This window comes from Bidens hawaiensis, unplaced genomic scaffold, assembly GCF_021521415.1.
Source record: "Bidens hawaiensis isolate Kalapana, Puna unplaced genomic scaffold, B.hawaiensis_p1.1 tig00043606_1, whole genome shotgun sequence".
Taxonomy (NCBI): Eukaryota; Viridiplantae; Streptophyta; class Magnoliopsida; order Asterales; family Asteraceae; genus Bidens; species Bidens hawaiensis.
In genome coordinates, this window is record NW_027505847.1 from 7,521 (window position 1) to 70,478 (window position 62,958).

Below are 62,958 nucleotides of genomic sequence, written 5' to 3' on the forward strand. Positions count from 1 at the left end.
CAAACTATTATCAAATTCTTATCAAATTAAACTGCTTTGATCGAATTATGAACGCGAATTCAACAGAATATGAATCAAATTGATTAATTTTGTTAATATGGTTCAAAATGCGTACCTGATTAAAGATTCATGAGTGGTTAAAGAAAGTGAGTGAATTGGGTGATCTTGATGAGTAATGGGTTGTGGGTATTGTGGAAACAATATTAAAGATCAAGACCCAGAATGCATTTGGGTGAGAATTTGTTGAAACATTTATACTATAAAGAATGTGGGTTCAGTGATCTCACTCTCACTGCAATTTCACAATTTACAAGCAAAGGCAATATAATATGCAAACACAGTATTTGTTCATGTATTTATTTACACATTGCCTCCTTAATTTTTAGTTTTTTCATTATTTTTTAAATCATTACCATTAATTTATTTTGTTTGGTTAAGAGAATAATGTTGTTTGATATCCAAAAATATATTTAAATAAAATAGAAATAATAAAAATACTCAAGTGCCAAAATTATTATTTTTTTACCAAAACAGAAAAAATGCAATTGTAATGGTGTTGATGGCGATAGCTCCGAAGACGAATGGTGCTAACGGTGGCAACAGTAGTGGTGATGGCGATGGTAGTGGTAGTGGCGACAGTAGTGGTGGTTAGGCGGTGGTGGTAGCTATGGTGATGATGGTGGTGGCCGAGGTGGTAGCGTTGGTGGTAAGGTGGTGGTGGTGGCGATCGTAGTGGTGGCTCTAGCAATAAGGTGATGGGGTGGTGGTCAGGTGGCGGTTGTTGTTGCTAGGTGATGTTGAGAAAGTATGGTGAAAGAGAAATTGAAGGAGAAAAAAAAGGAGTGTTAATGAATTATTTTGATGTAATGAGATTCCATGTGTAATCGTTGATTTCATTCCATTGAGTAACCAGGCACCACTTTTTCATTACTTCACAATGAGTTATTGCATTCCCATTGTTAGTCCTGCATATAATTTATATGTATATGTAATATAATGTGTGATTCGAAAAATACAATGACATAATATTACATATATGTAATAAGATATCACGCGCATGTAATATGAACACGTCGATCTATGGATTTTTGGGATTTTGAATGTTAACTTTTCGGGTTTTATGACGAAAGTTAGATTAACATGTTGATATTTGGGTTTTTGGGTGATTAATAATGTAACGACACATAGAAGATTCACGCGACCAAATGTAACAGCCTAGGTAAATCTCACATTGACCATGAACATGAGAGGTTCTTTGTTCATTAGAAATTTCATGTCTCTTAAATCATTAAAGCGTTTTGGGCTTAGTTGTTTGTGGAGCAGATGAAAACTCCACAATTATGCGTGCTTTGGTGGGACTAGGATGCGTGATCTCTTGAGAAGTCTTCACCACGGCAGCTCAAATGAAATTCATGAGTTCCTGAATGGACTATGCAAACAAACAATATTGTTGATACAAGTGACCGATGCTACAGGTAATATATATGTTCTTAAATTGCAGTTATTTTATTCAAAATAGAAAAGGCTGCACTCTAATTAAAGATTAAAAAAGTTCTATATTTTTTATGTTATAACTTTAAAATTGGTAACGTTGTATTAAAAAATATTAAGGTTCTATAAGCATGAAGTTGTTAAATAAATTAGTTAAAAAAAGAGAGATGGTTGGTTTTACTTTTTAACTTTTGAAAAAGAAAATACAATAAATGTAAGGCGGATTATTATCCTTCACTGTTTTCAGAGTTTTTGTATATAAAACACATGTAAAAGAAACTATAAAATTTAATTTTATTAGAACGACGATTTTCATTGTTTGGGCCGCATCGCTCTTTATATTGGAGAGGCCCGTTGTCCCACTCTGGTCAAACTATGTTGTCTTGACCGAGCCCACACTGGCTTGAGAGTTTGGCTTGGGCGTCCACGAGAAACAATACCGCCCATTGCCACTTGACAATCGTTGTGCCGCCACAAGAGCATAACTCTCTAGCATAACACACGGTGTGATGAAAACCCAAATAGGCTTGGGATTCAAAGTGACAACCTTGCAAGGCCTAACTCAAACCTTTCATTGTCATATTCATCAAAAGTGACACAAGTTAACATTAAACTTTAGTCAGCACTAAAGAACTCAAACATTTCTAGGCTCATAGTACCAGGCCCCAAGTGATGAATTACAAAATTTAATGCCATATGTTGCTTTTAATAAATTATTATATTTGTAGTTAAGTTAAAATTTAAAATACCAAAATACGAATTAAATATATTTCTCCAACACACTTGTCCAACACATCTATATAAAGCCCTTCACACCTTCACTTCTCATCATCATTCATTAATAATAATTCTCTCTTTCAAACACGGCTACAAACGATCATCCCGCCAACCTAGTCCAACCTCCGTCAGTGACTCAAATAATGACCGTCGTATCATTGCTCCCTATGGCCGGAGCATTAGTTGGTCTAGCCGCAATCATCCTGGTGTGTATAATAATCGGTCTGGTCATATCTACCCCGTTTTTCGTTATTTTTAGTCCAATTGTTGTCCCTGTGGTCCTGTTGTTGTCCTGGCTAATTAAAATTTTGTGGAAGATGACGATGAAAAATAACAAGGGTGATAGTGATAATATTACTGTGACCGGACCTGATATTGTTATACCCAATAAATATTTTGTGAATGATAGTCAACTTTATATTAGCACTCAAGTTCAAGTGGCCAGTCAAGTTCAAGTGCCCAGTCAAGCTTATATATGAATAGTATAATGTTTGAATATAATGATTAATTTCATTTTATATTGACTAATATAATCTTTTGTGTGAACTAATTGCATTAATAGTAAGGTTCATGTCATAGCTATACCACATCCATCTGTTTTCGCACTATCGAAAACTCGTCCAGACTACACCACCAAAACTGGATACCTTACGACGGTTGAATTTACTTATAAAACATAGTTCTCAAACCAAAGAATTTTATTTAAAACATAAGCAACAAAAACATGCAAAGTCGTAACACGTTAATATCACAAGGTCTTTATATCGTATCATAACATATACTTAAACATATGAGGTTGCGACATCTAATTGCCTGTAACATTATCATATAGCTTGCACGTTTATCATATCATTCAAATCACGCGCATGCGCGCACGCACACACATTCTTTTTTCATCCCATATGTCGCGTAACACAGTTAACTCTGTCACGCAAGACAAAATAATAATAATATAATATAAACACGTGTATGGTCTACACCTTTTCTATGCTTACACTATCATACGTTGTACATATCCATCCCGTGATCGTTAAAGCATTCACATAATCACGTTGTATAATTCGTTTTGTAAAACACTACCAATCTTTCATACTTTATATTTTCGTTCTTTAAAATACATGCTAATAGCCAAATATCGTTATCATTTTGTGATTATGCACACCATCCCAAAAGTAACATTAAAAAGAGTCTTGAAACTCATCTAATAGTTGATAACTATTGCGTGATAAGTTGTCCAAGTTGGAGCATCGTCACATGATCTACATAAAAGTTAATATACGAAAACTCATCACATTCCACTATAGTCGTATGTATTGTCGCCTAACTTGTGTTAGGTCTTGGAAGTGTCGCTAGTTACATTGTGAGACGTGTGAAAATGTTTAAAAATAAAACACATCACTAAAATAGAACATTATACCATGTAAATAAGACACCATATACTTTTTAGAAACTATTAGTCTCAACCACTAGATCTTAGATCAAATAGTCTAGTTTATTCTTATGCTTCTCAAAAAGCTACTAATACTGTGTTTAATGGCGTTTGTTGAGACTTGTGGAAAAAAATAAAACTTTTATTAAAATTTTAGAATATGAGGTGGAACTGATATGCAAACCGAAAGTACGTAACTACAACATTTCAATATTAAATGTGTGACTTAATTGCATAATGTTATACTTTCAACGATCCGACATCATTACAATTTTATTTTATTTTATTTCATCTTTAAATGAACCTTGAAACACGGCAACCTGACACCTTTTAATGTCCAAGAAAGATGATAATTAATTTTTTTCCCCGAACTTTAATTAAAACAAAACTAGCAAAAGCTAGCAATGAAAAACAATACGATTACATCACAATGAAAGGATTTTTGAACCACTATAATAACCAGATAAAATTGAAACTATAATGATAATATTGTATAATACAAGCAATATATACTAATTGCATTGCTACAAAGTACAAACATCCATGTTAATAATTATACCATATTATACATACCACTAAGTACTTTAAGTATTGGTTTCTTTTTCAACGAATCGGTAGTGAAGTAGTAAGGAAGAAACTTGGTGTTTCATGTGACCCAGGTTCAATTCATGCCCCCGACATTTAGTTTCAGCAACACCTGGTTGATGATGAGAGACTAGGAGAATACGTGGCGTTCATTTGTTGAATCGTTGAACTGAACGAGTTCTATCTCGTTGCACTGTGCATTCGGGCGAGTGTTCACGGGCATTGGCCTTAGGTGAGAGATTTTCCCGGATCGAAAGACGAGTGTATCATGATATGGTGAATTTAGTCAATAGTCAATTTAAAGAATTCGTTGTCCGTTAAAAAAAAAAAAGAGAAGAAGAAATTATCGATTTTTTCAAGTTATAAAAAGTCTCCCTCTAAATTTATCATTTAGACCCTAAAGCTTTTTTCTTTTATTTTTCCTATTTTAGTTAAAAAAATGTAAAATTGTTTAAATTTACCTACGACTAAAGGCTGGGCCATGAACAAAGGCCATATTGGGCTGAAAAGGAGTATGACAGGTCGACCCAATTGGCCCATAGCCCTTTTGCAGCATCCATGTATACAAAATACCGGCCCAGTAGTAATTTTTGACACTCAAATAAAAATACAATTGCAAAGTAAGAGAGCTGTAAATTAGTAAATTAAAAATACGGCTATAAACGTAATATTAAAAACCTTTAGTAAACATGAACAAACATAAACAAATAAACATTAACGAACATAAATTAACAGAAATGACCTATGTTTATGTTCGTTCGTTTGTTCATTAACCAACGAACATAAACAAACTTCCCGTCGAACAATAATAGTTTATCAGGGCTTAAACTATATAATTTCACCATAGCCTTTTCGTCCTCAGTGAGCCAAGCCAAGCCGAGGCTCAAGCTTGACTCATTTTGACTTTAGGACGGCAGAGCTCGAGCTCGGCTCTTTTTATAATTTAACCTTGTTGTGATTCTGTTGAAGACGGTTTATGGTTAGATTTGTATAGCGCGAATAATGGTATGTCAATTTTTATTTTAGCTCTTACTAGACATATTTAGTTTTTAAATAAGTTTATATGTTATGTGTCATTTATAAGGACTAAATTTCAAAGTAATATAAATGCAAACTGTGACTATAAGCATAATAATGTTAATAATGTATGGTTTGAAAATTTTCTAGTACAATTAGTAGTCTACTGCATTTGTGATTGTTAATGACCAATTTTGGCTTTTGTACATTTAGCTTTTGATTGTTACCCGTTTTGATATCCACCGAGTTCGATGAGTGTGTTATAAGTACAGGTCTATCGATGATGCCACATATGGATGTTAGACGATAATTAGCACATGGTTCTTGCTTGGGTTTGGTAAAGCTTTAATAATGAAATGTGTAAATGTGTAGTTATGAACAAGTAATAATATGATGGACTGTGATTTCCAAATTAAATAGTTAACCTGATACAATTACATAAATATTAGAATCTAATTCCTGTATGATACACAAATCCGTTGTAGTCTAGTTGCTTAGGATACTCGGCTCTCAACCGAGAGACCCGGGTTCAAGTCCCGGCAACGGAATTTGTTTTTGATATTGGCAAATTAGAATATTATTATGTGATTTTAGTCTTGCGAGCCTAAATGAATTTGGTATATGAACTTTAGGTGATTTTAGAGGTTTGAGATTATTTACGGTGACAAGCTTCCTTTTGGCTTAAGCATGTTTCAGCTCGAGTTAATATCAAGTTGCTCATGAGCAGTTTGACTTTTTTACACCCATACCATGTTATCAAACGTGATCTGCTAGATTTGATGGTCGAAGAAAGGATCTCCTTCTAATACAGTCACGTAAATAAAGAGATTCAATCATGTTTTAGCGGAATAAAATAGCTTGAAAATGTACATTTTAGCAGTTAAGAAAACTAGTTATGGATCATTATAAGGTTGTCTTCTCTATTTGTAACAACTAGGGAGATCCAAATCATATTTTTCTTAGAAGAACTAATACTTTATATATAAAAATTCGACATATTTTGATAAATGAATGACCAGTGAACATTCTTAACCCTCTAGTTCCGCTCTTAATTATTAGTATAAACTGTATTTTTATTGACCAAAGTAGAAGCTAGCCATATTCATCAACAACGGTTAATCAATCATAGTTACTTCATATAATAAAATAATAAATACACAGTTTATATATATCTATACATTGATGGGTGTAATTGTGTAAACATGCATATTCAAGGTAGTGGAAGGCTCAAGTTGTTTAATTTAAAGGAGCTCAAGTTTGAGTTCATGCATTTCGAAACTCGAAAGCGCTTGTTTGACTCATTAATAAGCTCGAACTTTGTTTATTATTTTTTAGATATTTAACTATTTGTATTTACTACATATGTATATAATTCTAATTTTATGTGTAGGAAAATATAAATTATCTTGTACCTTTCCTCATAATTTTTAACGTAATATATTATTTTGTAATTTATTATATAAAACTAATATTATATCGATAAATTAACAGATTCATTGAAGTTTGCAAGAATACTCAAGCTTGGTATATGAATTTTAGCTTTTTAGGTATGAGCATCTTTATTAAATGAGCTTCAACTTAGATTCAATCTCGGGTCCAAACTTATATAAGCTCTGATGCTCTTCAAACTTTTAACAAGCCAATCTAAAGTAACTTTTGAATACTCTAGGCCTGTATACTGATTGAATATCGAATTTACTACTTTTTATCAAAGCAATAATAACACACCATTAACTTTACAGGAACTGATATAAAATATTCTTAATTTCAAATACTTCGTTGTAGTCTAGTTGGTTAGGATCCTCGGCGGGTTCAACACTTCAAGTCCCTTCAACGGAATTAACTTTTTTTATTTATTCTTATTGTTATTATTATTATTATTATTTATTATTTATTACTATTATTATTTTTACAACCAAACGATTTATTTGGTAGTCACAGCCATTTGTTGATACATAATAAAGTGTAATACCTATAATTTAGCAATATAAATAAGTGAATAAAATTGTATACACGTTTACAACCCTAAAATCATTTAGAAATACCGGAAAGTTTGATTATGTTTGATCATAAAAGGTTAAATAAATAAATAAATGGACACGAACTTTAATAAATAAATGTGCGTGGGCAAAAACTTTAATAAATAAATGGAAATGAACTAAAAAAAATGTAGTGTTCTCTCATTTAAAGTTGTAAATGTTCATTTGTGTTTGTTAACTTACGTTCATTTATGTAGCTTAATGTATGCCCATTCATTACATATGTTTGTTTAAAATATTCATTAAGATTTATTTGTTACTACTGTTAATTTAAAACGAAACGCATCTGGTTTCGTACTTTAAAATTCTTTGTTTAGGTATCTTTGTTTAGTGTTGAATTTATGAAGTATCCTTTCAATTTGTATTCAACATGTAAGTGTTTATGAATTATGTATATATTTTTTATTTTGCATATAACGGGCTGTAAGCATGTGAGAGGCTTGTGCTTAAGGATCGTGGCTTATATTTGTTGACATGCTTATCTTAATTTTAAATATATGCAAACGAAACGTTTAAAAACATTCTGGATGCTTCTTGTATTTTCTTAAACCACCATATTTCTTTATTTGTAAATGGAGGTTTCTTATGCATTTGATCAATTCACAGGTAAGTCTCATCAAACACAAATAACCTTAAACGTGTTATAACATCTCATTATATTAAAATATAATCTCACTAAATATTTGATATGAAAATCTTATAAACAAGGGATATACTAAAAACTAATATCCAATTTTTTAAAAAGATATTATTTATAAAATTAAGAAATAATTTTATAGTAACAAAACAAGCGGGTCATGGGTCTCATCAAACCCAAATAACTTTTAAACGAGTTATAACATCTCATTTATTTGTGAAACTCTTTCATCATCAAACCCTAAGTATATTATTAATTTCTTAACAATAAATATACTAAAATATATATATATATATATATATATATATATATATATATATATATAAATATTAGAAACGAAAAATGAAAACAACCTCGTAATACCGGGGGGGGGGGGGTGTAAAACCTAGTATCCATATACACAGAAGAGATCAGTGGACATCTTTTATATTTGAAAAAACAAGTCTTCATTGCAATCTCGTTTATGATCTTGTTCAATCATCGCCACCATCATAACGATCTCGATCAATTTATTTCTTCTACGTTGTGTCAAAGCATCTCTTTCAATGTTCAATAGTAATGTACACCTACTCATACTGGTGTCTCGTCCTCTCATAGAGTACTTGTGGGTAGGTACGGTGTTGCCAGTGATTTTATGGTTTATGAGTATTCAAAGATATAAATGAAGTGGCAGTACGGAATTGGACAGTGCATGGGTAATACTAATGAGTGTCCATTCCCTCCATATCAAGTAATGGACGTCACTCCTCGAGTCCATGGCACATAACCACCAAATTGGTGGTTAAACCAATACCCCACTCAAGTAGATGATGCCAAACAAAATCACTAGAATTGGATATACCAAAGAAGGATAGTATAAAAAACTCGTTTAAAAGAATGATTGTAAAAAAAAATCCGTTCATTTCGAACATGAAAAAAGGAAAATCCATATGGAATTTTCGTACGAAGAGTAACGAAGTTGGTTTGTTCCCCTTGAGCGCAAGTGAAAGAACAAGCAAGGGCTCCAAATGTCCAAATGGTAGGTCGAACTACAAATCTAACCAATCACAATACACCACTCTCAGTTTTTATATAAAAAAAGTTTAAATAATAATTGTGTTTTAGTTAACCATTACATGGTGGTTAGTGAATACCATAGTCTTGGAGTATGAGACGGGTTTTGGATTATTTTTTAACAATTTTCACGGGTTTGGAACGTGTTTGGGATTTATAATATGCCCGAATACCGACTCAATAACATAGTCCCATTTACCTGATTATATACCCGAGTAAGCCGACATGATTTTATTTATCTTAAATATATTACCCAGTTATTTTTTTTAATTGGTTAGTCATTTGAGATATTGTAATCATTTTTGTAACTAAGTAATAGTTACATTATATAATTGATTAGTTATATTTTGTCTAAACTAGATAGATACTCAAGTGGTTTGGAAAAATATTTTATAAATAGAGATGAATTTGGGACTATCTAAACCCGACCCGTCATCATACCTATTTCGATCACGTTTAGTTCGATAGCCTAACCATAAAATTATAAACAATAAAAAAGCTGAAACCTAACAAACAATGAGTCAAACTTATCGATACAACAAAAATATTCCATAGCCAAAACTATGGGACGAACTACTAGTTATAACTTTTTACTTTATCACCAAAAGAAAATCCAATCTACTAACAAACATTATGTATGCATTGAACAATGACTTTTTACTTTGTATTATTGATGGTGATGATTAGCTTAATTACAGGCACCTCATATTTATAACTCTTTATTATCCTTAACCTAAGGTTTGTAAGTATGATAATTAACCCACGTATTTACACAAGTATACACTAACATAAGATAAGTATCACTTGTACCCCTATGTCAACACTAAAAAACACTTTGCAACCCCCATTTCAAATTTACCCTTCCCATGACCTTTACCATTCCATTCCTTGTAAGTATACAACAATTGTTCCTGTCTATTTCCACCCCTTTCCGATTTTGCTTCCTCCCCAAATCGTTCTTCATAGGTTTTCAAGCGATCGACCGCCTTTTGAAACACCATTGACCCCATACGACATTTAACACCCCCCCCCCCGGCCGTCAAAATGGTTTGGTAAAAATAGATCGTGTAATAAAAAATAAGTTAACATCAAAAACAAAATGTGTGTTAGCATATAGTAATATCCAAAAATGGGAAACTTATAATAGAAATAAAAGTTACTTTACTTTACGGTCACCATTCCTGCATGTGGTCCTCTAAAAACCAACAATGTCCCTTAAACACCAATTTAATAATGCTCTCATTTTTCATAACTCAATGCATGGTAAGACTTAACACTAAAATAAAAAAAAAACTTTATACACTTCTCTTGACCTTTGCTACTTGCCTACCTTTCCAATTTCCATCAATATCCACTTCAGAATTTAGCTATTTGTGACTTTTAAATATTAAAATAATAATATTTTGAATGTGAAAATTTATAATTAAACAAATAAAAAATAAAATGTGGACACTTTTAATGAAACTGAAGGAGTATAAATTGTTCTAAGTTTCGATTTCACTCTCTACACGATAAATAACATGTCTTTCATTTATTTTGTTAGTAATACTATTTTTATATAATATATGTTCATTAACTTTTTAAATAAAACTAAATACGCGGTTTTGATTATTAACATTCCGATATAAATTCTATTAAACACGGAGTTGCATTTTTTTTACATAAAATATTCTTTTAGTATCATAAAAGTACATGACGATCTGAAAAACATCGACCAAACATAGATACCCGTATCGATATTATCTGGATCGGTATCGATTTATATTTTTATGGTTAAGCCATGCCGATTTATTTTTAGGCGTGTCACGGCTATATTTTCATGGTTACGGGAGACAATTTTTTGCATAATTAAGCTTAATTTTTAGTACGCATCAGTATTCTTTTCACTACTGGTACCGAAATGGTAATTCACTTCATATTGTAACTTTTATTTGTTAGATTGGGTACAATTGTATATACCGTATTATCTCGAAGTTAAGATCTAAGAACTAACAACAAAAAGTAAAAAGTAAAAATCCAAAATAAGTTATATTAAAAACTAAAATTTTATTAAAAGAGCATAAAAATATAACTAAAACCAATATGATGTTTCATAAAACCAAACATAAAACAATTCATTTAGTGAGTACATTAGAAAGTACAACTTTATGGTCAAGGGGTTTTAATTGTATCGGGTTAGGATGTGATGGTTTGGGCTTGTGACCCTACTAGTATGTTTTTGGTTGGGAGTGTTAAGGATAAAATTCAATTGATCCCCTATGTAACCCCTAATTATGTCTTCGAATGGAACAAATTGGTCCCAAAAAAGGTGGGTTTGTGGCATGGCAGGCAGTCCTAGGTCGGTTGCCAACTTTCGACGCTTTGACAAAAAGGAATATCCCGGTTCGATCGCTTCTTTGCCCAATTTGTGGCGAGACAGAAGAGTCAGTTGAACATGTGTTTGTGTCGTGTGGCCTTGCACAGTGTATGTGGAGTTTGGTTTCGCAATGGTGTAAAATACCAGCCTTCTTCCTTTTTAGCTTTCGGGATGTTTTAGAACTTCATAAGTTTTCGAAGTTCCCAAAGGAAAAGACAAGAGTTTTCCACGCGATGTGTTTGATTGCGACTTGGATTTTGTGGAAAAGGAGGAATGCGTTAGTTCACAAGGGAAGCCCAATTCGTCTTGTAAGTTTGATGGAAGAAATAAAGGTGCTAGGATTTCTTTGGATAAAAAATAGAGGGAAAAGAAGAGGTCTTACTTTGGAGGATTAGTGTCGGTTTATTGTATAATAGGGTGTGGTTCATTACTTGTGTCTTTCTTGTTCTTTTGGCGGCGTGCTTTTGCATTTAGGTGTTTGTGGTTGTAATGTGTTTTTAGCGTCAAAGTTAGTTTGATTAATAAAATTTTTATTAGTCGTTCAAAAAAGAAAAAGAAAGTACAACTGTAGTTAGTCAAGACACCACCGAGACAATATAAAATTGAAAGAAAGCCACACAAAGCACAATATAACTAAAATTAATATAATGTTTAATAAAATCAATGTTCAAAATAATAATAAAAAAAAACATTGTGAAGGACAACTTTTAGTTGTTAACATCATATATACTACCACATTTGGTGATGTCATCTTAAACAATTATAAGACTCTGGAAACCACTCTGACAATATATAATATTTTGTTTTCACCAACAATGCAAAAATACCATAACATGGAAGATGCAACAATGCAACTATCCAGTACCTGTGCAATATTTGACAAAAGTCAAAAACTAAATTAATAGTACAGAAAAAATGGATTTTTGTAAAAAATATTAATTTTGTATAGATAAATAGTGTGTTAAGTCTGATCACAAAACTTATATTATTTCGAAAGTTTTTATGATTTGGGTAAGTTTATGAATCAAAAAATAGTTTTGGTGACTTTCAACCCATTTGACATGTGCATCATTTGACATGGGCTAGGATCAAAATGGACGGGTCAGACATGTTGGGTTACACGTTATATAAGCTAACTTTTTGTACAGGTGAAACGGGTTTTTGTAAAAAATTGTTACTTATGAATCAGCCCCCGAAAATCATAAAAAATTTCTAGGCCCTCAGGCAAGTAAAAATATTGGCCCTAAGTAAAAATTCCCGTTTCTTTTCTGTTTTGCCGCTTAAGAAAAAGGGGGTGTATATATTTTTCATTTGGGTTTAAACAGTTAAACTTTTAAAATGAGCTTAAATTTGGTAATTGAGTTATGGTCTTGGCTTTGCAAAATTTCTATTTAAAAAAAAAAGGCTCAAATGAATTAGGTAATTGGGTTATAAACGGGGTTATGTTGTTTCTTTTATTAAGAATACAAATCTTTTATATTATAGATATATATAACTTTCAAAAAAGTTTGGGCATCACTTAGTGGATCAGGCCTGGGACCCCCCCCCCCCCCCTCGGGCACCCCTCCAAGGGCCAGGCCTGTTTTAAATAGATAAATATAATGTTTTAATATGAACATAAAACTTGTATTGTTTCATAAGTTCTTGAACAAAATCATTCTAGAAATTTTATTAGAAATTTTATGAATCAAAACTATTGTTTTGGTACTTTCAACCCATTTCACCTGCTACATTTTTGTTTTTACCGTTTGATGACTCATTAGAAACAAAAACATAACCGTTACTTGACGTATACTAAGGTTTAAATGTTTGAGCAAACATACCACATTGGAGCAAAGTGCACTGATACATTAAGAAATGGGTATGGCCACCTGAAATGATAATGTGTTAAATATAACAAAAAACTAAAAAAACTATAATAATAATCATAATCATAATTAATTGATTTAATTTGACAGGCTTTATGCGTTTCGCCTTTTTTTATTATTATATTACCCATTGGTGATAAAAACATAAACAAACATACCATGTGGACACAAAGGCATGTACAATCCACTCAAAGATCACATAAAACGCGGTGAACAAGATGAAATTCGAAATCCGGAACCACGGGAACCCCTGAAACAAGGGTTTCATGTCATTTTCAAAGTTAAAATGGCGCGCACACACAATCTTTTATGCCTTTAAGGTGGTCACTAAAAGATGCAATTTAGTCATGCAAGTCAAAATGTGAAGATGCGTCATTTTCTTAATTATTTAGCATTTTTTTTAAAATTCAAAACCTGTTTTAAGTTAACACGTCACCAATATTAAATTAACATTTTGACATACTTTTCCAATTTGCATGTTACTGGATGACCCCGACAGTTCGAAAAAAAAACCATCTTTTAGTGACCGCACAACAACTAGGACATTGTCACATTTACAAATGGGAAAGTAAAGTACAATCTTAATAAATAAATAACCTCAACAAAAGAATTTTCTTTCTGGTCCCAAGGATATTCATTTATGTAAAAAAAAACCGTACTGAAAAATATAAAAAATATTGATGAAGAAAGTTACCAAGCTATTCATGGCCGTGTCCCCTAACAGCAAAACGATATTAAGCGAATGTACAACAACTGTCAACTGGTATAACAAATGAAAAAATATCTAAAATAAATTAGCAAGTGATTATCACGATAATATGATTTAATATTTTCGTAAACGCTTATGGTAAAATATATAGACTTACAAAACTCATTTCATAGTCCACGATCGTAAGAAACGGGAAGATAACAAACCAGTAAACGCTATCTGTCAGCATAACTGCTCCAGCAGTCATCTGTGTACAACATACGCTTATGTAAAACTCGCGTTTTAAATAAAACAAAACGTAACGTTAGTGAATACCTGGAATATAATTTGAAAAATGTAACCCCAAAGGGCAGCTGATTGTGAATAATAACATTCTCCCAATTCGTTAACCATATTATCGGTTCCTGGTTTAGTGAGAGGCGCGTACATTCCTATTTCTGTGTCTGTGTGTCGGCTATGAGGATTGCATAACTTGTATTGCCTCATACATCCACAAGTGGATAGCAGTGATCCAAACTAAATAAAATAGAATAAAACTCATGTTAAGGGAAATTAATAATCAAATAAATGAAGGTAATATGTAGGCAGTTTTGAAATGCAACCGATTTATTTAGGGGTGTGAACGAGACAAGTTGCTTGTGAGCTACTCAAGATCAGCTTAGTAAAATCTCAAATCGAATTGAGCTTAAACGAGCTCAAACCTAAAAATTAGCTTGCTTAGTAAATAAGCACAAGCATGAGCTTCGTTTATCAAGTTCTAGCTGGATCGCGAGCCTAAACAAGCCTGTTGTTTAATATATAATATAGTATGTTAGACTAATATTATATTTTAAATATGTATAAAAGTAATTATTAATGTATAAAAAGTAATTAATAATTTATAAATGAGCCGAGCCTAAGCCGTGCTCGAGCTTTAAAAATTACCTAGATCCGAGTTCAAGCTTTAGAAATAGAGTTCGAAACGAACCGAGCTTGAGCCCTCGTAAGTTAAACAAGCAGAGCTCAAGCTCGACTCGTTTACACCCCTAGATTTGTTAGAAAATGGGGCCATTTGTGTTTTATCTCAAATGGGTCAAATATGTCTGACATAAGTAGTATGGTAAAAAGGTACGGGTCAAACGGGTTGAAAGTTGTCTTGCTAAATCACTTTATTCAAAATTCTATAGAGTAAACTGCGGATTTCGTCCATGTGGTTTGTTCGAATATGTGGTTTTAGTCCAATAGTTTTAAATCTACGATTTTCGTCTCTTTGTTTCATTTCACTTGCAATTAAACCCGACCCCACTAACCCCGTTAAGTCTGGTCATTAAACCCACCAGCGTGCCCCTCACGTGAGGGGCAATTTTGTCCTTTTTCTCCCCAAATAAACCCCAACCTTAATTCGCAAGCCCCTTCGCGTGAGGGGCTGAGGTGTATTTGGGGAAAAAAGGACAAAACTGCCCCTCATGTGAGGGGCACACTGATGGGTTTAACGATCGAACTTAACGGGGTTAGTGAGATCGGGTTTAATTGCAAGTGAAATGAAACCACATGGGCGAAAATAGCAGATTTAAAACTATTGGACTAAAACCGCATATTCGAACAAACACAGGGACGAAATCCGCAGTTTACTCAATTCTATATTATGACGGTGGTAATATTATTCTTGCAGCCATAACTATCTTGCAGCCATAACTAACGCAATAGTATCGTTCTTGCTAGTCAACACTCAACCCTACCTAACCCGACACGTTTTGACCAGTTACCCAACTCATTTCTTGTGCAGCCTCTTGCGAACATAATTGATGGATTAGAAATATTAAAAAATAATAAAAATAAAAATTACCAGAAAATAAAAGATGGTTAAAATCAAAGTCCACCTATCCAAAACACATCAAACATGCAATTAGTGAACATGAAACCAACATATAAAGTTAAAGATTATGTGACAATATAAAAATGACTAACTGAGTATAGTAATAAAACAGGTTGGTCCCATGAGTGGCCACATCAGCAATGGAAGCAGCTAAAAGCAAACAAGATGCAATAATTCTGAAAGCCAATAACCAAACAGGGCTTAATCCCTTCACACAAGGCATCCATGCTTCACCATCATACAAAGAATAAGATCGTTCGGAGTTGCTTGAACCTTCGTACTTACATAACAAGAATGATGCTATAATCACGGACGTCAAAACCGATAGCAAACAGAAAAAAAATTCCCATCTCAACCAGTAACTTAAAGTTGTACTATCACTATCCGGTGTAAGCTCCATCTGCAAATGCACATTGCGCTTAAATATTTCGGAAAAAAACATTCCTTAAACCGAACTTGTTACATGAAGAATTTGACAAGTTAGAACGGTTGATATGTTTCTAGAAACAAAACATAAATCTATACACAGCAAGTAAATGAGCATATTAAATGACGATTATTAATTTAAAGACGAGCCCCAAAGGCTTCAAGAACGAATTGAATAAAACGAAACACGCAAGAAGAATATACGGATAACTCTCAATATTATTATCAATGAAATTTAAATTAGGGTCGTCCCCGAGAATTAAAAAAAAACAAAAAAAAACAAGGGGAACTGAACGAGTACATAAAATGGGCCCCTAAAATTTTTGGGGCCTTATTTTGAAAACGGTGAGCCTAAAATAAAACCTGATGTGTATAGTTGAGTTTAATTGAGATGCGTTTAAATCTTTAATGGGTTTAATTGAGATGGGTCAGGGAGTTATGGCCTCTGGGTATAGTTCAACTATATAATAGTTGGTTTATTAAATTTAGTTATATATAAAATTTATAAATGACTTGTAGGCCCGTGGGAGACTGGGTGTGAGCGGTCACCCTGGGCCGGGCCGTTTACATTGTCTAACCATAATTCAGTTTATATGGACAAACCTTAAATGGGTCCCACCCCAGGCCCGGTCTGCTTACAATGAATAGCCATAATTCAGTTTATATGGACAAACCTTAATGGGCCCCGCCCCAGGCCGAGTCTGCTTACAATGTATAGCCATAATTCAGTTTATATGGACAAACCTTAAATGGCCCCCGCCCCCGGCCGAGTTTGCTTACAATGTCTAGCTATAATTCAGTTTATATGGACAAACCTTAAATGGGCCCCTCCCCAAGTCGGGTCTGCTTACAATGTTTAGCCATAATTCAGTTTATATGGACAAACCTTAAATGGGCCCCTCCCCAAGTCGGGTCTGCTTACAATGTCAAGCCATAATTCAGTTTATATGGACAAACCTTAATTAGGCCCCTCCCCAGGCCGGGTCTGCTTATAATGTCTAGCCATAATTTAGTTTACATGGACAACCCTTAAAAGGGCCCCTCTCGGGTCTGCTTATGATGTCTAGCCGTAATTTAGTTTATATGGACAAACCTTAAATGGGCCCCTCCTAGGTCCACTTACCATGTGTAGCCATAATTCAGTTTATATGTACAAACCTTAAATGAGCCCATCCCCAGTCCCCAGGCCAGGACTGTTTACGACGTCTAGCCATAATTCAGTTTATATGAACAAACCTTAAATTGCTAATTAGGAAACTTAACCAACTTAGACCGATTTGTCAACTTTGTCCTCCCATATCCCAATATTCACCGACTTATGAATACCATCCGAAATTACCAATACCACATTCAATTACAAGATTAAAACATAACAATTTGACATTCAATTGCAAGATTGAGAGGTAATTAGATCAATTTCACAAACGAATAAACACTCCATTGCATGCAAAACATAATATAAAATACATGTATCATATATCATACACATAAAAATGGCGTACCTTACAGAGGAATTAAAAGATTCATGCAACTCTTTATCATAAATGATTTGAGATTTGAATAATAAACGGTTGGGTGTGAATTAGATCGGAGAAATCTGAAAGTGTGAATTCATGCGACATTGAGATAGTCTCTGACAACAATCTACACGTGTACAGCAATAGATAAAGGTGACTCATTGCATATTAATTTTTATTATTATTATATTACTCAAAATAGTAGTAGAACCAGGCGTTGCGACGGGTTGTTGATGTGGCGGAAAATTTGTAATGATTGGTCGAAGCTTGGACGAGTTTGGTTGGGGGCTCAAAATACATTTAAATAATCAAAAACGAGTGGTAAATTTATACTACGTAAACAAATTTTTAGGCGAAAATGATCAATTTACACTACTGCGAAAACAACAGGGGCCTGGGGTGGAAGTTTCGCCCATGATTGGCTTAGAATAAGATTTATGCCGAGATGTAGTTAAACCGTGAAATAGTTTAAATAAGTTGTACCTTTGTCTTTCCCTTAGAATCCACGTTAAAATGTATGTGATAGACGTAGGTGTGTACATCACCAAAAGGCGAACAAGCATGATACCTTAATACCTTCGATGCTTGAAAGCTTTGATAATTCAAATGACTTCTTCCTGAACGATAACGACGGTCAGTGTTGTAAAAGTCCTACTCCAAGGCCGACTAGCGACTAGTCGGTCCTCATACCCCTACCTTTGACTCTTTGAGGCTTTCTGCCTTTATTTAAGTCGCCCTGGATTAGTCGAAGGCGGTGAAAAGTCAGTCTAGGCGGTCAAAATTTGGGCTTGGATTTTCTAAAATGTGGTCAAAAGTCGGGCTAGGCGGTCAAAAGTTGGTTATGCTACCTTTTTGACATGAATTATGTTTATTCTAACATATATAATATGAAAACTAATTCTCCTTATGTTTACCATGTCCGAGTACTCTTCAAGTACTCCCTAAGTACTTCCAACTCTTCAGTCGGCCGTCAAAGTCCGGTTAACAACTTTTGCAACTTGGCAATGTTTCACCACGAAAAAAGTGTATCTAACTCATGGACAGATATATCATTGCAATATAAGGTGGAAGAGGAAGCCATCTATTATCCAGCAAGATATTTATAAAGACTAAAAACATTTATATATAAAATTTTTTTATTTAATGTCACATGTGCATTTATAGAAGAATTAAAAGTATTAAAAAAATTTGAAAATATCATCATCCAACAATATGATTTTATTTATTTTATTTTATTAAAAACAATATTTCAAGAAAATACATATTTTAATAAACATGTTTAAAATAATCTATTTTAATAAATATATTTTTTCTTTCCACAGTAATTTGGGAAGAAAATTCCAAATAAAGCCACACGTTTTGATTTCAAGATAAAGTGACGGCATATGCATCATTTAATAACGGTACCCTCTTCTTTAATTAGAGAATTCAATTTTATGTTTATTCAAACTCGTTTTATTTTTATATTTTAAAATAATAATATTGGTTTCCAAGATAATCAAAGAGTCAAAACAACTTAAAGTCACAAACAGGAAGGCTGTCTACCACATTACTATTTAGTATTTACCTACCAAGGCTCGATTCTTAAATTAGTGAACCGCCACTAAAGCAATGTTGCATCCTTAAATCCTTTACTCCGACAGCATCTAGGGTTCCTCGAACAATGTGATATTTCACACCGGGTAAATCCTTAACCCTCCCCTCTCTTACTAAGACTACAAAATGTTCTTATGAATTATGGTCAATACCGGGTATATAAGCAGTGATTTCAAATGCAGGGGTTAATCGTACTCTGGCAACTTTACGTAAGACAGAGTTTGGTTTTTTGGGATGGTAGTTGACAGATAAGTCACCCTTACTGCCAATCTATAGAACGTTGCTAAGACATGTTGTGTTGATTATAAGTTAAATATATTTATTAAGCACTAACATTGACATGTTAACAGAATCACACGCTATACTTAATTAGTAACCATCTCCATCACAACTGATTGAAGCCACCGCCATCACACCACCACCACATCTCTCTCTCACACACATATACATACCCACACATATAATTCTTAAGCGCTAACAATGACATGTTAATATTTAAGATTGTACGATATGGTTATCTTTCATCTTTTATTATTATGTAGTACCTAGGGGTGAGCATAAAACCGAATTAACCGAACCGAAACTGAATAACCGAAAAAACCGAACCGAAGCATTAACCGACGGCTAAATTTTTAGTTTTTCGAAAAACCGATTTTTGGGTTTAGGTTAGGTTATCCATTTTAAAAAAAACCGAACCGAACCGATTAATCGAACCTATGTTTTCTACGTGTTTTTTTAATATGTTATGACCAGAAACATAACACCAAATGAATCTACCATTGATGGTGATGAAGATGATCAAGATTTGGTCTAAACTTTGAAGATAAATAAGATAATGAATGAAGATTCGGGATACATTTAGTTTTTTTTATTAAGAACGTTGTTGAATTTTAAACTCTACTACTCAAACAACCTTGTATTTGTTTGGTTTCACATAACACGTGACTATTTTTGTATTTTAAATTTTTTATGTATGAGGTACTATATTTTTTTTGAATTCTTTTTTTTGTAATGTCTACTCACAATAAAAAAACCGAAAATAACCTAAACCGAAACCGAAAATAACCGAAAACCGAAAAATCGAATAACCGAAAACCGATTAGTTGGTATTCTAAAATAACCGATAGCTTAGGTTTAGGTTTGGGTTTTACCCAATAACCGAACCGAACCGAACCGTGCTCACCCCTAGTAGTACCTTAGAGCTTTCTCATTTCTTCATTTATTTTTAAATCTAAAATTACATTAAAATACAATATATTTTATCTCTTCTCTTCAATTAAATAATATTTTTTATATCTTTATCATTACATTTTCTATTTCCTTCACTAATAACAACTTTCAAAAATATTAACAATTAATTAATTATAACTCAGTAATTTTTCAAATATATAAAAAAAATCAATATATTTTCTCTCTGCTCCACATAAAACACCATAAACCATTCCCTACATTATAAAAAGTAAAAACCTCACTCAGTAAATATGATGGACAAGATGTGAATGCTCTTAATCTATATCATTGTTATCTGTCACGTCATCTTTTAATCTATCTTTTACTATCATTTTAGCCTTCAACCATTTTTATTATTAGGTATTTAATAAACGAGAGAGATCGGGAAGGGAGTCCCTCTTGCGGTGCCTCACTGCGCACAACGCCCAATTTGTGACGTCGCATGTTTAAGTAATCACTCACTTAGGTTCTCACAAACTATGACAATTGTTACCAAGTTATCACATTCAAAGTGATCATATGGGCAATGCAATATACCGTATTCATATCATGACTATGGTAAACGATAACTACAATTTTACAACTGTCGTTAAGCTGTAACTATACTTAGCGTTAACTACGTTAGGCGATAACAACTAACGATGATAACTATGAGCCACACACCAACTTACCAGCTTGTGGAGAAACCCTAGATCTAAGCTGTTAGTGTCGTTCCACGAACATATCCTAAAAACGAACTAAGATTCTAACTTCACAGATCCATGTCACTTGTATAACAACATTTTAAAATAAATATATCCTAAAAATTCCACCGAAATTAGAATGTTACAATCGTAACCTATTTCTCATGGTAGAGAATCCAAACTTGGAAAGTATAAGAAAAAAACATACATATACCAGTCACGTTATATATACTTTCTGAACAAGTGTCTTTGTCTCAAGTTTGTTAAACTATATTTAAGTGTCACCAAAATATATATGTACAACGTACTTGTGTTCCCGCACTATTTGACTTGTGCCTTTTGGATTTATATGCCCAGGTTCGTAAAAGTAACTACGATAAACCCAAGAAAGGATACGTACGTTATAGTATTCACACGCGTATAACTTATGACTAAAACATATTTAAAACATGTAGTCTGTTGGTAAAACCCTCGAGGTGCGGTCGCAAGTCAACGCGCCTTCATTTGATATTGGGTTATGGCATCGGAACTAAGCCAAAAAATAAATTCGTCAATGCTCAAGTACTACAAATTAAGACACACTAGCTTTCAGCCACCGTATTACGATATTTCTTTTACACTTTTTGTTTCTAATATTGTGAATATTTTTTTTTTGAATTTTAATTTAATTTATTGTAAGAAAGTGAAATTTTTTTAAGCGATAAAAAAGTGAACCCTGTATAGTGGCTACGGTATAAAGTGAATTTTTTTAAAACGATAAAAAAAGCATCACTTGTACGTTGTTAGTTCTCATTACCATTTACGATTGTGTTATATCATGCAAGTATGCAACAACGTTGGTATTATGGCGTATGTAGTTACTCTATCATGTAATTACATAATTATTCTACTTATATATATAATTACTTTACTTGATTTTTACACTTAGCACGTTAATTTCATTTGTGCAAACCCCACATATGTATATTTTTATTTAATCTTCATTTACATAATGTACACATATGTACATTATCATTTATCTTAATTGTACATATGTGTATAAAGAATAACATGCATATAATTAAAAAATAAGTATTATACATATATGTATAATTTTGCTAAACCGATATTTTTTATTATCTCTCCGCAAGCAGCCTCTCTATCCTTAGAGATAAAAATCCCACCCTCCACAGATCGTACTAGTAGCTTTGCTATGCGTGGGATCTACTAGGTATGATTGATTGATACTTTTTTTATTTTCAAGTATTTTAATAAACTTTTTTATTTTCTTATAAAGAGTTTTTTTATGTGGTCCAAAATGGTTCTCAAAGTTCTCAATTAGTTCTCACACGATCTCAATCCTATATATATACACACACACACACACACACTAGCTTATATCCCGTGTGACACACGGGTTGAAAAAAAAGATTTGTAAACATATTAATAAATATGATCTATGAAATTTTAAAAAATCAAAACTAGTAGCCAAGTAAGTTAAATTAAATTGTTTTGACTGTTCCATTTTCATATTATATTTTGTAAACACCAGTTTCACTTTACTACCAAATAGAAGTCCATCTCACTTTTTACAAATGTACCTATAATATGTTTAATTGTTTAAAACTGTCATAGACATTTCTTTGAAACTTTATTACAAGACTCATATACCACATCTTTCTGGATTTACTACCTTACTCTCTCTTTTGTGTATATATATGTTCAAAATATCCCTTATTTACTCACACAAACAAACATGGAGAGTTATGCATTACCAGACCGAAAATCATACCAAGCAGCATTAAGTCCCTTAACTACATAACCTCAAATTCAAATCATTCGGTTATCTCTTTTCCATCTTACTCACTCTTCAACAATTATAATGCATTTTCCGCCAAACGATTTCATTATGATCCCACGGTTGCCAGAGCTGCTGCTGCTGCTCCTGAAACCTCCGGCGAGTTTATAGAGCCAGCTAAAATTGGCTGGACTACTTTACAACTTGCAGCCATGTTTGTAGCATGGTACTTGCTTAATATCTACTTCAACATCTTCAACAAGCAGGTTGCTTTACCTCTTGCTATGTATTAACAGTACATATGTATTTTTTGTTTTAACACTACTAGAAAAAGAGATGTTTTTCTACAACTGAATTCGTAGGAAATTTGTTGGTAAATCCAGTTTCTAAAAGTTTTCCAACAAAAATTTACGTTGAAAAAACACATGCTTGAAAATCGTTTTCAACCGTTTTGCAACAACTTTTCTTACAAAATTGCTAAAAAACATGTAGTTGTAAACTTCTTACAACTTTTCTACAAAAACTATTTTGACTTAACATAATGTTTATTAGATAATATTATAGCAAAGTTGGAGCTTATTTTTGATGAAAATCTGTTGGAATTACTTGTCGTAGGAAATTTGTAGGAATTTTTTGTGAGAAAACGACTTGTTTTCTAGTAGTGTACGTAATACCATAAATATAATTCGGATACGTATTAACTACAACATTACAAATATTTTTTATTTTTTATAAATGTAACGCCGTGTACAAAACCCGCTATCAACTCTGAGAGGAGAGATGTTGGGTTCATAAGGAATACATAATCTCAATTTTTTTTACCATGTGATATTGTATCAGTCATTAAAAAGTTGTTTACATAATTTTATATATATATGTGTGTGTGTGTGTCACACCCGGCTCCGAGAAAGCAAAAAAAGTTTTGGGCCGAAGGTGAAATTTTTTTGGGCCTTAATTTAAAAGGAGTATTTTGTTGGTTTAAACAATTAAATTTTTATATAGGTTTACTTGGTTATAATTTGGGTTGTGTGAAAAATTTTTGTATAAAAATAGGATTAAAAATGTCTCAAACGAGACTAGAACTCATAACCTTTTGGTTGAAAGTAATAACCCTTTGACACTAGACCAAGCTAGTGGTCATGTAATTGAGTTTAAACATTAAATATACATATTATTTTTATATATATTTTTTTAAAAAAAGTTTCGGGCCTAACGGGGTGTCGGGCCTGTGGCCGTCGACCACCCCGCCACCCCTATGGGCCGACCCTGATATATATGTATATCACCAACGTGTTTTGGATGCAATGGCCATAGATGCAGGGGCGTAGGCAGCTTTAGGGGAACGGGCTCGGCCGAACCCGTACAAAATTTTGTTTTAGTGTTATATATTAGTGTATTTTAACATCAAACCCATAGAAAACCCAAATCTAAGTGATAAACAATCGGACGTCCGTCCCTCAAAATTTTCCAAACCCGTAGGAAAATATTTTTGTTCACGCCACTGCATTGATGAGAGGAGGATTTTACATTTAATACATATTTTTTTCGGTTTTGATGAATAAATGCCCAAGGTGTACTCTTTTGGTGTAGTTTCTTGTTAGTTTTTAATATTCGTTAATATATATATATATATATATATATATATATTTATATATATATTTTTATCGAATTTGGTTTCCTACAGGTACTCAAGGTTTTCCCATACCCCACAACGCTTACAACGTGTCAGTTCGGGTGCGGTACGCTTATGATTTTGATTATGAGGACACTTAAACTTCATCCAAGACCAAAGTTTCATAAATCACAGGTTAACTTATATTATTAATTCATCATGATACAAATCATGTTTAACCTTTTAATGCTTCCTTCTGCTCCTAATGTTCAAATGGTTTTATACATATGTCAGATTGTACCTGTTTTAATGTTGGCAGTGGCACATACAATGGGAAATCTTTTAACTAATATTAGTTTGGGAAAAGTTGCAGTTTCTTTCACTCACACTATCAAAGCCATGGGAGCCTTTTTTCACTGTTCTCTTCTCTACCCTCTTACTTTCCGAGGTCAGTAATTCATGAAAATACATTATTATTATTATTGTTATTGTTATTATTATTATTATTATTTTACTAGGCCTATTGGATTTTAATAATCCAAACTTTGCATCGTTGGCTAGCGTTGAGCCCAACTTTGAAAATATACCACTACAGTCCCAACTTTCAAACTATTGGCCGACAACAAGCTTTTCATTAACGGGGTTAGATCTCGTTAGTTTTTGCTGACGTAGAACTACTTACATGGATTTTTTTTTAATTTCTTATTTTTTATTTAGTATTACGTGGATTAACCAAGCAATACTAAATAAAAAATAAGAAATTCCATGTAAGCGGTTCCACGTCATCAAAAACTAGCGAGATCTAACCCCGTTAGTGAAAAACTTGTTGCTGGACAATAGTTTGAAAGTTGAGACTGTTGTGGTATATTTTCAAAGTTCGGCTCAGCGCCAAACCTTATTATATTAGTAATATTTGGATTTCTAAAACGATTGTTTGTATTTCATATATGCACAGAGACCGACAAAATGGGTTGTGTCGTCTCTTGTCCCTATTGTTGGTGGCGTGGCGCTAGCGTCCTTCACCGAGGCTTCATTTAACTGGTTTGATACTAAAACATTTTTAAGTAAACTTCACTAGAATATATAACCATCGTATGTGAGTGTTACAGGGTTGGTTTTGGGAGTGCAATGCCTTCAAATGTGACCAACCAATCGCGTAATGTGCTTAGCAAAATGCTTATGGTTAAGAAAGAGGTACACTTTTATTAAGGAAAATTGGTTTTTATTGGTTCCAACTATTGCTTTTTTTGTCGGCGTTGGTCCCAACTTTCATTTTGGCTGGCAACGGTCCCAACTTTAACATTCGTTTCTTCTACCAGTCGTAGACTGACGGAGTACTAACTCTCCATTGTGTAATTGGTGGCGCGTCCATCCTATTTGTCAAAAACATATGACATGGCTGCCTACGTGGATATTAGCTTATACTTACATTTACAATCGATCCCCAATTCTCTACCTGACACATGTAATTAGGGTTCTTGAGAGAATGTGGGATTTTGACTGGGTGAAGAATTGAAGATCAATTGTGAATGTAAACATGTTAAGTATAAGCTAATATCCACGTAGGCAGCTATGTCATATGTTTTGACAAGTAGGATGTACATGTCACCAATTACATAACGGAGTTAGTACTCCGTTAGTCGTGCACAGATGGAAGAAACGAATGTTAAAGTTAGGACCGTTGCAGCCAAAATGAAAGTTGGGACCAGCGCCGACAAAAATTCAATAGTTGAAACCAATAAAAACCAATTTTCCTTTTATTAATCAACCATCATATACATAATGCTTGTAAGTTGTAATAACATCAAGTGATTAATGACAGGAAGCTTTGGATAATATCAATCTCTTCTCGGTTATGACAATCCTCTCTTTTTTCTTCTTGATCCCATTCGCGTTCGCGTTAGAAGGTGTCAAGTTTACGCCCGAATACCTGCAGCTTGCTGTGAGTATAATTAAGATTAGAATAATAGAAATAAGTTAGTCTTTTTTGATGTTTTATAATATGTTTGTAACATTTTTTTCTGTAGGCAAGTCAAGGTATAAATGTAAGAGACCTATGTTTGAGAACTATCTTGACTGGCATATGCTTTCATAGTTATCAACAGGTATATATAATTTTACCAACCATAATCATAGTAGATTTCACAATTGTTCAACCTTTAAAGAACTCCAGTTTCAAATGCTACAAAATTTTAAAATAGAAACAGGAAAAAATGGGTTTTGAAAACCGTTCAGTTTTTGTTTTATCGGTATGAAACTTTAGACCTAATTTCTTTTTGGAATATTGGATTATAATAATCTAAACTTTGTCTTATTAGCCGGCGCTAAGCCAAACTTTAAAAATGTACCACGGCAATTGCAAGTTTCGACCTATTGTCTGTAAACGAGCTTTTCACTAACGAAATCTTTTTTTTTTGTTAGAAAAGTGGTTGAAAAGTAGTTCGTTCGTTATTTTTGGTAGAAAAAATTGGTTTAGTTCGTTTATTTTTGTTAAAAAAGTAATCCAATTTGTTTTTTTGTTAAAAAAAATAGTTCGTTCGTTTATTTTTGTTAAAAAGAAGTTTGGTTCTTTTATTTTTGTTAAAAAAATTTGGTTCGCTTATTTTGGTCAGAAAAAATTAATTTTAATTTTAAAATAATTTTTACCACATAAGCAATTCACATCGCTATTTTTGCCACACCATCGTACACGTCATGAAAAACTAACAAAATCTGATCCCGTTAGTGAAAAGCTGTTTGGCAGCTAATATGTCTAAACTTGGGACTGTTGTGCTACATTTTAAAGTTAGTCTTACCGCCAGTTAATGAGACAAAATTTGGATTATTAAAATTCAATATTCCTTTTTTTTGGTTGATTATTCACATTTTGATATAAATTTATTTGGGCTACAACATTTTAATTTCTTATAAACCACTCAAAATCCGGATTTTTTTATTATAGCTAAATTGAAAGCAAACTGAAAAATATGGTTTTTAAAAAGAACATAAAACCAAACTAGGATGAGTAAATGGTGTTGGGCACTAGTTTCAAAACGAGCATTTCAATACCAGAAATTGGGATCGGGATTTTCGGGATCGGTACCAGTATTTACCTAATTTTTGCCTAAATTTCGGTACCAGTACCAAGTCTTTGGGAAAATCGGGATTGGTACCGGTTCGGTACCGAACTCATCCCTAAACCAAACCACCGGTTTTTTATTGGGTTTGATTATTGCGGTTATTCTGGTTACGATTCGATTTTATTTAGTTATAATTTCTTTTAAAACTACTACACATGTGAAACTTGATTACTATTTTATGAGCACATGTTTTGGGCAAACAGGTTTCATACATGATTCTAGGAAAGGTTTCACCAGTGACACATGCGGTAGCGAACAGTGTGAAGCGTGTGATACTCATCGTGGCAACTGTTATCTTCTTTCGAACACCGGTTTCTCCCATCAATGCAATTGGTACAAATGCTTACAATATTTGCTACAATATTTAACTTCTATAACACGTTGATGGAACTCGGTTGCTTTAATATTAGGAACCGGTTTGGCCCTTGCTGGAGTTTTCTTGTATTCGAAGGCAAAGCGGATAAAGCCAAAGGTTACTTGACTTGTACTCCAAGAAAAATAGGTTGGGCATTATGATTATCTTTAGAATGATTGTACATAACATTGAGGAGCAGTTTTTTTTATTTTAAAATGATGATAATTTAGGATTCACCTCTTTAAATTAGATTTTGTAATCGACTTACAAGATAATGAGATAATGATAAAACACAGTTTTAATATTTAACCTATAGTAGGGCCAATTGATATGAACAACAAATATTGTGGAATATGAAATCAAGAATCTAGAATACACAATTTGGATATGATGCCCTATTTATACCACCGCCGACGGATATCTATAATCCGATGTGCTCTTTCTTAACGCGACACAATACTTGCGGTATAAAGTTTTCTTGAAACGTGCTTACTTGTAACATACTAACATGCCCTTAAAAGTCTTGAAATTTTCTTCATTATACCGTGGATCATATATGCAACTATGCTACATGCTCTTGATGATTCTTTTCTATGGATTTTTTTTATTTTATTTTTTCTCATATTCTTGAATACGCATCCAAACAGCGAGCCCATGGTATTTTGTGGCTTTCGGCCCAAACAGATTTTAAAAGAACAGGCCCAACTTGATTGATGAATTTGAGTCCGGGCTACATCACCATGAATCCATGATCACCCTCTAATTCATAATACCAGTTGTCTTAAAACTTAAAAGATAAAACCAATGTTTTCAGACCCGGATCGAACATTCGGACGCCTTACCGGGTCACAGCGACCCGGAACATCGGTTGTATGTATGTATGTATGTATGTATTCTTAACGGCATTTTTTAAACAAACATTTTTGCTCTTCGTTTGAGGGACAAATGAGTAATTTACTCATCTCTCTCTCTCTCTCTCTTCTTTTGAGGGACAAGCGGTTTGGAGCACCATTTCAAACAAAGTTTTACATCAATCGACTCGTATCCTCCTTCCGATCAAAAGCTCTTAAACATTAGTTTGAAATTCGGAATGTATATATACATATATATATAACGTTAAGCCTTTTTTAACGAAGGACCAATGGGGTCAATTTTTTAAAAATTTAGGACGTCAATAACGATAAACTGACTTAAGATTATTATCGATCAATACCAATTAATATTGATTATTAAAATCCCAATAAACCTAATATATAAAATGTAATTGGTATCCATAATAAGCTAAACAACTTAACCCAAAAAAAGGTAGGTTGTCCACATACTAGTCACCCATCACCAATGGCTCAATTTAATTGAGAACCAGCACACCACTCGAATGTAGCATCCTAATAAATTTAAACCCAAATCTTTAGCAACATGTTTTAAGTAGATAGAGATTGACAGGGCTGGTAGGACAAGTCGTGTTCGATACAACATATTTAGCAATACTAGAGAATCTCGGCCCGACACTTTAATTGAACGTGTCATTTTCATAAAACTAACACGGGAATGTTTACATAGAGAGTTGCATCACATGACATGCTTAATCAACAATGTTATTCTCTTAAACATGGACATGCTAATAAGGAAGTTATACGCGAAACTTTTAAATGTAACCGGTCTAGTTACACAAATGACGTGGCATGTCATGTTTAACTGATTAAATAGAAGCAATTTGATAACACAAAAGACATGGCACATTTAACATGATTATTGACAAGGTTCTCTAAACATTGTTAAGAAAACACTAAAAATTAAAGTTATTAGAAGTTACAATCCATGTTTAATTATAAAGTGTTTAATTATATTTTTTGAAACTACACCCTCAGAGTCGAATACATAATTTTTTTTGTTTTCGGGGGAGGGGCACATTATGGATCGGCGGCGACGCGACAAGAGACAAACTGTGAGAAGTCGGAGCGGTTTTTGGTAGGCAAAGGTTGATTCACGATGGCACGTTGTATTTAAAATCAAACATAACCAATTAGGATTATATTTATTTGGTTTGAGCCTTGGCTTGAGGTTTTGGAGAGTGGACATTTAGACTAAACCAATAAATTGGGCTATCTATTACACTACAAATCAAGGCTGCACAGTGCACACTACAAGTTAGATTTGGACAGTGGAGTGTGGACCTTGCCGACCCTCATTTCCCTTTGGATCCGCCTATGTACACAACTATGTCATTTTGTAACCAGTTCATATGTCATTTCAATATCTTAGCCTATTTAACATGAGAACTAAGAAGTTAAACATGTTATGACACGAATATAATTACCATAAACACTAACTTATTTAACTTTGCGTTGAGCCATTTCGCTAAGCCTAAAATTATCAACTCTATCAAATGATAATGAAATGGATAACCATATTTGTCTCAATCCCAGCTCGGAAAGTAGAGAAAAAACATAAAATTAAATACTAATCACGTTATTTTCTGGAAAGAAAGAAAAACGTTTATGTCGACTAAACAAAAAATGAGTCGGTCCCCAATAATAAATGTGTGGAGCACATTTACATACATTTTGGATTTATATATGCCAAGCAAGCAATTATGCTACATCTAAAATAAATCCCCTCTCTCTCTTTTCTTTCTCTTTCTACGTTCGTTTTTGACCTGTTAAACACATAGTCAATGACGTGTTTGGCCTTCAAACACGTAGTTAAAGACGTGTTTAAAGGGGACGTTTTTAGAATCCTAAAGTTCGGATGACAAAAATGAATTATTTCGTCATCAGGACATTCTGAAATTCTCTATAAGCACCCCATATATAAATATATACAAACACGTATATTTATTTAGGTTATAACTATACTAAAAAGACCGATGTGTGACCCTAAGATAAAAATTAGTAGTTAAGACTGAAAGTTACCAAAAAAACAAAAAATATTATGAATAACATAATTAATAATTACAATGAACAAAAATATTGTGAATAACATAATAACAATGAACAAAATTAGCATGGATAACATAATTATAATGAACAAAAACACTAAACAAATAACATAGATGTGTGTTAATCATATGCATTTTACATGTTAAAATTAATTAACAGGTTACAAACCTTATATGAAAGATTTTCATTCTATAATCAACCTCTTTAAACACAAAACAAATAAGTATTCATCTAGACCTTTTGTACTCCATCTTTTTTACCTCACTTATGAACTGTAATTTTTCCTCATATGTGTGGTATATATATATATAGCCACACATATATTCTGGTACAAACTGAGCTTTGTCTAAGAAGAGGTAAAGTACGTTGTTGGTTCTACATACGAGAGCTATTAATTAATGTATTTTTACATTCACATTTGTACATTTGTGTTGTTATACTATATAGTTATGCTTTTAGTATAAGTATAAAGTTGCATAGTTCTTAAACAGCACACTTGCATACTTAAATCCTAAATCATCATACTTTCTTAATAATAAATTATATACTTTTACTAGTTGATATATATATAATTGGTTCCCTAACCATGTTGACTTGTCATTTTTGTATCTATATGCCAGCAAACTAAACTACAGCCAATCTCACTATATAACATATAAATAAATAAATATTTCTCCCTCTCTGCAGACCACATATATGATATACACAAATATACAATCAAAATCTCATTTATTTTTTTCTTACACAAACAAGAGATGGAGAGTTGTGCATTAACACTCTCTAGATCCTCTCTAGATTTAAAACCTTTAAACCATATCAACTGTAATAACACCAGACCTAAAGTCATACCAATTAGCATCAACTACAAAACCACAAATTCAAATCATTCTGTTCTCTCTTTTACATCATCTTACTCAGCATTTTTCAACAAAAGATTTCACCATGAATATTATTATTCTCCGGTTGTTAGAGCTGCTGCTTCTGCTGCCAATGAAACCTCGGGCGAGTCTACGGATCCGGCTAAAGTTGGCAAGACTTTACAACTTGCAGCCATGTTTGGAGTATGGTACTTGTTGAATATATACTTTAACATCTTCAACAAACAGGTTTATTTCTTTTCCACTGTAATTACAAATCAATTTTATCTTTATAGTTTATACCGTAAATGTAAATCGGATATGTATTAATTTATATATTTTTTGAACGGCAAATATTACACCATTTTTGTCTGGAACTTGAACCCTCACGAGGTTTCACCTTATCAAACACCTTGATACCATTGGGTTACAAGCCCGGTGATGGATATGTATTAACAATATTATAGATAGTTTTTATTTTTGTACCATAACTGTAATTTGGATATGTAGTAATTAATGTATTTCTTTTTGAACGACAAATACTACACCATTTTTGTCTGGGACTTAACCTTATGAAATACCTTGATACCATTGGGTTACAAGCCCGTGGATATGTATTAATATTACGAATAGTTTTTATTTTTGTACCATAAATGTAATTCGGATATGTATTAATATATTTCTTTTTGAACGGTAAATACTACACATTTTTGTCTGGGACTTAACGTTATCAAACACCTTGATACCATTGGGTTACAAGCATGTGAATATGTATTAATATTAAATGTAATGTTACTTTTATTTAGGAGAAGGAGAAGTATGCAATTAAGGGACGATGATGTAGATTTAGAATGTTAGAAGATATATAAAAATAAAGATATTCCAATTAATTGGTGAATAATTGAACATAATACTTTAGCTTTTGATAAATAAAAGCAGAAAGGGTGAAAATACTTTAATGAATTGATTGTACATATATGCATTATATATACTATAGGTACTCAAGGTTTTCCCGTACCCAACCACGGTTACAACGTGTCAGTTCGGGTGCGGTACGCTTATGATTTTGATTATGTGGACACTTAAACTTCATCCGATACCAAAGTTTCATAAATCACAGGTTAACTTATATTATTAATTCATCATGCTACAAATGTTTAATGTTTCTTTCTGCTTCTAATGTTCAAAATGTTTTATATATGTAGATTGTACCTGTTTTAGTGTTGGCAGTAGTACATACAATGGGGAATCTTTTAACTAATATTAGTTTGGGAAAAGTTGCAGTTTCTTTCACTCATACAATTAAAGCCATGGAGCCTTTTTTCACTGTTTTATTCTCTATACTCTTGCTTTCTGAGGTCAGTAATTCAATACTGGTAATATTTGAATTTGTATAAATGATTGTTTGAAATTGTTACTTGTATATGCTGTTGGGTTTGGTGGAGGCCTTTGTGTCAATTCTTCATCGGGTTCCTTCAGGGGCGGCTCCGAGAATGCAAAAAAATTTGGGGCCGAAGGCGAAAATTTTTTTAGGCATTAAGTAGAAAGAGTATTTTATTATGTTTAAACAATTTAATTTTTATATGAGCTTACTTGGTTTTAATTTGGGTTGTGTAAAAAACTTTTGTATATAAATAGGATTAAAGTAATACTTCTTTGCCACTAGGCCAAGCTAGTGGTTGTGTAATTGAGTTTAAACACTAGACATACATATTGTTTTAATAAAAATACATTTAATTTAAAAATAAATAAATTTGGGCCTAGCGAGGTGTCGGGCCTGTGGCTGTCGACCACCCTGACACACCTTATGGTCGGCCTTGGGTTCCTTTCTTTAGTTGAAGACCACTAAGGAGCATTGCCGGACCTACACTATAAGTGTAGGGGTCGGTTGACCCTGTAAATAATTTTTAGAGTTATATATATATGTTACCCGACCGACCTCACGAAATTTTAACACCGACTCTTTTCGGCCCTTGTGAATTTTATTGGGTCCGCCACTACTAGGGCGTTGGCCCTAGTATCCTAAATAGAAACCCGATTTATCTTTTATTGTTCCACAAGATCTAGACTAGTCTCTATATGTTCATATCATACTTATAATATATCATCACGAATGTTGAGAGCATAAAGCAATAATAAAAAATCCTGGTTGCAGCCCGTTGACGTAGATCACCTAGATTGAACCACGTAAATCCTTGTGTGTCGTGGTAGTTTATTTTGTGCATTTTGATAATGTGTTTTGCTTAACTGAGATCCTAACATATGTATGCATGTATAGAGACCGACAATATGGGTTGTGTCATCTCTGGTACCTATCGTCGGCGGTGTGGCATTAGCATCCTTCACTGAGGCTTCATTTAACTGGTTTGATACCAAAACTTTTTTTTAATTAAATGGACAAAAAATTATATAATCATGTATATGCTTAGAGTTGACCTATTAACCATCATATGTGAGTGTTACAGGGTTGGTTTTGGTAGTGCAATGGCCTCAAATGTGACCAACCAATCGCGTAATGTGCTTAGCAAAATGTTTATGATTAACAAAGAGGTACACTTTCATAATTTCATTAATCAACCAACATATACATAATACTTGTAAGTTGTAACCTGTGCTAATATCAAGTGATTAATGACAGGAAGCTTTGGATAATATCAATCTCTTCTCGGTTATGACAATCGTCTCCCTTTTCATGTTGATCCCATTTGTGTTCTTGCTAGAAGGCGTCAAGTTTACGCCCGAATACCTCCAGTTTGCTGTGAGTATAGTTATAATCATAGAAATAAATTAGCATTTTTGATGTATGTTGATATGTTTGTAAAAATTTTTTCTTTAGGCAAGTCAAGGTGTAAATGTAAGAGATCTATGTCTAAGATTTGTCCTGAGTGGCATCTGCTTCCATAGTTATCAACAGGTAATTACAGTCATAGAAATAAAATTAACCATAGTTTAAATTTACCCTACATCACCGTAAATAATAGTAAACAAGTTTCACAATTGTTCCACCTATGGCCACTCTAAACAGCTCAAGTTTCAAATGCTACGAATTTCTAAAACAAAACCGAAAATATGATTTTTGGGTTTGAAAAACCGTTTGGTTTATGTTTTTTGGGTTTCTGTTTTACCATTTTGGCATGAAAATTTCGTGTCGGAAAAAAATGACTAATAGTAATGAATTTCGGCCTGAAACTTTGGACCTAAATTATATTTCTAAATTAACATTTAGTTGATTATTACACATTTTGATCTAATATTTTTGGGCTGCATTATTAATTAACTTCTACGTTTTGTTGGTCAAAATATAAAAATAAAAAATAAATCAAAATTATTAATTTCTTATGAATTACTTGAAATTGGTTTTTCTGTAACGGTTCAATCGGTTTTTCGGGATTTTGTTACAATAAACCAAAACTGAAGTGAAAATATGCCTTCCAAAAAAAAGAAATATAAGCCAACCATCGATTTTTTATTTGGGTCAGTTATATCTATTCGACGTCGGTTATTCCTATTATGATTGGGTTTTTGGTTTTGTGCGCATCTCTACAAGTGTGAAACTTGACAACTATTTTAAAAGCATTCGTCTGTGTTTGGGCAAACAGGTTTCATACGTGATTCTAGGATTGGTGTCACCGGTGACACATGCTGTGGGGAACTGTGTGAAGCGCGTGGTGGTGATTGTGTCATCTGTTATCTTCTTCCAGACACCGGTTTCTCCCATCAATTCTCTCGGTACAAATGCTTACAATTTACTACATTCAACTTCTATAACGCATTTATGAAATTGAACTTTAATTTCAGGAACTGGTTTGACCCTTGCCGGAGTTTTCTTGTATTCAAAGGCAAAGCGGATAAAACCAAAGGCTGCTTGACTTGTACTCACAAGTAAAAAGTCGTTCGACAAGAGTCTCCTTGGATTGATAGTGCATATGCATAATAGCATTGAGGAGCACTTTCATTTATGTGAAAATGCTTATAAATCCAGGGTTTCTTTATATATTTATTAACCATGATTCCTCTTCTTAAATATAGACGTATACCGAATTACAAGATAGTGAGATATTGACACACTAGAACAATGACTAAAAGGCAAACTTTTAAGATAAACAATATATTAGATAACTTTTTTAAGGGTTGTGACTATATAACAAAACCTAGAAAGAAAATGTACAAATCACATAGTGTTCAAGTGGTACCAATTGACAAAATTAAAACTACAATTGTTGGACCACTATAGCATAGTGATGGTTGTTGAAAAACTTGCCACCACGCGCTTTCTATATATACCAACATGTGGTTAATACACATATATAACGTTTTTTGTGTCCTCGTCTGGAGCTAATTGAGGATGGCTAAAACTTCACTCAACGAGATATAGACGAAAAATGATAGCTTAACCACAAAATGAACACAGACGAATTGCAACCTTGTTTTAACAACGTTTCTACATTTAAGTTTCTATTAATTCCCTTTAGCCAAAAAAAAAATCTTTGATGGCAACTGTTGCATCCAAACGAAATTTTCATCATTTAGAGGATCAATTTCTAACCTAATTTCTTGAAACGAGAAATCACTTGTCGCCTCCCGATAAAACCCAGTCGGGGCATCCGTATTGGGGCGTCACCCATGTTTTTTGCGCCAAAAACGCCCCCACACCACTACGAGTGGGCCGTTTTTTGAAGTGTTTTTGGCTCTGCCCGTTGTTGGGATGACGGTGTTTGGGGCAAAAGGTTTGGTCAACTGACCAATCATATCTTTCCTTCATTTTTAAATTTTTAATTATCTTAAAGATCATTTAAACATTAGAACTTGGAGGGGTTTCAACCACTTCGCATAAAACTAGAAAAGCCCCGCGTCTACGTTACATAAAAAATGGGCGTTATAGCCGCTCCATTACGGATACCCTTATCTTCACGGTCAGATATGTGTGATTACCGAATGGCTAGGCGTTTTTGTCGTTCTGTTGTCTCCGATTCATCTTGTGGATCTCTTCTCCAGTTCACAGATAGGTAATAAATTGGAATGCTGCCAAGAAAAATTTAACTAATGTTATTCTACCACTGAAAGGTAAAGTTTTGGCTTACCATGATGAGAGTTTAGATTCAAAGACTTCAATGACGGGAATCGAGTTCCTGCTTAGGTTCATGTTCACACCCCTACAGGTAGACCCGAGTAGTTGAAAGGGTATAAACCCGGCTAACAAAGGTTGAAAACTCCAGACAAAGTAATGATGTAGAATGTATTCCCTAATTCTAACTCGGTTGAAACGAGGGCAGTCTAAACCCATTGCAATACATATATATAATATAATTATTCGAACTTGATGCCATTGTAATGGTGCACTAAACGAGTCACTCAAAGATTACCACAACACTTTCGACTAGCGGTTGCACAGGGCGCATCTTCAAGTTGTTTCAACTGAAATCACTAAGGTAAATTCTTAAGCAAAACAAGACAATGCCAATAACACACTTTTTCAACCATAATGCATAAATGCCTGCATGATCTGCATCTTCATTTCATGATTCTACGAAATGTAGCTCTACAAATAACATTGTAAATTTGTATTATATCTCTTTATATGATATAATCATAATCAGAAAGCAGCTTTTAATCATGTTAAAGAGTTAATATATATATGAAACGACGTAACATACTACATAAAGCATTAAGATTCAAGCCCTGGTCTAAGGTGAACATAAAAACAGGTAGGCAACAAAGTTGAACAACAAATAAGCATATGAGGATAACATAACATAACATATTACACAACAATAATAATTTAAGTGACTTAGAAGCTAAGGAAGGCGCACTGGTTGCGAGCATGTTCTGGTATCAGTTTAGCCAAAAGTTCCAAAGATGCCCCTTTCAGCTCTGTCAATTTACCATAAACCGAACCAGTTAATGAACAATTCCAATGCAAACAAACACATGATCATTAGAAATAATAACTAACCTTGAGACTTGAAATTGAAGAGTGGTGGCAAGGGCCTCCCGTTTGGAAGACGCGTGTTTGGATCACGAAGTTCGTTGAAGAAAGGGTGGATACATGCCTCCAACTGATGAAACAGTTTGTTATTTATTATACAAGAACATCGATATACAAATATTTACAGTGAATTAAAATAGTTTGAAATAAAAGGTTATGTGCACTTACAGCAGTGCACCTCAAGGTAGGAGAATATTGAAGGAGTCTTGAAACAAGATCTACGGCTTCTGGCGGGGTCCGCTTGTGAAAAATCTATGTAAGAAAAGTGAAGTTGAATTAAATATAACATAATAACAGTTTAAAAATGCAGGTGCAAGTGAAATTGAAAAGTAAGTAATAATTATCCTCACTTTGTGCCAAGGGTGAGCTTTGATTTGTGGGAACTTAAATTCAGTGTAGTTTGGATTCATGCATTTAATTTCTTCACGGGTCGGTGTACCAAGAACCTAAAAAGATGATTAAAAAAACAAATAAATACAAAACAGAAGAATTTTTATTTTCAAGGTAAACATTTTTTGTATAAAGTGATAAAACTTGCCTTGATGATCTCTACGAGTTGGTCAACTCCACTCTCACCAGGAAACAGAGGCTAAACAGTACAATGGAAATAGATTTAAAAAAAAGAAATATTTCATGACGTATAATTAACAGCTCAACTAAAGAGAGTATTATTATTAACGTAGATAACCTGTCCTAGAAGCAGTTCAGCAAGAACACAACCGACCGACCACACATCAATGGCAGTTGTGTATTCAGTTGCCCCAAAGATGAGTTCAGGCGCACGGTAATACCGAGAACATATATATGATATATTTGGTTCGCCTTTCACCTGTTCATTCAGACAATATAAAATAAAATCAACAAAGTAACAAAAACATGTTATAACATTATAACTAATGACCAAACATATATATTACCAGAACTTTCGCACTTCCAAAGTCACATAGTTTGAGCTGGTGGGTATGAGGATTCGCCTGCAAGTAATATTTTTCAATATATTCAAACTTGTTTTATATTTTAGACGGGAGGGAGGGAGGGAAGGGGTGAGGTTGATAGAAGCAAACCAGCAGATTTTGAGGCTTAATGTCTCGGTGGCAGATGCCCATTGAATGAATATATGCCAGTGCTCTAAAAATCTGAAAACAACAGAGCATCATTGGTTCATATATGAAAAGGGAATGTGAATATAAATAAGAATAAATGAAGGTTCGTATATGAAAAGGGCAAACCTGATAAGTGTATAGTTTGACATAAATCATGGGCATTCTTTGATTGGCCTTGCTATAGTGTCTAGCCACACGATAAGCTGTTTCTGGTACATATTCTAGAACCAAATTGAGATAAAGTTCATCTTTGTCTGTAGTTGAAAAGAAGCAATGTTTAAGTGAAACAACATTGGGATGATCAAGAAGTCGCATCGTTTGTAATTCCCGGTTTTTATAACGTTTATCCTGCAATACTTTTTTAATTGCAACAGCTTCTCCAGTTTCTAAGCATTTAGCCTGCATACATCACAAATTGTTTATGAGGTATGTAAAAGATTCTTCTTTTGAGGTATTTTTCGAGGTAAATTAAAATATTACCTGAAACACAATTCCAAAAGAACCCTGCCCAACCACACGCTTCGCCATGTAGCTTATTGTCTGAAATAATAGTCACAAGGTATTTAAACAAGTGGAATCATATCTAAAGTCTATCTTATACACAACCATATAAACACTTTATGAGGTGTGTAAAGACATAAAGTTACTTGTTTGGGTTGACCATTTCTTCCTCCAATAGTAGTAACGATAATATGACCAGTTTCAGTGCCATTTCCGTTCACTACAGTTGCTTCCATTTCCTAAAATAGGCAACTTATATGTGAGAGATGTAAAAGAGATGCACCCAAGGAATAAAAAACCAAATTGCAAAAAGTAAATGAAAAGAAACTGTGTAGAAGACACAAGGAGCAACCTTTTCCACCTTGTCATCTCGGATTTTCATTTCATTGATTTCTTCAGGCAATTTGTCAACAAACATTGAATCACCATCTACTTTTTCGACCGTTGGATGAGCCATTCCACCAGAAGCCATAATTGTGGAAGACCGAATAGTATAATGTATTTCGTGTCACTTAAGCATCACCCGTGTTAAAAAGCGTCTGTAAAACAAAAAAATCATAAGAAATCATTAAATAACATCTACTTCAGAGTTATATAGAGATCCTTATAATCCAGAAGCATGAATCAAAATTGCATAGTGGCTAAAACAAATTGTGACATGTGTAGCATCTAGAGCATTATGGAAAGAAACAGAAAGCTGCTGTCATTTTCGGTTTGTCAAAACCTACCACTAGCTGCAACTTTTAGTCACAAATAGCTATTTATTGATTGATTTTCAAACAAGGAGCCACATCCTTTAATTCATATTTTATACACTCCCCTATTTTCAGGTAAATTTTCTACCAAACTTGCCCTAATTTCAATAAACATGTTCCCTAACTTTCAAACAACAACTAACGACTAAAAGCTATCCTAATAACCATATAACAGAAACTGAAAGCAATATTAATCACAGAGAAAACAAGATTCCGTAACTTCTGAAGCCCTAGTTCAAATCATGAGCTTGAACATTTCATGATACTATTACTTCCAAAATCACTCGTGTTAAAAAGCATTTGTATAACAATAAAATCACAACTCATCATTAAATAACATCTTCATTAAAGTTATCTAGAGATCCCTATGATCCAGAAGCATGTATCAAAATCGCATAGTAGATAAAACAATACATGGCATGTGTAACTTCTAGAGCATTATAGAAAGAAACCGAAAGCCGTTTCATTTTGAGTTTGTCAAAACCTACCACTAGCTGCAATCTTTTAGTCATAACTCATAAATAACAATTTATAGTTTGATTTTCAAACCAGCAGCTACATCCTCTAATTATATATTTAAACACTCCCCTAATTGCAGGTAACCTACCAAAGCCCTAATTTCAATGAATATGTGTCCTAACTTTCAAACACCAACAACTAGCGACTAAAAGCTATCCTATTAACCATAAAACAGATATTGAAGGCAAAATTGATCACAGAGAAATCAAGGCTACATAATTTCAGAAGCATGGATGAAAGGTAATACAAATTATGACATCTGTAGGATCTAGAGCACCATGGAAAAAAACCGAAATCCATTGTCATTTTGAGTTTGTCTAAAGCTACCACTAGCTGCAAGTTTTAGTCATAACTCATAAATAACAATTTATTGTCTAATTTTCAAACCAGGAGCTACATCCTTTAATTAAACTTTATGCATCCCATTTTAGCAGCTAACCTACCAAACTTGCACTAACTTCAATGAATATGTGCCCTAACTTTCAAACACCAACAACTAACAACTAAAACCTATCCTAACAACCACATAACACAAAATTAGGGCAAAATTGACCACAGAGACAACGAGATTGCGTAATTTCTGAAGTTCTAGGTCAAATCATACTCAGTTCTAACTTTCTAATCTATCCACGTGATTACACAAATAAACTAATACAATAAGTAATAAATTCGATATATACGGATATACCTGTGATCTGTAGCTAAAACAGCTCGGAATCTGCAAAACGCCGACAAAACTCTAACACCGTACCAAAACAACCGCTAAAAAACCGAAATCTTTTCTCATTTCGAGTTTGTCAAAACTCAAAACCTACCACTAGCTGCAGCTTAGTCATAAATAACAATTTACAGCTTAATTTTCAAACCAGAAGCTACATCCTCTTAACTTATATCTTTTACACTCTCCTATTTACATGTAACCTACCAAAACTTGCCCTAATTTCAATAAATATGTGCCCTAACAACTAAAACCTATCATAACAACCACATAACACAAAATTAAGGCAAAATCATACTCAGTTATAATCTAATTACAAAACTACACAAACAAACTGATTCAATAAGCAATAAATCCGATATATATACCTGTAATTTGTAGCTAAAACAGCTCGGAATCGGTAAATCGCCGATCGAATTCACCACCGGATCAAAACAACCGCTAAATAATTGAAATCGGAACGTAACGCCGGTGAATTTGATGCTTCTGAGACTGCGATTCAATAATAATAATAATATTAATAATATGTTTTGTATGATGAAGTTGAATTGATTTGATTTGTTGCAGGCGGATTTGAAATGGATTTATGAAATCTGATTTGGGGCGAGTTTAGAGGTCCGTATGCATTGGCTGTATGGGTGGGGCCCGTGGTGGGATTGGTGTGAGTTTTTGTGTTGTTGAAGTTTTGTAGCCGTTGATCTTTTTGGGTGTGGCTTTTTAACGGTTGGATGAGGGTGCTTTATGTACGCCTTTAGTTGGAAACTTGGAATCATTTAATGATGTATTTCAATTTCAATTTCAATTTCTATAAACCACAATAACTGTTAAATTATAAAACGAGCCGAGCCGAGCCGAGCAAAGCTAGATCGGTTTAAACCCCTGAGCGTACCCTGGTTTGGCTAGCCTTGGTTTTGAAACTGAGTTGAAAATCTAAGCCATGGCTCAGCTTGATTTTAATTGAACTGGCTTTAGATTAATTTGATTTGGCTTAGTTTAAAAAGGAAATTCACTAAAAGTATTTAAATATTATAGAATTGAAGATGGTTTTGTAATTTCAAATTGGGATGTGTTACTGGAATCAACAAACGACAATAGTTTGTTTTTATAAGAGTTTTAATAAAGTAAGATAGCCGGTCTAAATGTATCAAGAGAAAATACACATTCCACTCTCATCTTGGTTGCTATGGTGGTGTCTTGCTAGATTTTTCTGCTAAAACTTAAAATGGGACAACATATTTGGGCATAATTAGCTTAATAACCAACGTTGATTGTTAAAATATTGTTCTCGTGATTATCCACCTTTTTTACTGTGTGCGCTCCAAAACCTAGACTTCCAATCAAAAAACAAAGATTCATATCCACCCTACATGTTCATTGTTATAGTGTCATCGAAATTGGAAACGATGGTGTGGCAAGAGAAGCCTCGAACCCGAACAAACTACCCGATGACACCATGAGTACCCTAATATTTGGCCTAGTGACACATATATAGCTTTGATGGGTCCTAAGCTTTTAGAGCTTTAAGATATCAAGACCATTGTTCATTTTAAAATTATGAAATTAACCATGGTAATGATTCAGGAGTAAAAATTGATTCACAATATATACATATGACATGTTCTCTAAAAGTCTAATTCTCAACTATCAATAGATAGAGAACCTAAAAGTTAAATACAAAGTTATCACTTTAAATATAAGGGCAAATGGGGTGGTTAGTTGGTCACTCAAAGTACCCTTTTTCGCAAATCTCACAATATCATGTCTTTTCGTCATCTAAACCACTTAGATTATGTGTAGTGGGTGATTTGAGGGGGGTTTTGGGATGGAGCTCTTTGTACATACCCCCCCCCCCCCACCGCCATTTTTCAAATCCATCAATGAATCAAATTTATTCACACAAAAACTAACCAATAATACATTTATCTTAATTATATTTAATTTATGTTATAATAAATGAGTAATGATCAGAGATGCTCCATCTACTACAACTATTTTTGATAAAAAGACGTGTCACAAAGCGCAAAATACTCTCATAAATGCTCCATTCACTAAACATGGTTTTAAGTTGAAGGAAACACTTCACCCAACTACCCCATCCGTCTCCTCTCTACACACACAATCATCTGTCTCTTCCTCGAAATAATCGACCACTATTCTACGAAAAAGAATGCCCGAATTAAAACATTAAGTTAACTGCGAAAGGTTGACTATCAGGTATAGGTACCCGAGCAACGTTTACCGACTACAACCCGCTTCCATAGTAGATCTCATTATACTCCAAAACATAAAAAAGTTGTAGTTGACTAGTTGCTTGTTTCTACCACACCAACCAACCCATTCCGATCCAAAATGACATCTCATACATATATTCAAATTCAATCCTCACTCGTTCACAATTCCCTATGCATCTCTATCTATCCTTTGACCCCACTCACTCTTATCTTGCCCACTCCTTCCGGATAACCCACCAATCGACTCCAACACATATTTTATTTACAATAACCTTTTTTTTAAAAAAAATTTAATACCATCACAAATATTACTCACCTTTTATTATTATTATTATTATTATTATTATTATTATTATCGTAGAGAGAGAAACAAAACAGTTTAAAGAGAGAGAAAGTGTGATTGGCGGATTATAATGGGCAGAGCGTTTGTGTATGTAATACTTGGTGGAGGAGTTGCCGCCGGTTATGCAGCTCTCGAGTTTACCAAACGAGGTGTTTCTCATGGTGAACTCTGCATCATCTCAGAAGAACCTGTAATTATTTAATTCATTACTAACTAATTATTATTATTATTATATTATTCGTCCTTGTTTTCATCGATTTTGTTATTAGTTTGTTAGTTAGTTACGGTGTTTGGCTAAGCTGTTTAGGAATTTTTTCAAATTGCTTATTTGCTTTAAAAAAAACAAATAAGCAGTTTTCAGAAGCTTAGCCAAACACGTTAGTTAATAATTAATATTAAGTTAATTTGTTTAGTCCGATTTCGTATTCGTAATTCGTTGATTTCATTAATCATCGCGTTTGTTGATTGTTGAAATTCAATGATTGATCGTTGATGTTTGGTTTGGTTTAGTTTAGTTTAGTTTGTTGCACGCAAGGTGTTTGTTGAAATGCCTCACGTGTTTGCGTGTGGAATTTCAAGTGTTTTCACATCTAATTGTGACCTCTCACTAGTAATTATCTAATTGGTTAATTATTTTATGCATCCTTGTTTTCATCGATTTTGTTAGTTATCTAGTTATTTAGTTAATATTAACAAGTTAATTTGTGAATTGATAATTCATTGAATAATTGATTGTTGATGTTCGGTTTAGTTTCCTGCACGGAAGGTGTTTGTTCAAATGCCTCATGTGTTTGCTTGTGGAATTTCAGTTTAGAGAAACTATTAGCTATATGGCTGTAGACTTGAATTGTTCGTGTTCGATGGGAAGTGCGTTTATGTTTGATCGATTAACTAAATGAATGAACACGAATAGAGGCTTTGGCTATGTTCGTTCAATTTTGTTCGTGAACGTTTGTTTATCTTCATTAATGTTTGTTCATTAAAAGTTTTTAATGTTTTTTAATGACATTTGACTTTTTAATGTTATCAGTAGCTTTAGCAAACTGTTGACACTGACTGTTCACGAACAAGTTCTTTCCTTAATGAACGAACTATTGACACTACCATTATATGAGTATTATCTGATTAATTTACATTTAAAATTAACATATAAACAGCCAGACCGAACTATTGACACTAACCATTCTCGGTTAGTCGAATCAGATAAAACACAGTGTGTCCTCATTTATGTTCGTTTGTTTGTGTTCGTGAACCATTCACGTACAAGTTAATTTCCTTAATGAACGAGCACGAACAAGAAATATCTTTTGGTTAGGTCTTCATGAACCTTTGTTTGTTTGATAAAAGCTTAATGATTAATGAGCGAACATGAATAAGACCTTGTTCGGTTTGGTTTGATTCGTTTACAGCGCTAGTTAGTTATCTTTTGAATTGGTTTTGCAAAATTAATTGATAGATGGAGCATAATTCAACTTAATCCATTGATTGGTATTGCTTTTTGAATTGTATTTTGCAACAAGCCAGTGTATTTTGATGTAACTTGGAATTTATTTTAAGTTGTAAGCATTCTGGTCTAATAATTCATTGATTGGTAATTTGGTATTGGTTTTTGTTGATGTGTATATGTTGTAATATGCAGGTGGCTCCATATGAGAGACCTGCACTCAGCAAAGGCTTTTTACTTCCAGAAGGTGTTTCATGTTATATTTTTGTTTTTTATATAAATTATGATTTATCGCTATTGCTTTAGTCTTGGTTCTTTGTGAAATTCAAAATTATTAACATTTTCCTCTTTTTAATTTGTGTTTTTTTTTAATTTGTGTTTTGTGTTTGCTTTGCATAGATCCTGCGCGTCTTCCTGCATTTCACACTTGTGTCGGTGCTAATGAAGAAAGATTGACACCAAAGTGGTACAAGGAACACGGTATATATTTGTTTCTTGAATGCCATAACTTCAGTCCAAAGTTGGAAATCTTGTGGTTTATTTTTAACTTGTTCAGTCCAAAAAATGAATCTTTGTAACCATTTCAATCACGTGCACTAAAATGTCCTTCTACTTAATATAAAAATCTAACAGAGCTGGTGTCAAAGACGAAAATGGTTAAAAATTGAAACAACAGTGACACAAAGGGTTAAAATTTCTAATTTGGACTGAACTAGTTAAAATGGCCAAACTTTAGGGAGGAAAAGAGTACTTTACTCAAGTATGTTTGATCAGCAAGTACCAGTACAAACATTATCATTGTTTAGAGATTCACCTGATGATGAAATCATAATACATAATTATTTTCAGGAATCGAGCTTATTCTGGGCACTCGGGTAAAGTCCGCTGATGTGAGACGTAAAACATTACTCACCGCAGCAGGAGAAACCATTAGCTATAAGTTTCTTATCATTGCAACAGGTGCTCGGGTACTGAAACCACTTCTCATTTCTCGGAACAGTATTATCCTTCATTTCTCAACAATCTATAAAACAAAAATTGTATGGATTAACAGGCTTTGAAACTTGAAGAGTTTGGTGTAAGTGGATCAGATGCTGAAAATGTATGTTATCTACGCGATTTGGCCGATGCGACCAGGCTGTCGGACGTGATGCAAACCTCTACTGGTGGTAATGCGGTGGTCATTGGCGGTGGCTACATTGGAATGGAGGTTGCTGCATCTTTGGTTATAAATAAGATTAATGTTTCAATGGTGTTCCCTGAACCACATTGCAGTAAGCACTTACATTTTCAAAACCTATATATTTTCTTACTATTTCTAATCTCGTATCCCATTGTCTATGATTTATTTTGTATAATCTATTAAGTTATGATTAAAGTTGAATAATTTAAATTTTTATAGTGGGCCGTTTATTCACCCCCAAGATTGCAAGTTATTATGAAGAATTTTATAAATCTAAGGGTGTAAACTTTGTTAAAGGCACAGTTCTATCATCATTTGTTTTCGATGAAGATGGGAAGGTAAATCTTAAGCTCATTTATCTCGTTTATCTCATTTTAGTCGAATCTGAGTCAAGATTGGTCAACTGATCAAACTGGTTACATGCAGGTCAATGGAGTTAACCTCAAGGATGGAACCAATCTTCCGGCTGACTTGGTAGTAGTTGGAATCGGAATCCGACCAAACACGGGTCTATTCGAAGGTCAACTCACTTTAGAAAAAGGCGGCATCAAAGTCAACAGTCGGTTGCAAACGAGCAACAGCTCGGTGTATGCAGTCGGAGACGTGGCATCGTTTCCCGTCAAGATTTTCGGTGAAAGCCGGCGACTTGAACACGTGGACGCTGCCAGAAAATCAGCCCGGCACGCTGTCACTGCAATAATGGAACCGGACACAACTCCAGACTTCGATTACTTGCCGTTCTTTTACTCTCGGGTTTTCTCATTTTCATGGCAGTTTTATGGAGACAATTTAGGAGAAGTCGTTTACTTCGGTGATTTCTCGGGACCAAGCTTCGGTGCGTATTGGGTGCACAAAGGTCATCTCATCGGGTCGTTTCTTGAAGGCGGGAGTAAAGAAGAGTACGAAGCTATAGCTAAAGTGACGAGGCTTAAACCGGAAATTGATGATTTGAGTGAGCTCGAGCGGCAGGGGCTCGGGTTTGTGGTGGCATTGAGTCAGAAACTGCCGGTGGCACCGGTAGTGAATGTGGGTGGTTCGATGTCGACGGTTGTTTTAGAGAAACCGATGTATCCGTGGCATGCGACTGCTGGGGTGGTAGTGGCAGCAGCAATAGCTGGATTCGCGTATTGGTATGGAAGAAGACGGCGGAGATGGTGAGGAATTTGCTTCCATTGATTCCACTGTTTTGGAGGATTGGAGAAGAAGAAAGTTAATGTAAAAGATTGATAAAACTACTTAGCATTATCAGCATTCTATTATGTAACAATGTATCCTAAGAAAACATATTTAATTTCTTGTTATGAATTAAATATAACATATCAATACCATGTAAAAAGACATAACTTTCTGAATCTGTATAAGGTGCTGCATGACTTATTAACATCCAACATAATAGATTGATACTCATACAAGTACTTATTGTCAGAGTTATGTTCTAAGACTCCACGTGGCAAGTGGTATCAAAGCAGGTCGAACCTTGGATACGTTGGAACGCCGAACGTGTACACTCAACTAAAAAGAGCTTAAAAATGTTGAAAATGAGTTATGCAATGGTGGTGGGAGAAGACTAAATGGTCTTTGTACGCCACGAACATGAGATCGTGAGCGCCGCCCTAGTCCAGTGTCAGTGAAGGCAGCATGTTCGTGTTAAAAGTTTTACGGTGTGGCAGAGCCGTAACCTGTTTTGAAGTTTGCTAACTTGGCGTACGTCGGCATCACATAATCTGACGGCATAATTAACTGACATGGCTAACTCACATTTTGGTTGAACTACTGTGTGTCCCATTTATCAGGGTAGTTTCCTTTCGGTTGGTTTTTTCTTTTATGTTTTGGTCATAACTTGAACATAAAAATAAGGTTCATATCATCATTTTTTTCTCACCCTCAAACATTATCTTTATAACTTTTGTGAGGGTACTATAAGATCTTATACATATAATGGAACCATACCGGATTAAATATCAAACTAAAATAATTGAACCATACAAAACATGATTGTCCGGTTATGATTTCTTTAACAATTGTTTCACACTTCAATAATCATTAATCGTCTTTTTATAGATAATACGTTATATGTCTTACAAAAAATATCTTAGTATATTTTTCTTAATAGATCAATAGTGTTGCTAATAGTTGATTTATTATGTGAAAGGATTTGAATCCACAAACATCCAAAGCCGATGGTTACCCAAATTAACTAAACCACATTTTCCAATAATCATTAACACGAACCGTTTAAAACTGAAGCGATCTATTATGAAAATCAAAACCGACCCACACGTACCCTAATTTCACCTATTTTACCCGCGTTTATATATTTAAAGATGTTCCCAAATATTGCTAACAAAAACATTAATTCATCATCAAATTTTAAGAGAGAAAAAAGAAAAGAAAAAGGACATACGTGCCCTCATGACCGTTGACTTACAACCGGAGACCGGACAACGACGGACATAATCACCGGAAAATTTAATTGTATTATTTAATATCAATATCTCCACCTGGCATGATAACACTTTTAAAATCAATATAATATAATAATTAATTATTAATTAAACAATTCATACATCTCCTCCATTACAAGTTTCATCCTTCATATAATTAAGCACACTTAAGCACATATTCATATTAATATTCAATTTATTTCTTCTCTACATTTCTCTCTTCCATCATCAACTCCGTCATATCCAAGGCCGCATGCGATCATGATCCACAAGTTACTGGGTGATCAACTGTTAAATTAGTTGCATAATTGGCTTAGAAGGTGATCATTGAGGTAATTACCTATATTCCAATGTTTTCAAACAAGTTATATGCAAATGTTATGTGATTCCATTGAAATTTAATCACATTTTGAATCGATTGATTAATCTATTGTTATCCACTCGTTTAACTTTAACTGAATAAACATACCGATATAAATACTTAATGAGCACATTTTATTTACGTGTTTGTTCCTTAAGAAAATGAATATGTTTGTTCGTTAATCTGGCATCTTATTATTATTATTAACACCCCCCCCCCCCCACACACACACACAAATGGACATAAATAGGCACTCTGATTCTTGTTTGTAAGTTGTCCGAAACTATTCATTATAATTTCGAAATGAGACAAACTTAAACTTAAATTTGAGAACGTCTGATAGATCATAGATGAACTCAAATAATGGCTTGGCCCAGTTTTTCGTTTGCGATATTTAAGTGTTCTTCTCTAACACTTCACGCGGGCACCCCACTAGTAAATATGATATATGATTACATAGTACATACCATTATAAACATAACTATAAATTATAATAAAAGAAATTTAAATTTAAGTAAACGAGGTAACCTTAAACTTAGATTCAAGTTCTTTATGTCCTCATCTACTCACATCGATCACATTCACATATGACATTAGGGTCCCATGAAATTATGTGACATAAAAATTAAAGAAACGTAGATTGAAATATATTCTAGATTTTGAAAAGCAACAAAAAAGGTTTAAAAGAAGAGTTGTAGAGGACTAATAATGTACGAATATCCCACGTGTGGAGAGGACCCACAAATCATAATTCATAAACATATTACTTGTTTTGTTTACTAGGAATCTATTTCATTGTAAAGAATATTTTTATTGAGTAAAAGTTAAAAACATATTATTTAAGGAAATAAAACGTCAAAAGAAAGTGCTTTTGGTGGCAACATTGTTGGTCTATTTTTGTCAGAAGATAAAGAGAGAAGATGAGTAGAAAAATTAGGTTAGTTTTGTGACTATAAGCATAGTTTTAAACTTTACTGCTTGATTACTAAGAAATAATAATATAGTTTTAAACTTTTAATGTCGTTTAAGAAAAAGATTATAACTAATATGGAATGCATGTTAAACATTAATAAAAGACTTCCAAACAACAATATTTAGACTTAACACACAAAAATGTTTATCACGTACAACAGTTGGAATAATAGTTACACCACTTGAGACGAACACAAATGTATGAAAAGTTACACGAAAAGTGTATATTTTCCTTGATATATTTTAGGTGAAAAACTATATTTTCCTTCAGATTTTAGAGGTCTTGTTTCTTAGAATACCTACTTTGTTTATAAATGTTCATATAACTATTAGATATTCTAACAAGTTAATAAAAAGACTAGATATGGTGAACAAACATTTCTAACAAAACTATTGTGTTGTTACAACAACTATACCCAGTAAAATTTCACTCGTAACAAAATTATTGGCAAGGTATGAAAAGGATGGCATATATGTAGACCATACCTCTATTCCAGTACATAAAGAATTGCGCGTTTCCAGGAGACCCCGACTCCAAACATGATATGTGGACATGAAAAGTATATCAATAGTATAGTGTGCATGTATCCAACATGAATAACCAAAACGATATGCATATGAAAAATACTAGAGATATAACCTTAGTAAACTACCAATAAGCAAAGAACTTAGACAAATTAAGAAAGAAAAATAGCAACATCGTTGAAGAGCAACAACACCACTAAGACACATATACTTAAGACACATATATGATTGTGTATATATAACTATTTAAAAACCTCGATATGTTGGAAGGAAAATACGATAGCTTTTGAAATTTGTTTTCATTAATCAAATTGGTCGGCACCATAACCGACTCCAAATAAGGAGGTCTAAGCGTTCAATCGGGACGCTATGTGGATGATTCTAGTTGATTGGTTGCTTCGATTATAGGACAACTACTTCAAACTTAAAATTACTAGCTAAATCAACTTACTAACTTAGCTCATATTGTTACAAGAGCCTCTCCACACATAGTGTCATATTTTTTTAGCATGGCTCACTCACACACCGTCTACACATGCTCTAAAATCTACACTAAGGCTATGTGTAATGGAGGGACTACAAAATGGGGAGATTTGCGTCATGTGACACCCAATCAGCAAATGGTAGGTTTTTGTTTTTGGGGTGTAATGGTGTTGTTGCCCTATACATACATACATATATATATATATATACATACATATACATATATACATACATATATATCTCACAATCAATTATAATAATAAAATCAAAAGGGAAGCAGCAAGAAATAGTCCCACCCCCCTATCGCCACACAAATCGCCAGGGGGTGGGGGAGGCGAGTGTTTGCGGTCCCAGTCGTCGGAAATCGCCCATATTCATCGCCCATTGCATATGGCCTAATGTGTGAAATCATCAAAATTTCCTATCACTTCGTAAGTTATACTTTAACACACATCATAATATCATTAGGCTACAAGTTCTATGGGTAAAAGTATGACATTTAAGAGGCATTATGACATGCAAAGTACGCAATTAAAATGGGAGAGTGATAGTAACTTTAGCATAGGGCGCGTGCTAATGGGTTATCCATCTTCCATTTCTGCGTACACTTTAAGTCCCACATCATTAAGTTACATGAACTTTAGTTTAGTACCCCTTTAGTAAATCCAAGAATCACTATATAGGCATATACATTCATATATTGCATGCTAAAAAAAGTGAATATATAAAATAAAGAAATCATACAAAAGTTTGCATAAAACCCTCTTTCCTTTCCATAATACGATGAATTATTTGTCCTTTGTCTAGGTTAACCTATCACTTGCCACAATTTCAATATTTCAAGATCTCAAATGGGTTGTGAAATACAACCTTACTCATCTCAACCCACCAAGGGAATTAACAAAAGAAGCCATCCAAACCTAGCGAAAGACGACGAGGTGAAGTGTTCGGGAAAGGCATGCCAGTCTTGCACTGCGAGGGTGATTGCTGACTGTGTCGCCGTGTGTTGTTGTCCTTGTGCGGTCGTTAACTTCTTCACACTCGCATTTCTTAAGGTTCCTTGGATGATGGGAAGGAGATATTTGAGTAAGAAAAAGAAGAAAAAAAGGAAGTTGAAGAATGAGGGTAAAGATGGAATATCAAGAAAAGATCAAGGAGAGAATGAGGATTTAGGGAAAGTAACCGCGGTTGAAGGCAAAGACGACGAATCGGGAAGTGGTAAGTATAGTGCAAGGTTTGAAGCTGAGAGGGTTTGGTTAGAATTGTATAGAGTTGATAATTTAGGTTTTGGTAGGGTTTCATTTAGTGGCATCCAATCACTTGGTTAGTTTAATATTCGGTTTGCATCTTGCTTCTATCGGTTTTTATAATAACCTTTTGAAGGTCATCTGTGATTCTGTTAGCACAAGTTATGATTTACCTGATTTCGTTGGTTATATATTAGGCAATTATTGTCACAGATAGCGATTTTACTTCATAGGTTGATGTCTTAATCGCCTCAACATAATCCTATATATAACTTAGCATGATTAATTTCATATTGCTTTAGCGTTTGCTTGCCGTGTTGCATTATGTCTCTTTACCTTTACATCGTACTTCTTCTTCACGTGTTTCAATTCTCTTCAGGACTAACTCTTAACTTTATCACCAAATTGTTTGGCAAAATCTATCTAGCAGTCAAAAGTTATCCCAAGTCTTCATGGGTGAAATGTTAACTTTTCAAGACTTTTATTTCAAAGGACGACTACTTTATTTTCCTTATCACATAACTAGTCATCTTTATATGTGATGTATTTTGTTGGTGTATTATTTGTCTATTATTTGGGTTACTATCAGTAGCTACGTACTTGCATCTATAGACAAGAGTTACATGACACCATAACCACGTATTCTACTTTAACTCGCCCGTTCCACTTATTCTACTAAACACGGGCAAAAATCATGTCCTGCGTGAAAACCCTCTCACGTATCACCAACAAAGTTTAATGCATACACGAAGTTGACTCGCATATAGATTGTTTTATTTGCATGTCTAGGTATTTGTACTCATATTTAATGTATGAATTTTAGACACACAAGACCACATATATCCATAACTCTAAACACATAGAAACAAAGTATCGATATGAATCAATGGTATTTTATCGATAAGGGTGAGTTAAACATATCATAGCTCTTCAAAATAACAAGATCAATTTTTGTTTCTAACTGGTCATTAGGTCAATGATGCGAATGATGTTGTGCAACAATGAACAATGTGCGTACTCGTATCACTTCATAGTAATAGGTTTTCATGACAATCAATGTTCTTATTTTACAAAAGAGTTAGTGTTCTTATCCTTTTTTGTTGAAGTAAAGTTGCATATATGAGTTTTAAATCCTGATCTTTCTGCCTTTACCATTGCATCATATGAAGATAGCGAATAAGTCAGGTAACGGTGACCAAACGTCCTGAAACTGCAACCACTTTTCACAATAGTACATTAGACCATTGATTTTTGTAATTTCAATTAACTTTGAATTAAAACTAAGTGCAAACATCAGCATAGGACATGCCCAATGACGAGTGATGTCCCCAAGTACATGTTAAGTTTCTAACAACTTTTACTATAGGCCCTAAACAAACTGTTTAAAAAATCTTGCCAATAGAATATTTCTAACCACAAAGTCCCATATATCTCTACTATCATTAATACTAATCCAAGTCACAAATGCAAAATAAATTAATAAATAACAAACTGCAAACAAAAATAATTTGCAATAAATTGTCTTCGGGAGAACTGAGAAGCAGTCCTTATTCCATAGATCCTCTATAATCCTTGGCCCACAACAATGCAACAGTTGCAAAGCCCAAAACACCAATTCAACAAAGGTTCTGCCATAAATTATTCTTTTTCCACAAACGTTGGGCTTTTAACTGCCCATTGACAATAGGCCCAAGAATATAGTCAAGTTGGGTAGAGCTAGGGTCGTCCAAACCGCTCGTCGCTCGAACTCGCTCGCCGCTCACTCAGAAATTGCTCGCTTGTTTTTTCGCTCGATTGTAAACAAGCCGCTCTGCTTGGTTCGGTTTTTAAACGAGCCAAGCAACAAGCAAAGGTCTGCTTGGTTTGGTTCGGCTCGAATATTTTAATTTATTTTATATATTATTATATATGAACAAATACATAAATATATAGACAAAACACATAAATATAAGGTTACAAAACTTACAATTTTTAACCCCTTTCCTATTCCGTCAATTTTATAGGTTTATTTGTTCGCTTCAAGTTTTTAAAATACTAGAAATTTGTTTAGATGATTATTATATCTCACTTCAAACTTATTTTTAATAAAAATTTACAATCTACACATTTGTCTAAAAACTACTAATTTATTTATAAAATATATAATTTACCACCTTCAAACTTGTTTCTTGTTAAAACTTTTAAAGTTAAAAAAGAAATAAATAATGCTCTAAATCGCTCGATGTTTGATCGAAAAACGCTCGACTCGATTTTGACTCGTTTCGGTTTTGGCTCGGTTCGAATTTCAGCCGTTCGGTTCGGTTCGTTTGTAAACGAGCCAAGCAACGAGCAAGCCTTCGCTCGGTTCGGCTCGTGAACAACCCCCCTAGCAAGAGCCTAGAGGTGCACAAACATAATATTTTTAGGAACAAGAACCGGTTCCAGATATAGTCAACAAATATCAAAACCCGGTCGGGTAGGAACTGGTTCCGGGTATAGCCTGGTATTTGACCGACTTTTCCGGGCTTTTTTTGGGGGTTCGTTTAGGGTCGGGTCAGGTTTTGACCGGATAAGGGTGGAATCGGTTCCTGTGGGTCTGGTTTCAGGTACAGGTCCGGAGAGAAACACAATACCAAGTTGTACTCGTGGGTAGGGTACATATAGAAACCGGTTTTGGTTCGGGTCCGAAGTCGAGCATTTTGTGCACCTCTATAGTCAACTGCAGCCCAAAAAATAAGTTCGTCAAAATTGTAAAAAAAAGGTCAAAATTGAGCAGATAAGTCAACATATATTTTAATAAAAATCAATATTGCCCAAAAACACTGCCTTAAACATGCAATTCAACATTTCCCCTGTATTCCTAAACGACAATAATACCCTCTTTTCTGATTTTGATAATTATATACTTGTATAGATCATACCTTTCATTTGTAGGATCGGTTTTGTCATTCAAAAGGGGGTGGCGGCGCAACTTGTTGCCCGCTTACCTATTTATTGTAATTGGATCCTTTTATTTGAAATTAAAAATCAAGATTATAATTGATTAAAAAAAAATTGTATTAGTGAGTCAAGTGACTTTAAATACCACATTATGTGTTACATATCCCCTTTCTTAGTTCTACCCATCATATACTTGGTCACACATTGGTTTCAAATATATAAAAATGCTTAAAAATATAATTTGTTTGCATCAAGAACATCACTCAATTGTTTATTAAACCCAAAGGAAATACATTTAAACATACACAAGACAACATGTGTTACGTTAATTTTCATTCAAATAATCATCTAGAGCCCCATCCTCATTTGACGTATTTCTTGAACCAGTTCAACATGTCTGCGTGCGCTTCCATCGCACATTTAACAACATGTTCATCGTCATCCTTGTATCTCACCGTCCAACCATGAACAACACCCGGGTATATCTTCACAAAATTATCAACCTACAAAACAAAAAACAAAAAAATTTTAAAAAATCAAATATCATTCGGATTTTATTATTTTATTATGAAAAATAATATTATGAAGTCTTACTGGTTTTGCTGATAAAATTTCCCCAACTTTTTTAATATGTTCAGGCGGAGAATACTCATCAGTTTCGGCACCTAAGATTGCAGTTGGGACTTTTATTGCTGAATATAAAGTTACAACATCATATATGTTACATAAGATTATAAGAATGTATATTGTTATATTGTAATTGTTGCTACAAGTAAATAAACATTATACAATTACCATGAATATCATCCTCCGAGAGTGGACCGGGGTGTAGTATTACCGCAGCCTCGATCTCACCATACGTCGCTAGTTTCGACACGGTCATTCCTAAATAACAGAATAATAATTTGAAAGTTAGAAAGTTCTATCTTAACCTACTTGACGTGTTGAAAAAAATATACTCCCTCCGTCCCGGTCAAAGTGTCTTAGTTTAAAAAACACAAAGTTTAAGGTAGATTAAATTGTTGTTTTTTTTTTGCCTACCAAATGACAATAATGCCTTAGGAAATTGGGTCCATAAATATTGTTTATTAATGCTAATTGTGTGTGTTTAATGGTAAACTTGGAAATTGGCTAATAAATTTAAAAAATGGACATTTGTAATGGGACAAATAAAAAAAGAAACGTGGACACTTTTAATGGGACAGAGGGAGTACAATATAAGTCGAATCTATTCGTATATTAATAAGTAGGGGTGTGCAAGAAACCGAAAAAACCGATCCAAAACCGAAAGGACCGAAAAATTTAAACTGAAAAAACCGAACCGAAACAAAACCCGGCGATTTGGTTTGATGTTTTCGTAAAAACAGAACAAATGGTTCAGTTTTAGTTTTGCATGTAATAAAAACCGAATAAATCGAACCGAACCGAATTCCTAAATTTTTATTTTTTATTTTACGTAGTTTATAAGAATTTAATAAATTAAATATGTAACTCAAATATTATTGGTTAAATGTATAATAATCTATTAGTTAATATATAACAAAATTATTTATGTGACATCTGCCCCGATCCGACCCGACCCAGGTACCCGTTTCTCTGACCCGATCTCTCTTTTATTATTTAATATTTATACTTATATTTTACTTTTAATAATAATATATATTTTCCTTCCCGCCTCTCTCTCTCTTTCTTTCCGTCGTCCCGTCCCTCTTCCTTCTCTCTTTCCGCCTTCTTTTCCCTCTTGTCGCCGTCCCGCCCTTACGCCTTGTTTCCCTCCTCTTTGCTTGTCCTTTGGTTCTTCCCGCCTAAGGATGTCTGCAGCTCCACGCGCCAGACTCCTTATATGGAAGCCTGCGTGAAGACATCTTGTTCCTGCGATGCGTGAAGAGAACTCTTCTCGCAGCGCGCTAAGAATGCATGTTCTTCCCGCAATGCGCTAAGAATGTATGTTCTTCCCGCGATGCGCTTAGAATTCTTGTTCTTCACGCAGCACGCTAAGGATTTGTGATTCTTCCCGCAGTGCGCTAAGGATTGTTGTGCCAGCCTTCGCGCTCGCGCACTCAGCCTTCCCGCGCTTAACCCTTTTCTGTTTATTCCAGCCTGTATGCTTTTGTGTTGTCTTATCTTCTGTGCAGTTGACCTAACCTATCTAATGTCTGAATAGTTACTTTCGGCGCAGCATGCGTACCAACCCCCATTGGTTGGTAGAAAAAGTGACTGACATTATCTTTTGAGATCTGCTTTTGCCATGCTTGACCAGTACCTTTATCTGATCCGCCCATGCTTTTTACTGTTCCCTGACAGCTTTATCTTGCCCCCTGCAGCTGCCATATCTTTTAATATCTTTTGCTTTTGGAATCTTTTGCTTTTTGAGATCTTTTCCCCTTTTCTAGGGATTATGTCTCCTAGGGTTTTTCTATAAATAATAATAATATTTCATAACACATCACACACAAAACACTTAATCTCTCCTGTTCTCTTGCTCCTTGCTCTCTCTGCCGTCTTCCTCTCTGCCTCCGTCTTCCTCCTTGTTCTTCCTGCTTTTCCGGTAATATATATTATATATAATAGTTTACTTATTAATTATGCTAACTTATAATCAAGACTTAAAACCAATCGTTAAAACAATAATCTTTAATTATAGGTTAACTTTGCTTGTTTAAGAGTTGATTCTTGCATATCTATCACCGCATCGTTTATCAAGTGAGTTATCTCGTATCTAATCCCTTTTTATTTTAAATGCTTTGGGATGTTCATGTGTTCATACAAAACTTGAGTCTTAAACTTGTTTATGAACTTTAGTCGCGCAGTATCCCATGTGTTGAGGACGTTTACTTGGCTGTTTATTTGTATGTGTGTATCATTAACCGCTTTGTTCGGCCTATTCCGCAGTTCCGTTGGTACCATTAGTTGAACACGGGAGACCTATCGTTTACGGTTTTCTTTGTTTACACTTGCACAGATGTTTTCTCGTTTTTATGCTCAATTGGGAGCATGGATTGAACTATGATCTATGAACTATCTTAGGCTTGATCACAATCTGATTACACCCTTGTTAAACTCTAGACATACACGTGTTGCGCGCAGATTTACTGTGATTATCTATGATTATCTATTAAACTTGATTTCTCACCAACACGCAAGTGTTTGACGTTTATTTTAACACATGTTCAGGTTTGCAGTAGCTGTTTTGGAGCTTGTGGACACGTAGGACGTTTTTACTTTTGGACCTAGAATTAAAATGTATCAAGACAAGTTAATGTTGTTTGAATGTTATAATTTATAATATATTGATTTATGTTTGATTTATGTTCTTTATTTTCTCCGCTGCGCGTGCGCGATAAAATGTGTATTAATAAATATTGACACCAATAGTGTCGCGAGTAATGAAGCAATATGTGGCGCCCCGATGTATAATCCGCCTTTGGTCGGGGTGTTATAGATTGGTATCAGAGCTCGTTGACTTTAGGATAGGTGGTTAGACGTAACGGCCTAGAATACCTAAGAGTCCCCTCTCGCGCATGAGAGAAATCTCATGTTTGCGCGCTTATTGTTAATTACTCGTTATTTATGAATATGCTCGCGCTTGCGCAGTATATGATTTTATTCCGCGATATTTCGATTTTTGCTGAATTTCGATTTTTATTGATTTTACTTACATATTCGTTTGTTGGGATTGAAAATCCGAAAAGTCATGGTGATACATGAATAGTTGATTTTCAATTTCCATTTACGATTATGTTCTGAGGTTGGAGACTTGAAAAGTCATGGTGATACATGAATTGTCAACCTCCAATACTCATTTTCTTGTATGTTTTATATTGAAGATTGAAAAGTCATGGTGATACATGAATCGTCAATCTCCAATACTCGTTTGCTCGTATATTTTAAATTGGGAATTCGGAAAGTCATGGTGATACATGAATTGTCGATTCTTGATTCGAATTCGTTACCTTTATTAAGTCTGCATTTAGGGTCATTTATTTTACTTTAACTTTTGACTGTAACTGACTCCGTGAAACCAAGCTTTATAAGATTAAAACTTTGCGCTAAAACCAAGATATTAACTAAAATTAAAACTTTTATAGAATGCCTCCGCTATCTCGCCGATTTCAGAGAAGAGAAGCCTCGCGCATGCGTAGACAGCAACGTTCCCAGGAAATGGCCGCCGCGATAGCCCAAGCCTTGAGCCAAAACAATACCTCGAGTTATAACATTAAGTCCTTTAATGCGGGTAACCCTCCGAAGTTCACAGGTCTTGAAGGAGCCACCGTGATGCTCCAATGGCTTGAGAAGATTGAAAACGCTTTCCTCCATACCCAATGCCCCTCAGAAAGACGAACCCTATATGCTTCCAGTGTCCTGGAATCCAGAGCGCTTACGTGGTGGAATGGAGTAGCTCATGCGCGTGGCGCAGAAGCTGCTTCCAGCATGCTCTGGGAGGAATTTAAGGAAATTCTTACGCGAGAATTCTGCCCTCCCAACGAAGTTAAGCGCCTGGAGGAGGAATTTTGGAATCTTAAGCAATACAGCGGTGAAGCGCGCGAGTACGCGACGCGCTTCCACGAGCTAAGCTTACTGGTCCCTCACCTTGTTACCCCTTCCCGCCGAGCCATAGAGAAATTCCTTGGGGGTCTCCCCATGGAAATTCAAGATTCTGTATGGGCCAGAAACCCAGTTACCCTCTCTGACGCCATTGAGTTGGCCGCTGTGCTCAGCGACAACCATGTCAGAGCAGGAACCCTGTTCCTGCGGGGAACTGAGAAGACCAAACCCAAGACTGTCCCTGAACCAACAGAAACCAAACCAGAACCCTCAAACCATAACCAGAAACGTAGGCGCAGACAAGCCTATGCGCTTACCAACCCGCCCATTGTCCAGCAACCAATTTATCAACCAGTTTACGCGCCTAACCCACTGTCAACCTACCCAGCACCTCCTGTAGTCCACAACTATGCCTTAACCAATCCAGCACTTCCTGCCCCGCCAACTAAGAAACCTTACACAGGAAACCAACCCTTTTGCCCAACCTGTAGACTTCATCACCCACCTCAAGTCCCGTGTCGACAATGTAACCGATGTGGCCGCGTAGGTCACTCCGTTGAGTACTGTAGAACCCCTCCCTCCAATCCGATTGCGCCAACACCACCAGCCTACCCGCAGAACCCACAGCCAACTTACCAAAACCCACGACCCAGATCGTGCTTTAACTGCGGTGATCCCAGTCATTTCCGGAACGCGTGCCCAAGACTACAAGTTCAGATTACTCAAGCGAATCCGGTGAACCAAATTTCGAACCAAGTGACGCGTGGCCGAGCTTTTAACATAACCGCGCACCAAGCGCAAGCGAATAACGACGTAGTTAATGGTACATTTTTGCTTAACGGATTTTATGCATCTATGCTTTTTGATACTGGCGCCGATAGAAGTTTTATCTCTCGCGCCTTTGAGCGGAAGCTTGCGCGACCGCGCGATAACTTAAAAGAAGATTTTTCAGTTGAATTGGCTAATGGCGAAACTGTTTTAATAAACTCGGTGATTAAAGATTGTACGCTTAACCTTAACGAAAACGATTTTCTAATCGACCTCATCCCTATGCCTCTTGGAAGCTTTGATGTTATCATTGGTATGGACTGGCTCTCGAAGAATCGCGCCGAAGTTATTTGCGCCAAGAAATTGATTCGCATACCTCGAGAAAATGGTGATCTTCATATCTACGGCGAAAAACCCTCCAGTGGTCTTAAACTTATGTCTTGCGCCGAAGCCCAAAGACTCATGCGGAAGAAGTGTATTGCATTTCTAGCCCATGTGGTTAAACCCGATGAAGGAAAGAAGCTTCGCGATATCCCTGTTGTGCGTGATTTTCCTGAAGTTTTTCCTGATGATCTTCCTGGTATCCCTCCCGCTCGTGAAGTCGAGTTCCGTATTGATCTTGTCCCTGGTGCTTCCCCCGTGGCTAAATCTCCTTACCGTCTTGCACCCGCTGAGATGCAAGAATTGGCCAGCCAACTTCAAGAGTTGACTGCTAAAGGATTCATTCGCCCTAGCTCTTCGCCCTGGGGTGCTCCGGTGTTGTTCGTTAAAAAGAAAGATGGATCGTTTCGCATGTGTATTGATTACCGCGAGTTGAACAAACTCACCATTAAAAACCGGTATCCCTTACCGCGTATTGACGACCTCTTTGATCAACTCCAAGGTGCCTCTTGTTTCTCCAAGATTGATCTCCGCTCTGGTTATCACCAGTTGCGCATCCGCGATGAAGATATTCCCAAGACTGCTTTTCGAACTCGTTATGGCCACTTTGAATTCTTGGTCATGTCTTTCGGTTTAACCAACGCACCCGCCCGTTTTCATGGATCTTATGAATCGGGTGTGTAGGCCTTTCTTGGATAAATTCGTGATCGTGTTTATCGATGATGTTCTGGTGTATTCTAAGACCAAGGCCGAGCATGAGCAACATCTTCGGTTGGTGTTGCAGAAGCTTCGAACCGAGCAGCTCTATGCTAAGCTTTCCAAGTGTGAATTCTGGTCTGATGAGGTACAGTTTCTTGGTCATGTTGTAAACAAGATGGGTATTCATGTCGACCCATCCAAGATTGAAGCAATCAAGAACTGGATTACGCCATCCTCTCCTTCTGAGATCCGTTCCTTTCTGGGCTTAGCTGGTTATTACCGGCGCTTCATTTCGAACTTCTCGAAGATCGCTTTGCCTTTAACAGCTCTGACGCACAAAGGTAAACCGTATATTTGGGGCTCGAAGCAAGAAGAAGCCTTTCTAACGCTCAAGCGATTGTTGTGTGAAGCTCCTGTTCTTGCGCTACCTGAGGGTAATGATGATTTTGTCGTGTATTGCGATGCATCCAACCAAGGTCTCGGTTGTGTTCTTATGCAACGAGGCAAGGTTATCGCTTACGCATCAAGGCAACTCAAGGTTCATGAAAAGAATTATACAACTCACGACCTCGAGCTTGGTGCAGTTGTTTTTGCCTTGAAGATCTGGAGACACTACCTTTATGGTACTAAGTGTATCCTCTACACTGACCATAAAAGCCTTCAGCATATCTTTGATCAAAAGGAACTTAACATGAGGCAACGCCGATGGAACGAACTCATCAGCGATTACGATTGTGAGATCCGGTATCATCCTGGTAAGGCTAATGTGGTAGCCGATGCGCTCAGCCGAAAACCCTGCCAGCTTAACTGTATCTTGCCGCGCACCCAGCTTCACTTCGCGCCGATTCAAAGCAACCTTGAATCGCGTATTCGTGACGCGCAGCGCGCATCCATCAGTAATGGT

At 34.6% G+C, this 62,958-nt stretch overlaps 7 protein-coding genes, 1 non-coding gene and 1 pseudogene across 12 annotated transcripts in view; 5 read left to right on the forward strand and 4 right to left on the reverse strand.

Moving 5' to 3' along the window:
- Positions 1-312, reverse strand: part of LOC143615598 (protein kinase PVPK-1-like) — a 3,578-nt gene extending 3,266 nt beyond the window's left edge. The window contains exon 1 of the mRNA XM_077088695.1: positions 116-312. The gene's annotated coding sequence lies outside the window, so the exon portion shown is untranslated. The remainder of the gene's footprint in view (positions 1-115) is intronic.
- Positions 313-5,774: 5,462 nt separating this feature from the next.
- On the forward strand, positions 5,775-5,847 carry TRNAE-CUC (transfer RNA glutamic acid (anticodon CUC)). The gene has a single exon. It is a non-coding gene; the product is annotated as a tRNA-Glu (tRNA).
- A 6,150-nt stretch (positions 5,848-11,997) lies between these two features.
- Positions 11,998-15,872, reverse strand: LOC143615599 (uncharacterized). Of its 2 annotated transcripts, XM_077088697.1 has the most exons (7): positions 15,787-15,872; positions 14,277-14,477; positions 14,119-14,208; positions 13,947-14,012; positions 13,411-13,502; positions 13,208-13,255; positions 11,998-12,249 (listed from the first exon to the last, which is right to left on the reverse strand). In XM_077088697.1, the coding sequence occupies exons 2-7, from the start codon at positions 14,445-14,447 to the stop codon at positions 12,132-12,134; spliced, it is 585 nt and encodes a 194-aa protein (XP_076944812.1). In that variant the 5' UTR covers positions 14,448-14,477; positions 15,787-15,872; the 3' UTR covers positions 11,998-12,131. The 2 variants fall into 2 exon arrangements, with proteins under 2 accessions (XP_076944812.1, XP_076944811.1); XM_077088696.1 differs by lacking the exon at positions 15,787-15,872 and having other exon boundaries at positions 14,277-14,599.
- A 7,195-nt stretch (positions 15,873-23,067) lies between these two features.
- LOC143615602 (phosphoenolpyruvate/phosphate translocator 2, chloroplastic-like) lies at positions 23,068-28,359 on the forward strand (annotated as a pseudogene). The gene is made up of 9 exons (XR_013150499.1): positions 23,068-23,311; positions 24,730-24,852; positions 24,952-25,105; positions 25,613-25,698; positions 25,767-25,851; positions 26,480-26,599; positions 26,685-26,762; positions 27,980-28,109; positions 28,187-28,359. The product of XR_013150499.1 is annotated as a phosphoenolpyruvate/phosphate translocator 2, chloroplastic-like (transcript).
- Positions 28,360-31,766: 3,407 nt separating this feature from the next.
- Positions 31,767-36,274, forward strand: LOC143615601 (phosphoenolpyruvate/phosphate translocator 2, chloroplastic-like). The gene is made up of 9 exons (XM_077088699.1): positions 31,767-32,176; positions 32,925-33,047; positions 33,133-33,285; positions 34,206-34,291; positions 34,393-34,477; positions 34,566-34,685; positions 34,764-34,841; positions 35,527-35,656; positions 35,726-36,274. The coding sequence occupies exons 1-9, from the start codon at positions 31,826-31,828 to the stop codon at positions 35,794-35,796; spliced, it is 1,197 nt and encodes a 398-aa protein (XP_076944814.1). The 5' UTR covers positions 31,767-31,825; the 3' UTR covers positions 35,797-36,274.
- Positions 36,275-37,532: 1,258 nt separating this feature from the next.
- LOC143615595 (shaggy-related protein kinase epsilon-like) lies at positions 37,533-42,198 on the reverse strand. Of its 3 annotated transcripts, none has more exons than XM_077088694.1 (13): positions 41,878-42,198; positions 39,879-40,056; positions 39,664-39,756; positions 39,497-39,556; positions 39,143-39,415; positions 38,978-39,049; positions 38,831-38,887; positions 38,602-38,742; positions 38,452-38,502; positions 38,264-38,359; positions 38,082-38,165; positions 37,881-37,983; positions 37,533-37,798 (listed from the first exon to the last, which is right to left on the reverse strand). In XM_077088694.1, exons 2-13 carry the CDS (start codon positions 39,987-39,989, stop codon positions 37,716-37,718), a joined length of 1,224 nt encoding a protein of 407 aa, XP_076944809.1. In that variant the 5' UTR covers positions 39,990-40,056; positions 41,878-42,198; the 3' UTR covers positions 37,533-37,715. The 3 variants fall into 3 exon arrangements, with proteins under 3 accessions (XP_076944809.1, XP_076944807.1, XP_076944808.1); XM_077088692.1 differs by having other exon boundaries at positions 39,870-40,056; positions 41,878-42,192; XM_077088693.1 differs by lacking the exon at positions 41,878-42,198 and adding an exon at positions 41,480-41,549 and having other exon boundaries at positions 39,870-40,056.
- A 1,907-nt stretch (positions 42,199-44,105) lies between these two features.
- LOC143615594 (monodehydroascorbate reductase 4, peroxisomal-like) lies at positions 44,106-48,007 on the forward strand. The gene is made up of 7 exons (XM_077088691.1): positions 44,106-44,273; positions 45,723-45,774; positions 45,927-46,007; positions 46,377-46,495; positions 46,582-46,801; positions 46,930-47,048; positions 47,137-48,007. The coding sequence occupies exons 1-7, from the start codon at positions 44,154-44,156 to the stop codon at positions 47,866-47,868; spliced, it is 1,443 nt and encodes a 480-aa protein (XP_076944806.1). The 5' UTR covers positions 44,106-44,153; the 3' UTR covers positions 47,869-48,007.
- Positions 48,008-52,346: 4,339 nt separating this feature from the next.
- On the forward strand, positions 52,347-52,823 carry LOC143615603 (uncharacterized). The gene has a single exon (XM_077088700.1). The coding sequence runs from the start codon at positions 52,347-52,349 to the stop codon at positions 52,821-52,823; it is 477 nt and encodes a 158-aa protein (XP_076944815.1).
- Positions 52,824-55,932: 3,109 nt separating this feature from the next.
- Positions 55,933-56,553, reverse strand: LOC143615604 (hydrolase tropI-like). Its single transcript, XM_077088701.1, has 3 exons — positions 56,457-56,553; positions 56,256-56,353; positions 55,933-56,164 (listed from the first exon to the last, which is right to left on the reverse strand). Exons 1-3 carry the CDS (start codon positions 56,542-56,544, stop codon positions 56,024-56,026), a joined length of 327 nt encoding a protein of 108 aa, XP_076944816.1. The 5' UTR covers positions 56,545-56,553; the 3' UTR covers positions 55,933-56,023.
- Between the last annotated feature and the right edge of the window lie 6,405 nt (positions 56,554-62,958).

Coding starts and splice junctions, on each gene's coding strand:
- LOC143615599 (XM_077088697.1), bottom strand. CDS start 14,447: ATGAGGCAATACAAGTTATGCAATCCTCATAGCCGACACACAGACACA. Junction 14,013..14,118: donor TGGACTATGAAATGAGTTTT/GTAAGTCTATAT, acceptor TTGTTATACCAG/TTGACAGTTGTTGTACATTC. Junction 12,250..13,207: donor GTGCACTTTGCTCCAATGTG/GTATGTTTGCTC, acceptor AATATTGCACAG/GTACTGGATAGTTGCATTGT.
- LOC143615601 (XM_077088699.1), top strand. CDS start 31,826: ATGGAGAGTTGTGCATTAACACTCTCTAGATCCTCTCTAGATTTAAAA. Junction 33,048..33,132: donor CAAAGTTTCATAAATCACAG/GTTAACTTATAT, acceptor TTATATATGTAG/ATTGTACCTGTTTTAGTGTT. Junction 34,292..34,392: donor ACTGAGGCTTCATTTAACTG/GTTTGATACCAA, acceptor TGAGTGTTACAG/GGTTGGTTTTGGTAGTGCAA.
- LOC143615595 (XM_077088692.1), bottom strand. CDS start 39,989: ATGGCTTCTGGTGGAATGGCTCATCCAACGGTCGAAAAAGTAGATGGT. Junction 39,050..39,142: donor TCAAACTATACACTTATCAG/GTTTGCCCTTTT, acceptor TGTTGTTTTCAG/ATTTTTAGAGCACTGGCATA. Junction 38,166..38,263: donor AAGCTCACCCTTGGCACAAA/GTGAGGATAATT, acceptor TTTCTTACATAG/ATTTTTCACAAGCGGACCCC.
- LOC143615594 (XM_077088691.1), top strand. CDS start 44,154: ATGGGCAGAGCGTTTGTGTATGTAATACTTGGTGGAGGAGTTGCCGCC. Junction 45,775..45,926: donor AGGCTTTTTACTTCCAGAAG/GTGTTTCATGTT, acceptor TGCTTTGCATAG/ATCCTGCGCGTCTTCCTGCA. Junction 47,049..47,136: donor TTTTCGATGAAGATGGGAAG/GTAAATCTTAAG, acceptor GGTTACATGCAG/GTCAATGGAGTTAACCTCAA.
- LOC143615603 (XM_077088700.1), top strand. CDS start 52,347: ATGGGTTGTGAAATACAACCTTACTCATCTCAACCCACCAAGGGAATT.
- LOC143615604 (XM_077088701.1), bottom strand. CDS start 56,544: ATGACCGTGTCGAAACTAGCGACGTATGGTGAGATCGAGGCTGCGGTA. Junction 56,354..56,456: donor CTCGGAGGATGATATTCATG/GTAATTGTATAA, acceptor CTTTATATTCAG/CAATAAAAGTCCCAACTGCA. Junction 56,165..56,255: donor AAATTTTATCAGCAAAACCA/GTAAGACTTCAT, acceptor TTTGTTTTGTAG/GTTGATAATTTTGTGAAGAT.